A 69968-nucleotide genomic window follows, 5' to 3' on the forward strand; every position below is an offset into this window, starting at 1 on the left:
TCTCCGGCCATTTTCGATTCGAGAATCAAAGAAACACAAACTGTTTGCAAATTGGGATTGATATTGATTTCTAAGTAAAGAGAACAATGAGATGTGTTGAACTTTAGGGACTTGGGATTTCATTTATAGGCATCCGGGCTCCCTCCAATGCATGGACACGTGCCTAGCCCCGTATACGTGGGTGTCTAAGGAGATGACAAGTGTTACGTTGGCGTCGGTAAACTGATAAGATCAGAAAGGTCGTTGTCTGCAAGTGGAGGGCTCGTGGGAGTTGAATCGTCAGAGGTGGACACGTGGTTGTATAAGAGTTGCTGATGAGTATCAACCCTGATGTGGTATGACACTGCGATGGTTTGATTGTTGGATAGGATGTGTACGTAGGTTTTTATCATATTGCTGTTAGGTAATATGGGTGAACAATCCATGAAGATATTTTTGTTCACCCATGAAGATATTTTTGGAAAGTTTTTCGTAGTCATGTTATTCTAAACCGACATCAGAATAGTTTATGTTAAAGTGTGTTTAAAATTCGATTCAAATAGTAGAGCAAAATATCTAGGCCAGGTGATGATCTTTTACTTGGTTTTTCAAATTCATCCTCGAACAAGTTTCACTCGGAATAATCTTTTCCAAAGTTATATCCCCAAGTTCTATCAGGTTAGCTCAACTTGTTAATTTGTGGAGCTCATATGCTATACCGCCGAGAACAGAAGCATAAATTAAAATTGAGGTGGACTAAATTTACATTATACTGTTAAAATAAATTCTTCTTACAAATTCAGCAGAATCTACTTTATTTTGATGGAACATCTCAACTGTGGGCTAGTTTGGGATTGCTGTGACTTTTAAAAAAAAGTTACTGCTGCTGTGTTGTTGTTTAAACCCAAAATGAATATTTTTCCCGATAAGGGGGACTCAAAGAAAACCGGGCCAATATTCGTGGCCCAAGCAATATATTTTCGATAATCTCGGAATATATTATTTAGAGGCTAAATAAAGCCTACTTGGAGATCAAGCAATCCTGAAGCAAATTAATCTGGATATTCCTGGATTTATTGTTATTTATCGAGACAATTAAGGACGTGGTCTGCTACGTATGTGCAAGCAATTAAGGTGTCCCATGCAATTAAGGATGCAATGGTTGTGAACAGTTGGGGAAGGAATCAACCACCTTAATTGCAATAATCAAGGAGTATATATGATTGCTAAGTGGTGGGCCAACTAAGGAAGATATACATACAAGCTGCATGAATCAAGGGTACGTGGCCTACATATGGATATATATATGCATGCAATGCATATGAGTCCCCGCGAAGATATATATGCAATTAATGCATATCAAACGGTTCGCAAGGCAATTAACATTGCCTACATTCTAGCGGCGATAGGGGAGGATAATTATTAATTACCTACGATAGCTATCAAAACTATTAAGAGTTTTGATTTGATTCAAGGCCAATAACTGTGGCCTAAAATATAGTATTTCATTCCTATTTGGAAGGAGAATCTACGTGCAGCCTATATATAGAGGCTAAAGCGACGCAACAAACGACAACTCTGAAATCAATCAATCCCTCGGATTATCAAGCCTCCCAGGAGCAAACCTTCAACCTCGTTGAAACCTGGCGACCGTACTTCCAGTCCTAGTCTCTCCAAGAGCCGACTGTTAGTGCTACTGCCACCGATACTATCAGCGAAACAAGGGTAACGCCCTCGCAACCCCGCGAAGCTAAAGATACGCTTTAGCAAAACCCGTGCTTTCTCCAAACTTCCCAGTGATTGCTCTGCTTAGTCTACAACACTAAGTATCGATTCGGTGTCGCGAAGAGATCACAACCAAAGCCCTTATCTGTAAGGCACAAAGTCCTTTTCCGGAAGGCATAGAAAAGAACATTGTGACGAGGTTGGTGCTCTCCTCGTCCACATCGTTTGATCAAGAAGTCAGGTCAAGGGACGCCCCGACGACTGCACCCCACGGTGCTGGCACTCTCGCACTCGCACATTCAAAAGAGACAGTTTGTACCGCACTGATTTTCGTGTCAAACAGTTGTGTTGTGAGAATAATCAGCTGTCAATTAAAACAGTTTCGTGCTTGGTAAATAATATTTTTAAAAGTGCTATCGGTACATAAAACAACTGCAAAGTGTGTTTTGATCCACAACAGCTTCGAAAAGCAACCTCTAGGCTGCTTCTAAAATCTGCTGCCAATGACCTATAACTTTCAATTAAAGCTGCTTTTTATTTATTTAGGACTAAATATTGTTTAGTCCTTGAGCTTTTGACCATAAAACACTTCAGTCCCTGACCTTCTAATTTCACACGTTTAGTCCCTGTACTTTAAAATTTCAAACCAATAGGTCCTTGCAGTCTAAAACTCGCGGCAAAATGTCTATTATGCCCTCAGTTTTTTTTTTAATAAATTTATTCCTTTCTCTTTTTTATTTATTTATTCTTTTTTCTTTATTTTATTTATTCTTTTTTTTCAAACAGAAAGAAAGAAAGGGAAAAAAACAGAAAAAAATAAACAGAAAGAAAGAAAGGAAAAAAAAAATTCCTTTTCCAAAAAAAATAAAATAATTAATTAATTTAAAAAAAAAAGAACTGAGGGCATAATAGACATTTCGCCGTGACTTTTAGACGGCAAGGACCTATTGGTCTGGAATTTTGAAGTACAGGGACTAAACGTGTGAAATTAGAAGGTCAGGGACTGAAGTGTTTTACGGTCAAAAGCTCAAGGACTAAACAGTATTTAGTCCATTTATTTACCAAACACAATAAAATCTAAAATTTTAAATAAAAACTGATTTTTTTAAAAGCGAAGCAATCCCAAACGGGGCCGCATAACACTTATTAAAACATGTCTAATATTTATTTTTACATTCTTAACAAGATTATGTATAAAAATGTCATCTAGAATCATAAATAAGTAAATAACTGAACTCGTATCAAAAGAAATCTCAATACAAGTTCATTTGATTAACAAGCAAGAAAAGTAGTTCTAGTAGGGGAAACATAATGCCCTTACCTAACAAAATGCATTTTTAATTTTTTTACTTGAATGCTATTGACTAACTTGTCCTTATCTTCTGATGTGGATATGATAACGTTTTATTTGTTGATTTATCAAGTCTAAGCTAGCTAGCATAATTGTATCTTAGTTGTTGATAAATCTTTGTAATCTTAGAGTTCTTATTTCACTACGACTTGTATACAGCAGCATATTTGTATTATATAAAACCATTATTCAATACAAAGAAATTATTCAGTTCCAATAATTTTTCATGGTATTAGAGTCTGCCAACTTCTAAACGAAGCATTTTTTTCCCTCTCCTTTCACTACCATGTCTTGTAAAAACTCATCCCTCCCCGGTCCTGTTTGGCTCCAAAACTAGTCTGGTTGCAAACAGTCTCTTTTGAGCGTGCGCGGGCGTGCTAGCTCCGTGGGGTGCAGTCGTCGGAGAATCCCTTGACCTGACTTCTTGATCAAACGCTGTGGGCGAGGAGAGCACCGACCTCGTCACCAGGTTCTTTTCTCTACCTTTCGGAAAAGGACTTCTTGCCTTACGAATAAGGGCTTGTGGTGTGATCTCTTCGCGTCATCGAATCGATACTCAACGTTGTAGGTTGAGCAGAGCAATCACCAGGAAGTTTGGAGAAAGCACGGGTTTGCTAAAGTGTGACTTTAGCTTTGCTGGGTTGCGAGGGCGTTACCCTTGCTTCGCTGGTTTGCAACTAGGTTGCAGGTAGGTTTGCTCCGGAGAGGCTTTGATAATCGTTGAGATTGATTGATTGAAGAGTTGTCTGTTTTTCCGTCCTTGAAACCTGGTATTTATATCCTAGGGCTTCGATTGTTCCTTGCCATATAAGGATTATTGATTGAAGTTTCTTATTCAATCTCCGCTACTTGACTCCAATAAGGGCTCGTTTTCCTTATGGATCTCAGAATGGGTGAAGCTATAACCCAAACCCAAGTAGACTTAATTTTGGGCTGCAAGTATCGGCCCGCTATGCTGAATCCCCTAAAGGGATCCTGCCAAAATTACTTTTGGGCTCAAACAGGTCCCATTGTTGCTCACTTCCTGAGTCTCACCGAAACCAACACCTACTTTGGCTTTGATAAATGCGTCCCTTCCTAGCTACATGGTCATAACCCCTTCAAACACATTGATGGTTCCTGCATTGCTCCATCTCCCACTCTTCCTGCAGTTGGAAATGCTCCCCCTCAACCCAATCCCACTTATCTCAAGTGGTTTCAAAAGGATCAACTTATGGTCAGTTATCTCACGACTACTCTATCTGAACCAATTCTCTTTGTGACAGTCGGTCATGACACCTCCAAGGTTATGTGGGACTGCTTGCAACAACACTTTGCAAAACAAAACCTTGACATGCAAAATGGTTCCAAAACCATATATGAATATCTCCAACATGCCGATAATAGAAAATTGAAACAATTCAAAATACTCATCTGAACTTGGAATATCACTCATTATGAATTTATTTTCTTTTAAAATTTCTTGGCTTAGGATTTTGAGGTTGGTCCATCATTAAAAACAAAACATAGGAAAAAAAAAACATCAAAACAAGTGAGGTTGAGTTTGAACATCTGAACATGTATTACGAGTTTATGATCATCTAACTATCTGAACATCTTTTCTTGGCTTAAATGTTGGTTAATGGTTATTGATGTGAAAGACAAAACTCGATGGGTATATTACTGCAGTAATATGGGAGAGGATCCTTCTGAGCACTTATTTTGGATTCAAATTTGCTCACCACTTTTATTTTGTGGTGATATCACCACCCTATTAAAACTTGCCACATCATATAGAATTAATTGAATACTTAAAATATAATCTTTTAATAAAACATCATGATAAACTATAATGATGTTTTATAACACGTGACAGTTTTGTATTGAGTGGTAGTATCACCACCAAAGTATTGGTGGTGAGCAAATTTGAATCCACTTATTTTAGCTCAGCTTCATTCTAACCTTTGAACCAGATGAAGACACGTGGATGTGTCAAATCTAATGGGCCCCAGAATTTCTCTTTTTCTTCACAACGACTTTGTTTCTTACCTTCTCTCCTTATCAGATTAAAATCTTCTTATGACAAAATATTTCTCTCCTTTCGATCTCTATTTTTCCACATCTAAGCTTTATCATCTCTCTCTTTTATTAATCTCTTGTGCACTTAATCAAATTGTCACGCATCCTGTCTTTGCCGCTCTGAACAGTTCCTCTTCTCCCTCTTCTTTCCCGTCAATTTAAGATTCAACAATGCTTCGTGTTCAATTTTGGGTTGGGATTCAATTGATGGCTTGAATTTGGGGTTGGAATTGAATTGATGAGTTCAATATGTGTTCCTTTCTCTTTAATATTTCATTGCGTAATACTTGAATTACTGAATTAGACCTGTTCTTTTGTTGATTTGAAACAAACAGTGAAAGATAATTTCATAAGAATGAGTGCAATGCCTGGGCAACAAAAATTTCTCCCAAAGCTTGCTTCTTTTTGTTAAAGACCACATCTTGAGCTCCAAAAAGAAACAATCAATACTCAGTTCCTCTCTGTCCTCAACTTGAATGAAATAAACCAAATTCTTTTGCGTTTATACTTTGTATCTGAGTGATTGTTAGGCTTTTTTGGCATTTAATTTCTATCTCTACATTATAAGTTCGAAAGCCGCCATGGAATGTGAATAAGGTTTAGCGAGTTGTGATAGGACCAAAAAGGAAGAAGCTTTATCATATTCTGCTTCAAATGAAAGAAATTCGATCCCAAAAATTCAGACTAAGAAGAAACGAACCTATTTGACTGGGATAAAAGTGAGAGTGCTTTCATGATTGGCAAGCAGTGAAGGAAGAGAAGAACGGTCTGGAGATTAGTTAAGGTTTTTTTTTTTTACCCGAAAATTGAATTCAAGAATTATAGACAATTAGATTTGGGGAGAGACACGTGTCCTGATTTGATTAAAAGGTTAGGAAGCTTAGGTAAAATAAGTGCTCAGGAGAGGATCCTCTCCCGTAATACTGACCCTTTGTTTTTGAAAGGACTGAGTCGACTGACCCTTTGTAATCACCTAAAGAAGAAATCAATGGGTTGGTAGCAGAAAACAAATGAAAAGAAAATTAAAGATGAAAAGAGAAAACAGGTTTTAGCATCCAGGAAAAAAATATACGTTAAAATACAACGAGGAAACAGCTGGCAGAGCAACGCAGCAACTAGCAAAAGCCAATGCTATATGTAATTAAACAGAATGAAAATGCAAATATATTTATAGTATTTTTATTTTTTTATCAAAAAGTTGGGGTGAGCTGCAGCACACCGCCACACCTTAGTCCATGCACCCTTGGTTCCATACCTATATACCGTTTCAATGTTCTTAATGAGTTAATAAATTTGAGTGTGCAATTATTTTTGAGGATCAAACAAGCAGCTTGACATTCTTTTTTTTTTTTTTTAAGTTACTTAACTCCTCCTTACAAATCAGTCATTGCCAAAATTGTGATAATTAACAATACATATAGTTTGTTTTGAATGCTTCATACATCCCTAACCAAAACAAAGCCTTCAAACACATTTCCTAGTACCATGGCAACCCCACATTATAACCCTGAACAGATTACAGCACCACAAAATGAGGAGATGGAATTACTCAAACGACATCATAGTTCTTTAACAGCCAGAAAGAAACCTGAAATATAACTCTACCCCAAGATGGTATTATTTCACAAACAGCCCAATGAAGCCCAAAATACCAAAGAGCCCATACTGCAGGTTTTGTGACACAAAATCGTAGGCTCGTAGCAGAGCACAAGAACTATCAAAACCTCCTCGCGAGCAGCCGCAGCCGCAGACAGCAGACTTGACACTCTTTCCTAGCTCCACCGCCAAATTTCATTACCTCCTCCACCTTCATCAATTGTTAACTCAACCGAGGAAAACAACAAGAAGAAGAAGAGATGATATCGGCAGTTTCCTGGGTGCCCAAAGGAGTTTCAAAGCCAGTCCCCGCAGTCGCTGAGCCGCCCACCCAAGAAGAAATCGATGAGTTAATAAAATCCGGTATCTTAGATAAAAGGTCAACCTCTTCAACTCCTTGTCTTTCTCATTCTATCGTTTTTCCATTCCTCTGTTTTTTTCTGTTTTGATAGCTGCCCAGTTTATGCTCTCAACTTTTTGATTTGTTTTTGGTTCAGTCTTGCCAAAGATGTTCACTTTGGTTGAAACAAATTGTTGGGTGTCTTTACTTTCCCTAAAAGATGGAGCCTTTATAAAACAAATAGGAAAAGATTGAATTTTTCAACTAGTGTAGGTGCAATGTGTTTGTCTAATGGTGAAGAAGCTGCATTTTTTATTTTTTTATTTTTTTTTATCAAAGGGTTTGCGAGTTATGTAGTTATGGTGGGTGTTGTTTGTGCAGTGGAGATGGTGGTGGAAGCGATGACGATGATGAGGGAGAGATGGAGGTTGAAACCACCAGTGAGGGTGGTGAAGTCTCGCAGGCATTAGAGGTAGCGAAAGCACTTGGCAGAGCTTCCAAAGTGATCAAATCAGGGAGCAATTATGATGACATTACTGAGGGATTGAAGGAACTTGACATGGATAATTATGATGACGAGGATAATGATGGTATTTCAATTTGATCTTTGGTTTAATTTCATTTTTTGGAATATAAGATGGGGTTGATTATGATAATGGTTAAGCTGGAGGTGTTTAAATGGACTGTTAGAATGTCAGTCAAGGTTAAACTTGAAAGATGGTGAAATTTATGAAGTTGTTATTTGCTTTGGTTCTTGGTTAGATAGTTTCATTATATGGATTATCCATGTCAATTAAAATGGTGGCATTGGACGGCAATGAAACTGTAGGACAAGGTTGAACTTGAAGCATCATTAAACTTTTAGTTTAGAGTGGTTTAGTACCATATGTTTCCTCTTAAAAATGTCATTAAGATTTTAAACCTGACAGTGCATCTTTTTATGTTCGACTTCAGGCATTGATCTGTTTAGTGGTGGGTATGGGGACCTTTACTACCCAAGTAATGATATGGATCCATATCTCAAGAAGGAGAAGGATGATGTAAGTATGAAAACTTAATACCCTTTACTACCCTTGTTTTTGTTTTATTTCTCTGTATTGTGAGGCTAGAAGAGTAACTTGGTTAAATTCATCTTTTCTCAAAGGATGAGGATTCTGAAGATAGTGAGGACATGACCATCAACCCAAATGATGCAGTCATAGTTTGTGCTCGCAATGAGGATGATATCAGTCAGCTTGAGGCATGTAATACTTGGTTGAAACTATTTGATTAATTTCTTTTTCTCTGTCTGGCACTAATAATTCTTGAATTATGTATGAGCAGATTTGGCTGTATACTGAAACAGAAGATGGCGAACCAGATGTTTATGTTCACCATGACATCATCATTTCAGCATTTCCCCTTTGCACAGCATGGCTTGATTGTCCTCTCAAAGGTGGAGACAAAGGTGCGAGTTGTGTGCTTTTTATGTATTTTGGTTGACCCTTGTTGACTCTATGCATCCATATTACTCGTAAACATTGACAATTAGCTCTCTATTTGGTTGCAGCTGAATGTCGTGTATTGTTACCTTTTTCTTCCACTTTTTCCCCCCTTCATAGCAATTTCATTTTCAAAATGTAGATCTATTTATTAAAATCTAGATGCACTTTCTGGTTTCTGCATGATTTATCTCTCTGTTTATTGAAGTCTAAGTGTATATTTGTATATGTTGCAGGGAATTTTATAGCTGTTGGTTTGATGGGTGAACCTACCATTGAGATATGGGATCTTGACATCGTATGTTGTTTACTTACAGTAGTCTCATTGACATGAAGACATGAAGATGTTATATGATTTCTAAGAATGTTCTTGTTTTTCTAGATTGATGAAGTACAACCATGTGTGGTCCTGGGTGGTATTGCAGAGAAGAAGAAAAAGAAAGGAAAAAAGGTTTGGCCTCAGTTCCTTCAATAAATGGGTTGGTAAGCATGCAACTCTTTGTCACTTTTACCCATTTTACAACTTCTTTTCTGTTAGACCTCAATCAAATACAAAGAAGACAGTCACACAGATTCTGTTCTGGGGCTTGCTTGGAATAAGGAGTACAGGTTTGTTCACTTTTTAAAAATTTTGTACGACCTGTTCTGGCGTCAGCGGAATGTTTATATTCTGAACATTTTTGGTAAACAGAAATATACTGGCCAGTGCAAGTGCTGACAAACAAGTTAAAATTTGGGATGTGGCTACTGGAAAATGTAACATTACTATGGAGCATCATACAGACAAGGCAAGGATTTTTTACCGAATAACGATTACATGCTTTATCCTGATATCAATGCTTGGACAGTGTGCTACAGAAATTTTAAGATATGTTCAGGTTTTGAGTTGTTTGGCTTCAATGTTTACCTTCTACACACTACTTTCTACAGGTTCAGGCGGTTGCATGGAATCATTTTGCCCCTCAAGTTCTTCTTAGTGGATCTTTTGATCATTCAATTGTCTTGGTATTGTTTCCACTTAAGTGGTAGTTTCTTTTCATCTATTTATGTTTTCTAGAAAGTTAAACCCTATCAAGGAGCTTGCTTGTTTGAAACCTTCCCTCATGGATTGACAATTGTTATGCATTCCAGAAAGATGGAAGGGTGCCAACTCATTCTGGTTATAAGTGGACAGTGACAGCTGATGTAGAAAGCTTAGCATGGGATCCACACACTGAGCATTCATTTGTGGTGTGTGCTTTGGCCTCTAAAGACGGTCATTTTCAATTACAACTTTTTTCCAGTTTTCGTGATTATCAACATGTATATGCAACCTTAAACCGTATTTATTTATTTATTCATTTGTGTGATGTGTTTATATATCATCTATACATGCATTAGTTCGGATACAGTTGCTATGGCTAGTTAAGAATTGGAATTTGATGATCACCATTCACTTTTGAATCCATCCAGGTGAGTCTTGAAGATGGTACAGTCCAAGGTTTTGATATTCGGGCCGCCACTTCTGCTCCTACTTCTGAATCTAAACCCAGTTTTACTCTTCATGCACACGACAAAGCTGTTTGTGGAATATCCTATAATCCTTTGGCACCTAATGTATAGTCCTCTTTCTCCTCATCTTTTGGCATCATTGAATTCTAACCTCATCCTTATGCCATGTTTTTTCTTCTTCTCCAGCTTCTTGCAACTGGATCCACAGATAAAATGGTAAGTTCTTACACCTCCTTGCCGTCTCTGTATGCCATTGTGATTTAATATTAAGCCACTATTTCTCATATTATGCAATGGTTATTTCTTGCAGGTGAAGCTTTGGGATTTGTCAAATAATCAACCTTCATGCATTGCATCCATGAATCCTAAAGCAGTAAGTGATATATGATTTATTCACTGTATATGGTTATGACGTATTCTACTGATTTCAATATTTATTATTATTATTATTATTATTTTTTTTTTTCACCTTAGATTGATTGTTGCACTGTTCTAAATGTTGTCAGGGAGCTGTGTTTTCTATTTCTTTCTCACAAGATAACCCCTTTTTGCTGGCCATGGGAGGCTCGAAAGGGAAATTGGAAGTGAGCTGTCATTTCAGATCTTGTTTGTGTTTTTCTTTTTAGAAGTTTTTTCCTACATAGCTAATTTTATATTACTGAAATTTCAGGTATGGGATACATCGTATGATGCTGCAGTTGCCCAGAGATTTGGGAGTTACATCAAGAAGAGCAGACCCCAGTCTGGGGCTTGATCTATAGAGGATAATCGAGTGCTGTATGTTTACTGTTTATTTCTCAATCAAGATGAGCCTTTTTATTTTCTAGGGAACGAGTAGCATTGGCCACTGGCAGTGGTCTCAAAGTTTTGAAATCCGTATGATTCAGATCCTCATCACCTCTTTTAAAGTATACTCGTTTGTAGGACACTAGGCATAGGTAAATTTTCTATGTTCTTGTATTGATGTTGTGTTAAAGGAAGATGCAAATTCCCGAAAAGAAATGGGAAGTGCTTTTTTTTTATGGATAATCTTCTTTTATGTCAACTGGTTGACTGTGAATGATAAAGAGTGATTTTCTCTTGAAACAAAGAAGGCTATCTTGTTAGAGTCCTGGTCATTTTTGTACTGCTTTACAAATGCTTCAATGGATTCAGGTGCGTCTAGGTTTACCATTCAATAACTGTGTGACATGACATTGTTATTTTCTTGCCCAACTTGCTTGTAATAGAAAAGGTGAAAGTTATGAGTTGAATCTAAAGCATGTTACTGACTTACTGCTACAAACTCCATATTAGGCTGATTAGCTGAGAAGGACGTGCGCCTATCAACTTCAAAAGGTGTATAATATATTGACAGTTTCTGTTTTATACACATAGATAGATGCATGTGTAGTTTAGCAGTCAATAATTGCAATTATTAATTTCTTAAATACAAGGACGGCATTCATTATGATTTATTAGGTATGCAGATGAAGCAATACTTTTGTTTAAGAATAGAAAAACCTACACTTTAGCGATCAAAGAATATAGTTAACTTTGTTAAGCTCATGTTAGTTTTGCTGTCATAGTTGGTTGGCCACATGCTTTCATCATCTCCCATTTGATATTAAAACTAATCGTGCAAATAGACTTGCCCTTTCGGTTGGTGAAGTGGGTATTAGGGTTTACAAAGTATACTAGATGGTTAATGCCTCTATTAGATCAATTCTCAGTTTTTTTTTTTGGCTTTTTCTTTTGCTTTCGCTAGCCGTCTAAATTGTGAAAGAGGGATTAATAAGCCAATGACCAAGTGTTCAAGTACATACCTATGACCGAGTATACTTGAGTTATTATGCAAAACCCACAATATAACGTTGGCTATAGAATAGCTAATAATAATCTAGGCTCATCGAGCCTAAGTTTAAATTAATTATCTCTTAAAACCTTGACCTCATGGCTTCAAATTAGGTTTGTTAAAGAAGTCTTTTCTATCTCAAGTAGCAAACCTAATTCTGTGGTAATGGGCACTGTTTGCTTGCCAACAGGATTTATATTAGGCACTCATTTTCTGACTTTTTTGACATTAGTATTATGGTCAAACTCTAATTTTGTTTTATACTGATATAATTAGAGAGAATAAGATTCCTTTCCTGATAAGTTCTGAAATGTCACTGGATTTGTCTTCCAACAATATTAATTGACTTTAACCTTTTGGTAGAGAATTAGCTGATAGACTATTTATTTCGGGGTATTCTCTTTGAAGTAGTTATTCATAAGTACGAACATCATCAGATAGTGATGAAAGTTAGATAGAATCCAATTTGATATACAGACATATATATCATAACTTTATTAACAAATATCAGTATATACATTACAAACAACAATTTCAAACATATGATGGCTGATGGCAAACAGAAGCAGAGAAGGTTTTGGAACGGTTGAATCGGTGCATATGTGTTCGAATTGTCTAAAATTTAAATTGTTACAAGTTTAGATCATGATATTTTTTCGAAATTCATACTATATCGTTTTTTTTTTAAATAAAAAAACAAAAACAAAAAAACAAAACAAAACAAAACACGTAAGACTCGGCAACTTTACCAATCAATTAAGGTGACGATCGACACAACTTTGTGTTCATATATGATGAAAATTTTGGACCATAATCATAAACAATGGCTAAAGAGCCTCGACATTGTTTATGTGAAAGCATTCCCCTGGATATTATTTACAAAAAGCTTTCCCCACCAAGAAAGCACCCAAATTTAAATATCAGACTCTAGAGTCCGCTAAATTTGTCTAACCCATACAGTCCAATAATGGTATGTTCAAACCAGTAAACAATAATGCCACTTTTCTATGCTTAGTTCTTTTGTCCAACTCCAATCCTATTGCTCATCGGCTCATCCCATACGCCATCACTAATCACATAGCAGCAATCAAACTGGAAATATATGCAGCTGGAGAAGAAAACAAACACAGTATTCGTAAAGTGTTTCCACTTCTTTATTCCCCATTGATTGCAACAAACCCATAAAAGATTGATTACAAATCCAAAACCCTTGGCTCATATAATAGCAACAAATTTACACATGCCATAGAGTTCTGAGTTACACCTTTCAATAATTTGACTCAAAAAAAAGAAAAGAAAAAAACATTATCAACCAAACAAATGAACCCAATTAAGTTTAGCACATGAACATGTCAACTGGTTGATTGAAGCAGAGATTACTCCATGGATTAAGAAACCCATCACCACCAAACTGAGCACTCAAGTCTTCTTCTTCATTCTCCAAAAGCCATTTACTCGAGTCAATATAGTCCAGAATATCATTCAGACTCTGCAACCTGTTGCTGAGCTCAGCCATCTGGGCTCTGAGCACACAGTTCTCAGCCTCAAGATTCAGGTAGAGCTGGTTTGTGACATTGATGCTTGTAAGGATTTGGTTGTTCTCTTTCATTAACAGACCAGCTTGGGCCGTCAGATCAGTCAGGTGCTCCTGCTTTCGCATCCGAGACCGGCGCGCCGATTCCCTATTAGACACCATTCTCTTCCGCTTCCTCTGGTCCATGACCTGATGAAGACCCTCTTGATCGGAGCCGGAGTTCATAATCTGAAGCGCGCTGGAGCCAGATGAGTTCCCACTAGAAGTAGCCATGCAGATGCTAATTATGTTTAAAAAGGTAAAAACAACTTGAATAAGAAAATAGGCTAGGGTAGTAGTCTAGAAAATGTGATGCAAAGCTAGTTTATATATTAAGGTTTTGGTTTTGAGGTCAGTTGTTCATGAAAAAACGTAGAACCAGTAGAGGAAGACAACGGAGAAGGATTGAACTAAATGAGTCCTGCGTCTGAGTGCGGAGTTTATCATAAACCCAGAGAGGAGAACTTCACTGAGTACAGGAGACATCAATCTAGCTCAAACATGAAGAGCTGGATATGTATATATTAAGCATTAGAGAAGCTAGGACCAAACTAAGAGAGCTTTATTGGTATGTGAGAAAACACAACAATCAAAGCTTTAAGAACACACAGGTTTTCAGAACCAGTGGAACAGAGAGAGATAGAGATAGAGAGACCAAATTTTTATGGTAGGAAGAAAGATAAGGAAGAGGAGGTTTTGAATGGTGGTAGAGGGTTGAATATATAGATCAGGAATGCCCATTGTAAAGGAATAAACTATTAGGAAACTAAATGATAAGCATATAAGATTAAGATGTCTCAGAATGAAAACAACGGGAATGATTAATATATATAATGCAGCTCCAAACTAAGGGCCAGGTCCTCTGTACTTGATCAGTGAGGCAAATTAGGTTGAGGTTTTTTCTTGTTTCCTTATTTTTCCAAGTTGCAATTGCTTAAGGAAGAAATGTATTCAATTGGGTGAAAAGGCTAAGTGAATCTAAATGCAATCTGAGGATTCTGAGCAGTACAATGGCACATGCATTGTGGTCAGAATTCTGATAGCTGGTCCCTAAGAATTGATAAAAGTATAAGGTTTTACATGGCCAGCAATGGCAGCTTAGCTGTGTTTGTTTGTTTGTTTTTTTTTATAAAGGAAAAAGGCAGAGCAAAGCAAAACCCTTCCTGGATTGTTGGTGAACTATTTATATCATATGTATTTATGCTGATTTTATACGTAATAAATTTGAGAATGTAAGGCATTCTGTTTCTTTTATGTATAAACAGAGATCTAGCTGGAAAACTTCATAATGAGGGTTTTTTTGGGTCCTATTCTAATTTGTAATTGGTTGAAGTCTACTCTGTTTCCACTAACGTACGTATTGCATGCTCAAAAGTATCATAGGATATCCCTCTTGGAAATACATGTGCTTAATTGGTTAAAGTTACTTTATACTTTTCAAGTTTACTTTCCTTCACATATTTATAAAGGGATTAATTTGATCTTACTGATTTTAAAAAATATTTAAAATACTTTCAAAACTAACTTTTAGGTACAGGTACTTAATAATATTTATCGAAATTTCAATAGGGAGTTAATATTTTCTCTATAATCCCGTAAAACTGTACTAAAATTTCTACTGATACTGAAACTCTTAAGTCTTGGTATTTATGCAAATTCGATTAGTTAACAGGAAGTCAGGAACACAAAGGAAGTCTCCGAGAAGAATGAAATGGATCCAAAAGCAACTTTGTGGTGCCTTAGAAATTAAGCACATTGTCTCGCAACTTGCAAGTTGCTCTTGGGTCTCAAATGGTGTGCTTCTTTTGTCATGCACTTTGTGAGTGACATGCTTTTCTAGTAGGATGGTGGTGAGTACTGTTTCTTTAATCTGTCTGCCCAAAAGTTCTTCAAAAGCAGCAGCTTGATAATAAGTTCTTTTCCTTGCTATACTTCAGCATATAGTGACTACATGCTTACTAACTTTCCCGCTGCCTAATCAGGTGTGCCTAGCTTGATATGTACAAGACATGAAGAGAAGAAAGGATAAGGTTAAGGAAGCCTTGGAGGTGGCTAATCTTCTGACGCGGTATGAGGAAATTTGTTTAGAATTTAGATTATCATAAGTCACGGATTTAATAGCATCTTATGTAACTGTGTAGGCGTGTTAACCACCATGATGATCAACACGTAATAGGGTTAACACGCCTTAACTTCTTTGAAATTAAAGACCTTCATAGATGCATTTTTGACTTCTTTGAAGGAATTAATATAAATTCAAGCATGATTAATTAGCTAGCTGGAGGCTAATGGACCAGGCTGGCAAGAATATTTCTTGATTTTTGTAGCTATACGGCCATCATTTCCAAATTCCAATCATTTAATTTTGATATGATAGGAATTTGCTAAAAGAGTTCAGATATACATTATTCTTTGTACGTCATTAGGATACATTGTACTTCATAGCCGATGCTCGGCTCTATTAGTTGCGTGACTTGCGTCTTTGCCTTCTCCATAATAGAAGTCCTCCAAACTCTCTTCCTTGTGTTTATTTCTTCTTTCCTTTGTTTGTTTGTAGAGAAAAATGCACCAACAGTCCCTCAAGTCTTGTGCACCGACCAGTTTGATACCCAGACTCACAATGGTATCAATGTGATACCTAGACTCAAAGGGAAGGAAACTCCGAATTATAGGAGGAGAGTTTTGTGTAGCGGTCGCCGCTCTCACTCAAAAATATAAAGAGAAGGGATTCTGGGAAGAAGCTCTGCCATTCAACCCGGACCTAACAAGCCTTAACTCTGCAAAAGACACCGTCTCCGGCGAGGGTCTTGACAACGCCTCCAAGCTATTTATCTCTTTTTATTTTTTATTGATATTTCTGTCAATAAAAAATTTAAAAGAAAGAAAAAAACCAATTAGGTCTACTATTTGGATAAAAGACATGTTTGCCCCTTTTTTTTCCCTCCACGTGCTTGCCACATCACCTCTTTAACAGAACCGTCACGGAAATTTGACGGAAGTATGTCGTTGATAGTAAATTTTGAGTCTAGGTATCACATTGATACCATTGTGAGTCTGGGTATCAAACTGGCCGGTGCACAATAGTTGAGGGACTGTTGGTGCATTTTTCTCTAGTTTGTATGGAGCTCTTCTTTTAGGCAAAATAAATATGAACAATACTCTTTCTAGTGATAGATAATAATTCGTTGTATCTATCGGAATTGAACTAAATTCTTGTCAGGTATCTCTTCTTTTCCCATCTAAGTTTCGATTTGTCCACCAAAAAAAATCCTCCAGTAAAATCAATGCTAGTGCTGCACTCGCTGTCCTTAGTAACTAGTTTTTCATTATCTTTTCATTAGGATAGAAGTTTAATGTTAAATTTCAATTCATAATATTAAATATAAGAGCAGGGAACCATAAATTTCTTGGTTACCAGGTCGTGGTACTTGTACTACATTCTAAAGGAAGAAACTTTGGGCTTCATCACAGCCAATGGAACATTCCCTTTGGGCTTTGGCTCATTGGTTTGTAATGGGCTTGTTTCAGGTTGGCCTGTGTTTATAGTGGTAGTCTTGGACCTTGTACTTTGCATTGGGCTTTTATCATCCAAAAACAAACCCACATTTTGATCTCAAATCCATTTCACCGCTAATGACATTACAGCTAGAGCAAAGGAAAGGCTAGAATAGACGCATACCCATTTCATTCTCCAATACAGAGAACCAACATTCTGTTTTGAGCTGAAATCCAGGTGTCCGACACCTCAAAACTAGGGTATGTCAAGTGTTAACAGGGTTTCAGAAGGATAGTAGCATTCGAAACTGACTAAGAACAGTTAAAAGAAATGAGTTTGGCTGTGATCACATTGAAGAGTTCAAAGTCGAGAGCAACAAGAAACCCTAAAAAGTGCAAGTAGACGGTTGTCATGAGTTGGACAACACATGAAAGGAATTCACTCTGCATTTTGTGGAAGAATGAGCAACTGTAAATGAACATGCACGGAGGAGAGGAAGGAAAGGAACAGATGCAATTTTATTCAATTCCTTCAGTTTCTCAAAGGAAGTGCCTTACATGATCGATAATACAGGACCATAGTCTCAGACTAGGGATAAACAAGCATAGTTATATACAGAGTTACAAGATAGCAATGTCCCTTTGCAGAGACCTCAAACTACCAAACAAACAACGTGAAACAAAATCTTGGTAAAACCAATATCAGGACTAACACCTTATATTTTCTCAAATGCCCACAAAGAAACATTACATTGTTGAGGAATTAAAGCCTTTTGACATTTACCTAGGTAAAAGGGTTGGAAGAAGCAGCTTCTGGATGGTAGTGAAGCATCTCGTTCCACATCATCTCCCGAATCATATGTTCGCCTAAACTCTCATCTATGTCGAGGTTGATCGGAACATGAGCAGCAAGAGGATTGCTTCTGGGATCATATAGCCCTGACATGTAAGGATGTTGGAGTGCTTCCGAGACGGTGATTCTCTTAGTTGGATCAAACACAAGCATCCTTTGCAACAAATCTATAGCCAAAGGATCGGCTTGAGGGTACAGACGGGAGAAATGTGTCCCCCTTGAATAGGGCAGTGATTTGATGAACTTCCTGGCTTTCTGATTGTCAATGAATGCGAGATCAGGTTCATGCTGGCTACCCAGAACATTGATAATTAGTTTTAGTTGGTTGAGGCATTCAGTTCCGGGAAAGATTGGCTTTCGGCCAAGAATCTCAGCAAAGATACATCCTACTGACCAGACGTCAATGGATGTTCCGTAATTGTCACAGCACAATAGCAGCTCTGGTGCACGATACCAGCGAGTGACAACATACTCTGTCATGAACTGGTCATTACCTCTGCTGGTTCGGGCCAACCCAAAATCACATATCTTTAAGTCGCAGTTAGCATTGATGAGCAGGTTCCCAGGCTTCAAGTCTCGGTGAAGAATGTTTGCTGAATGAAGATACTTGAGCCCCCTAAGCAGCTGCAATGCATACTCCAAATTAATAATTACTAGAAGCAATAGAGCTCAAAATTAACTGATACTTGATATACGTGGAATCACATTTTCTCAAGCCCAAGTGCTGAGTTCCACATACGAAAATGTAAGAGGCTGCAATGTCTCTCATACTTGGTTAAAATACACTTTAGTAGATGCATTCTAGTCATTAAGTTTGTGTTCCTTTTTCCCAGAACCATGGACGTCTCCATGAATTAGTACAGCAGAAATTTAGCATTAACTAACTAGGATGACTGCTTGAAAGAAGAACAAATGAGTTAACATAACAATAGTTTAGAGAAATCTAATACCTGAAATAGAAAGTATTTGCAATGGTCAGTGGAAAGTGGCTGTGAAGACTTTATAATTTGGTGAAGATCAGTATCCATGAGCTCGTACACAAAATACACGTCCTTGAAACTTGTCCTGTGGATAGGCATCATAACATCCTTCAAAGCAATCACATTCTCGTGCTGGATATTTCTAAGTAGCTTCAACTCCCTCAGTGTCCTCAATGCATCAATGCGGTTCTCAAACACGTTATTGATCTTCTTGATTGCAACTTTCTCATTCGTTTCCCTGTTGATGGACGAGCAGACTACACCATATGCTCCTCTCCCTATGGGTTTGATCGGAACATACTTGGAATCAACCTCGAACAACGTTTGCCACATTGAGTAATATTGTTTCCCCTGTTGCCTGATTCCATTCGGAGGCTCAACTAAAGTTGCCATTTCCCTGCAAATCACCATATCATAATCTAAATCACTCAATACCCATCATAACTTGAGCCACAGATACCTCTAAATGACTTTCAAACCAACAAAGTTTACTATGAACAACATGAACTACTATATGAACTTACAGAAAAAAGCTGGTTGGAACAGGAAATATAGCCAAGTGAGAAAAATTGAATAGTATGACATGCAATAAGTAGAACTCAATATGCAGGTATAAAAGACCTCTCTTTTGAATAGAATCAATTCTTACTTGGCCCTTCTACTTCTGGGTTTTGATCTTTTCCCCCTGTTCCTAGTTTATGTTATTCTTGTTACTTTTCTCCTACTTTTTCAAATTATAAACAATTTCATTTCCACTTTCTGCCTTCTTCTTTTTTCATAAAACCCCACTCTGTACACTCTGCCAACTCCCAAAGTCCTAATCTCTCTTCCTTTACTTCCTTACCCAGCAATTCTCCAATCCCATTCACACCAACAAAAAAAAGTCTCAAACTTTCAAACCCAACCCCTCCAAAACTCACACCCCAATACCCAATTCACAAATTCAAGACTCAATTCCATTACTTATTTACCTTACACCATAATCAACCACAAAAACAAAACAAAAAACCCAGAAGAGAAGAAAGAGCAGCCTCACCTCAATAACTGGCAACAAACATTAAAACCAGCAAAGATCCTACAAACACGTAGATCGTTCCTTATCCTATATAAATCACTTCAAATATCACAGTGATCGGATCACTCGCTCCTTATTTCGTGACAGAGAGATCTTAGGGGAGACAGAGCAGAGAATATAGATAGAGAGAAGGGTTGAAGATATAGTTATTTAAATAAAGAATGGGGTTTTGAGGGGAAGGAATGGGGAAGAGGATGAGAGCGAGCCAAACCCAAACCCAAACCCAAACTCATCCATGAGAGTACCACACGGCAAAATTCACAACGTATATAACTGCACAGAAACGACAGCTCAAGATCTCTTTCGGTGTTCTTTCCTTCTCTTTTTTTTTTCTTCATGCACAATCAAAATCCCCGTCATGGAGTGGAAGTAAAACACGCCTCACTTCAGCTCGGCTTAAGTCAACTCATCTTTCACTTGTTACAGTAACCGGCGCAGTCCCACTCAGCCATGCGTTCTCTGCCTTGTTTTCAACACCATCCATATTTGTTTCTTTGGAAAACAACTTTGGATAATCTTATGGTATACGTTATTTGTCATTCGATTTGATTTTAGTGTTTAATTCTTATGGGAAGAGAGTTGATCGAATATAAGAACCATTAAAATGATGACTAATTAAGAACTTTCTCATCAATGATTTGAGAAACTCACTTTCAATTACATTACGGCAAATCAACCGTTAGATGTTTATGTATGCATGAGTAAATTACTTCTGAAAATTTTATTTCAAATTGTTAATCGTTAAGGTACCGTACTAGATCAAATTAATGAATGAACCAAATCTGTCAAACATGAACTGTTCATGTTCATAACTGATAAATCACAATTACATTCAATTTTCAATTTGGTTGAAAAATTGCATAAATGATCTATACATGAAATATAAACATCTGACGGTTGATTTGCAGAAGTGTGGTAAAAATTAAGTTTAACACAAAAGTCTCCAACTAGTTCTCATTTTAGTGGTCCTCATTAGAAGGGCTCTCACCTATTATCAAAGAATTCTTCATTTAGCTAGTAATCGTAAGTTTTTAACATGAAAATCTCAAATATATAAATCTTCATGAAATATTAAGTAAAATTACTCGAAAGTTTGATACAATTCCTCTTAAATGTGATTTAAGCCAAAAGTATTAGCATTGCTTGTTCCCCATTTGGACGTGTATATGACAAAGTTGTTGAGTATCTCTTAGGCTGCCCTAAAGCTGAAAAGGTTCTACATCACTTGTTTGGATATTGTTATTTTTCAATCGGGTTATAGTTTAAATTAGCGAGCCTCAAAAAATCATTCAGCTTTTATTTCTCAAACTCAGTAATTTTTTTATAATGAAATTATAGTTCCTTTTTTTCTAAAAAGCAAAAATCTAACAAAAAGAAGTTGTATAACTCAATATCAAAAAATGTTTCACATAAGCAAAACATTTGAAATATTTAAAATCTCACTCCGACTTATAACATTTAAGATTCTATCACGTTACAACCCCACTCTGAAATCTTAACCTATATTGCCTATAAAGTATAGAATATGCAACCCATTTAAGGGATAGACTTTTCCATTAATGTAACAATCATGTTACTTTCAACACCCTGGTATCTACCTGTGATTCATAACATTAGGGTGCCCCTCTAGCTCTACTAGCATTCATCTTGTTTATTACCTAATTATTCTTTATTCAATATCTTCCATTAAATCCTGTGGGGGTTAAGCTAAGCCTAAGCCAAGTTCTTAGGGCAGCCCTAAAGCCTTTAAGCCACTAAATGGCTTCAAAGGGCGGCAGTTCCACCTTGAAGATATGGTAAAGATCCTAGTGTTTGCCTTTGCTTACCCTACAATTCATTTTCAAAGGAGACGTTCTTATATATTTTGCTCTCACTCGCTCTAACTCTGCCTCCACTACCAAGCAAGCGGCTCGCCACGTGGAAAGCTGGTAGCTGCCGCCGGTTGCCTCCTCCTCCTGCTTAGCTTTGCTTCGGCCCCACTTCACCTATCAATCTTGTTGTGTTATCACCAAAATCCAAAGTAGCTCACTAGCTTTCCGGCAATCAAAACTGGAAAGTCGTCGGGTACAACGTAGGGTATGATGTACGTGCACCTGCACCCGATTTGGGCAGAATGTGATAATTGTGGTAACTGGTGCGAGCAAAAGTCATATATAGGATCTAACTCATGTAACTCGTGTATTGAAATAAGAGCAGTCTGATTTGTAGTTTTAGTGATTAAGAACAATTATTGTTTGGAAAAAATATAGTTTTAGTCACTCAATTTTTGCTTGATGACACTTTGGTCACTCATGTTTATAAAATCTCACTTTAGTCACCCAACTTTAACTCCGACGATCACTTTAGTCCGCCAGTGAATTTTTTCGATAAAAAAAGTCACATGACACCTAACATGCCATTTTTTAAGGGTTATTTTCGTCCTATAATTTCAGAAAATTTCAACCTATATTCAAACCAAAGGTCTCACATCTCTTCAACATCTTAAAATAACCCTTGAAAAATGACATGAGAGTCGTCATGTGACTTTTTTTATTGGAAAAATTCACCGGTGGACTAAAGTGATAGTCGGAGTTAAATTTGAGTGACTAAAGTGAGATTTTATAAACATGAATGACCAAAGTGTCAATCAAGCGAAAGTTGAGTGACTAAAACTATATTTTTTTCTTATTGTTTACATTTTAGATGTTTTGAGTCATGAAAATAGTATCGAAAAACTTACTAAGAAAGAAAGAATATTAATGATTACATTGCACATGATATGGCACAAAAATTTGGAACAAAAGTAGGTACACGACTATACCAATTACCAAACTATAGCATGTGGCCAAAACTTATGAATCCAGATGAGGTAAATGGTGCAATGTAAGGGCGGCATTTGGGGGGCGGCTTTGGAAAACCAACAATCAAATCCAAGCATATTCTTCAGGTCTCCCTTCACCGTGTGGAATGACACAAACTGAACCTTAAGAATATGCTACTCGATCAACCATGATAGCACATAAATTTCATCATTTTCTTCTTCTTGTTCTTCTTGTTTTTCTTAGGTCCCAAGATCTCGTCTTGTCGGGCAAGTGACTCGCGAAGAGCCTAAAAAAGGAAACAAATTCAAATGAGACCGGCAGTTGCGTGCTAATCTCTAGTCATTGATAAAAACTACAGCTTATACTTTTATGTTGCTTGGTTCTGTACTATGATTGTGTTATGTACTACCTTTTTAAGCAAGGTTTTACAGTTCTGTGAAACAAAGTTTTAGAAAAGAAACTTGAAGAGACCAGGGATGGTACCTTCTTTGTTGCCATAAGCTCATGCTCCAAGGCATCAACTCGGCCCATAGCAGCATTCAGAAGTTCCTCCTTCTCACTTGGCCTGGCAGGTGGTTTAACTCTCTCTTCCAATTCAGCCATACGTTTTATGACAGACATGAGCTCTGTACTGGAGATGGTAGAGCGTGAAGGCTGGTTTTTGAACGCTGTGTCATCACCGTAAACAGTGCTTGAGTAGAAGGTGGAATCAGTGAGCCTCTTTGGCATGTTACGGGTTAGTTTGACCATAGTGACAATCCCCATAAGAAATGCCATAATAGCAGCACAAATCTGAGAGCTGAATCCATCATAAACTTTGGGAGCATCATAACAACCTCCTGCTGCAAGTTCAGGGAAAATCAGTACATAATCAATGTCAAAGAAACAAAACACAAAGCAAAGCTTGGGTTATCTTGGATTGGAAAGGAAAGAAAATACAGATATAAGGTCACCGATCGGTTAGCTGATGTACCTTTGCCATTCTTAACCGCCATTTGCCAAGTTGAACCCGCAGTTGGGGGATACTTGAAAGTAGTTCCTTGGATACTTTTACTCATGGATAACTGTGAATGTTATTTCAGAGGAAGTTAAAGCAGTCATAATTAATAACACAGATAACATGACTTCAACACAAAGTTAGCTACATGAAGACCATTGCAATTCCATCTCTTCTGCATACATTGACTCCTAGATACCAAGGTGAACACATGATTCAAATGGATGTGTCACATAGTACCACAGTAACATTATAAGTTGCATCATTGTCTGATTAATTCAATCCTATGGAACACACTTAACACTTAAGTGCTTAAGTGCTTTTGAATATATAAAAAGTCCACAATTATCCCAATACTCAGGTTGCAAACGAAAGATGAACAAAAGAACAATAATGCTAGTGCTGCAGAATTATCACCCCAACTTCTATCCACCCCCCTCTCTAACTGTCTCATGCGTAAAGCATTAGAGATTTTGAATGCAACGAAAACTGAAGTTGAATCTTCCACACTTACTTCTTTGTGAAAGTGAGAACGTCTAGGAGACACAGGTTGCACATCAGCTGTGTCACGTCCCTGAGAAGGTTATATAAATCAGATAGAGCTTTTGTCAACAGACAAGAAACGCTGGAAGACATTAAGAAAATAAGGTAATGGAAAATCAGAGATGACTCGGTGCCAAATGTGACAATCAGACGAGCTTCTTTAATTTGATCCTTAAAAACTTGTATTGTCTACATGGGGAGGTTTGTAAGGTGAAGATAAAGAGAAAGTGGATCTATCTTCAAAAATCATGTAAGATATACGGGTATGCTATTTCACCTCTGGTATCATCTTCATCTCACTTATTGGAACGGTAGGTTTCCTTGCACATTCATGAACACCATTCTGGACCATCTGCATGTTTATATAAACTATCTGAGAAATTGAACTCAACTACAAACTGAAAAGTGATTCCATCTGCCGAGTTATAATGATACAAAAAGAAAAAGAAGCAGAAATGGTATTTAGTAACCGTCATTATCATTTGGTCCTTCCAGGGGCCCTTATCAGAACGCATACAGCCTCCTTGATCAGCACAAGTACATGTACCTCCTAAAAATTCTGGCAACTCACTGAAGCAGCCAACAATGGAACATTAAGATAAAGAAAGTGAGCAGCTCTGTGGAAATGTTTAAACAGACAAGCTTATTGTGATAACAGTACAGGTTATGTATGGCTACTGGGTTAGATATAGTAAACGCCAAAGAGCAGAAAAGGTGGAACATTGTGGAGCAAGGCAAGAACTGAAAATTTTGAGTGTAAAATAAGCTGCTGCTCAACTAGAGACTTACCTAGCATCAATTATTTCAAGTAACTTGCTCTTGTTACCAAGGACCTGGAGCAATATAACTTTCACCGGTTAATAACATATATGGTCTGATCCTGACAGGAACTAGAACTCTTAGCTAAAAAAGTTATACTGACATTAATCTTTTCAGTTGTCTTGGGATCAAGGAAGGACTTCACAGTGCTCCACAACATTCTAAAACCAGAACCAGCATTGATGATAAACATACGATTCAAGGTCTGCAATGAAAACAAGAAAAACTCCCAGTTCTGTCATCCACAAAAATAATATAGACCAAAAGATGTTCGTATATATAGTACCTCAGGATAGTTGTTGCTATCAATCGTCTGAAGGCAAGTGATAAGTTCCCTGGCAGCTTTATTGAAGTTTTTAAATCCCTGAGGCATGCATCTAAGTTAAAATAGACAATTTTACTTTGGTGTACAATTAAGCATTGAGAGCCAATACAAAAAATACACTTTAAAGATAGTGTTAAAGTGTATTTTTTAAGCACCACTGTTTGAAATATGCACAGAGCTTTAACTTATCCCTAATGATTGACATAATAACATCTATAACGAACATAACAGCTTGTCTCTAAAAATTGTGATTATGGTAATTACATACCACTCCTTGCACATCCAAAATAGTTGTACTTTGATCAATGTGCTTCTTTGCTGCTATTGAACAAGCTGGGAACTTAACATCAAATGTCCTTTCAAACTCGCGGACATGGTATTTCACATAGCGGTCTATTGTAGTGGTTTGCATCAGCTTGGTTACATCTACTAGGCCTATTCTCTCAATATACACAGGTCGTCCATCCTTGTCAACTCCATGATGTCCTTGAGGATAGTATTGCAAGACTTCATCGAGTTCCTTGAACTCAAAATCCTATGAAAAGAAAGACAGATTATGAGTATGTAAAATGATGAATATTGTTAAATGAAGCATTGTAAGAGAAATTAAGAAAATTTCAAAAGTCAGTGAGCTGTAATTTGTTGGTAAGTTATAATTCCAATACTGTAAAAGTCATGAACTCAGGGGTTCGATTCTCATTGACACGTGTAAGGATGGGGTGGGCTAAGTTTTTTTTAACAAAAAAAAAATATTTCAAAAGCCTTAGAAGCTATGACTATACCTCCATTATTGTGTCAGCACCAAATGTCTTCCTCCACTCGAGCATCTCGGACCACATATGCTTGGTCTTCTCGATATCAAATCTCCTGGCCTTCAAGAATCTGTCTTACAAAAACGAAATCTACATTAACACAACCAGAAGCAAAATCATTTAAAAAAAAAAATGCAACAAATTATTTGTGGAAAACAAAGAGGTATAAACCTCAGCATCTTATGATAATCATCGTGTTTGGGATGAAGAAGCTCCTCCGCTATAAGTGCCTGACGAAGCGAATCAACAGCCTTTATCTCCTCAAGGTCATGCACATCCTCGATTTCTACAGACAAGACTCTACTCTGGCTTCTCCTATGCTTTCTTGTGAAAGAGTTTCTGAATCTGGCAGAAGCAGTCAATGCTTTCTTCTTCAATGACCCAATCCTAGTCTTTCTCTCTTCCTCAGAGATTTCGACCTCTGAAAACACATATATATCGATCATTACCACACATATGAAAAAAAAAAAACAATGCAATGATAAAACATCACAATTTTGAAAATGTATTAACCATAGAGAGACTGAAGTAGTCTTTCACCTTGCTTTGTGGATTGAGGTCCAGACATGGTTATAGAACCTTCTTTTGCTACTCTAAGAGAACTTGCAGAAGAAAACAAAGAACTTCAATCACAGATGCAGGGATCCAGAACCAAAGCCCTGCCCGAATGCCCGCACTTACATTCCACCTAGGAAAACAAACATCACAAACAAATCAATACGCTAATTACGCAAATGCAACCCAAGATTGAAAAAGAAAGAAAATTAGATAAAACTGAACAAAATTAAGCCGACCGAGTCACCGAGATCATTACCTCTGATTGACAAAATGGAGGTCAAATCCAAAAAAGGAAAAAAAAGAAAAAAAGAAAAACAGGGTGAGGGAATTGGGGGCTAGAGATAGTAATAGGTATAAATATCCGGAATCATAGTTGGCAATTCCGGCATGTTTAGAAAACGAGGGAGAGAAAAGTTGAAAGGGGAGGACATAATTGAGTGTGTGTATCTTCTTTTTATTGTGAGGTTGACGAGGTTACAACGCCATGCAAAAAAGAACACAAATTTGAAGGAAGCTCAAATTCTGATTCAAGCCAATACGACAAGTCGTTTGACCACTAGTGAAGTAAACGCACACATTGTGGTTAAAAAGAAAAGTGGATGAGGTAGGTGAAAACATATACTTACTTTGTTTTAGATGCGGGAGATTCAAACTCGAGACCTTGCAATATAGGTGAAATGATCTTTAACCACGAAAATCTACGAGTTGAAGATAATGAAGTATTCAACCATTTGTATGGCATTCTTGTTGGTTATTTCAACTTTGGATCAACCACAAAGTTGAAGATAATATGAAGTATTCAACCACTAGGTTAGTGGTAGGAAAACAAACCTTTCACAAGAGTACAATGAAGAACAGTATTGAAAGCAATAGGAGAGCTTCAACTGACTAAAGCCGGTGTGTTTTGGTCTTCTTTCCTTCACCAGCAGCCATATATGTAGTGTTCCAGTCCAACCTGCCAAGAGTTCCCATCATTTGGAGTATATCCCAAAAATATATTAAATTGGTAACATTGGATGTCATATCTTAGAAGACAATCAAGTTGATTGCGCATTTGCATAGATTCTTTACTATAAGAATCCAGTTTCTTTCTTATTGTAGCAAGACTAGCTGTGGTCATCAAACTTAAAACAATCAGATATTTTTCTCAATAATCCCTGAATTTTGGTTGGCATGTCTATCCGGTTCTATGATATTTCCCACAATTCTTGATCGATCTCCCAAGATCTGACCTGATAATTTCCTAATCCAGCCACTCTAATCTTAAAAAGTTAAAATTGTACAAGTAACGGATATGATATTGGGGATCGAGACGGTTGCTACATTTGGCTTATCTCAGCAACGACCCCAATTAAGAGGCCAAAACTACAAATTGGCACAAGATGAAAAAATTCGGCTCAAACAAGATGAGTTTGTATGGACTCGTTGTCAAGAACTTAATGGAGTTGGTATTGCATTCAATCATGATGCATTAAAGTTTCCAGATAATATGCATCACGCTCTAAGCTATATGAGTTTCCCACTACTTCCCTGCATTCATTTCTTCTGTTTTCCATAGAATTTAGTAAATTTTGCTCGGATGGAACCTAAGACGAGTCTAGGCATCAAGCATGCCTCATGATAAAGAAACTTAGAAACATCAGTTTCGAGCTTGCTTGCTAGATCTTCCTACTACTTCTCTCAAGTAAATTAATGAAGCCTCCCATGAAAATGAGTTATAAAGCCTCCAATCCTATTGGGAAAGATTAAAAAACAAAAAAAATTGATTCTGGTAGACAACGGAGTTAAGGAGGAAATTGGAAACACATTTTCTATTCAAGCCTGGAAGAACACATTTCCAATGTAATTATGTTTCTCCAAAAGAAAAGACATAAATCAGAAGTATACAAACATACAACTGAAAGCATTTGAAAATTCTATTATCCTAATCAGTCTGAATCAGAATCATGATTCACAGATGATCTCACTGTCCTGCGACCACCTTCAAGATAATCATCATCTTCGTCTTCTTCTTTCTTCTCACTAATTATACCTGTTACAATCACAGTTTAGAGATTGCCACAAGCTAAGACCAAAAACACACACATTTGACAAAGCATTACCTTTCTTGATTAGGACAACCTCAAGTGCCCTTGTGCTGAAATCATCTTTTCCACCCATATCAATAAATCCAATCAGCCTATCCACAGCAACTCCTTTTCTGTAAGGCAAACAGTTGGATCTGTAAATATGAAATTTCTAAAGCAACATCTAAATGTAAGGAGAAGGTCATGACATGCCCTTGAGGCATGTCAAACACAACTTAAGGGTAACCACTTAGAGATGTCCTGAAGTATTGGCCAATAATCCAGAACTGGTAAACCTCCATCACCAACCAGAAACTGTATGGATTAATCAACTTGCAAGTATGAGGACTCAAATGATTACACGCGGTATAGTTCCAACCATATAGTGCGTGCTGATATGCATATCAATACTGGAAATTGAAATGCATATAGATTGATAATATTTAGGATGAGAACGTTCTGACCTGAATATTATGACACAAGGCAGAGTTTTGACTCCTAGCTTGGTGACGAAGAAGGGCGCATTCTGCATTTGATTTCCAAATAATTAATTTCTCATTCGAATGTTGTGCTTAATAAATGACAAAAATGGAGTTTGCAATCTAGGCTCAGTCCTTGTAAACACGCAAAACAGGATAAATTTATAAGAGCACAGTACAGATATCGAAGTTTACACTGACCTCGGCATCCAGTTTGATGAACTTGGTATCAACATGCTTTAAAGAAAGGGTCTTCAAATGCTTGTCCATTATCCTACACACAAACATTTCACATAAGCACACACACAAACCCCCACATTTCCATCTTTATACATGTAAATGACAAAAGATCCAAAATCTTACTTGCATCTATAGAATTCTCTATGATAAAAGTGGCAGATGGCCTTCTCGCTCCCAGTAACTTCACCTAAGAAATCCCCCTCAGTAATTTCCCTATATTCTCCATGCCCTTGCCTCTTCAAAGCTTCCCTCTTCTCAGCTTCTCTCTATTCAAATCAAACACAATTGAAATCGATACTCTCGCATCATCCATATAACATCATGAAACAAGACACTTAACAATCAAACCTTGAGAGCTGCAATTCGATCCGCGTGCAATTTTTCCAGCTCAGGATCCTAGCAATCACCAAAATTCACAAATAAGATCGTTGCTTTGTAAAAATTGAAGTGCCATTTGCAAGAAAGTATTGAACTTACATCCATGAGGTCGTCAAGGTCGACCTCCTGCTCGGCGGAGCTGGTGGCCGGAGCTTTTCCTTCGGCGATAATTTCCTTCTGGTAATTGCGGGCAGCAGCGGCCATTACATTTCCAAATGCTAGGTTTTGGAGAGTGGATTTGACTGCATCTGGATCCATCTTGCCCTGAAAAACGAAAGTGAGTAACTTTGAGATTGTTTTTCTGTGGAGATCTGGATACAGAAGAGAAGCTTTACTTTGGTCAGTTGGTCTGGGCCTCTGGGGCTATCGAATCACACACCAGTCTCGGATTTTGCTTCCACCCAGTTTTGCAAATCGTAAACCGCGGATTAGAGTATTTGGGTGAAGAAAGCAAAAGGTTTCTTGGGCTTACAGAGCTCAGTTAATATTGGATCAACAGCTATCTAAGCCACTTAATAGTTTTCCACATTTCACATTTGTGGAAAGTGATCTGGGTGAATTTTATGATATGATACTCTGTGTATTTTTCATTATTATTTTTCTTTTGGCTAAATTTTGTATCTTTTATTAAATAATACACTAAACTTATCCTGTATCCTATATATAGGATATACCGATATAGGATAAGTTTAGTGTATTATTAGTCACTAAACTCAAGTCTTGGGTGTGCTAAGCCCTATATCCTATATCCTAATCTCTAACTAGCACACTAAACTTATCCTAATCTCTAACTAGCACACCTAAACTTAGCCCTATATACTTGATACATTGGGTTTGGATAAACTTCCAAAGCGGATCAGTTTTTTTTTTTTTTTTTTAATTTCGCTACCCACTACATCTGGATCAGCTTAATTGTCTGCAAACTGAACATTTGCGAAAATGCAGCTTATGTTAAAGGAAAAACATATTGTGTGCCTTCGTCAAAGCAACTGACGGAGAGGGAATCAAAGAATCAGTAATTACCATCAATCAGCGCAATTACGGATCAATCAGCATTTAGTATCGTTAATGTAATCGATATTTCCGTTGTAATTCTATCTTTATATAAAGGAACTATGAAATGAAATGAGTAGACCAATTCCAATCTCAATTTACTTTTACATGTTATCAGCACGCTCAGAGCAAATAGCCAAGAGAAAAAACCTAGTTTTTTATTTTCTTTCCGTCAAAAAAAAAAAAAAAAATCCTTCTCTCCCCGCGTGCAGCAGCCCAGGCCACCCGGCAGCTCGCAAGGGCCTCCTCTGCACACAAGCAGCCTGTGCAGATCCTGCCTTACAGCAGTAACCCACCCCACCTGCAACCTCGGCCCAACCCAGCAGCCTCCCTCGTCCAGCGCTGCGGCCTCCAGCCAGCCCCCCCCTCCACCGAAGCAACAGCGCGCGCAAACCCAGCCTCCGCGCCGCCTTCGATCACCGATCCAAGCAGCCACCGATCACCTGCGGCTGCATCACCCACACCTGTGACCAGACCTCCCTGCACTTGAACTGCCCTGCACCCCTGCTTACTCGTCCTGCCACCGGCGACGACGCAGCAGCCTCTGCCAGAAAAAAAAAAACAGAGAACCATAAATAAGAAGAAGACGCAGAGAAGAGAAAAAAAAAACACAGAGAGAAAAAAGAAAGAAGAAGAAGAAAAAAAAAGTGTTACCCGGCCCAACAACAACCAAAAAAAAAAAACAGCTGGCCCTGCGGCCCAGAAAAAAAACAAAAGAGAAGGGCCCAAGAACAGACGGCCCAGAAAGAAAAAAAAAAAAGAGGAAAAGAAAAAAATGAAACAGGCCTTGCGGCCCAGAAAAGAAAAAAAAGAAACAAGCCTTGTGGCCCAGAAAAGAAAAAAAAAAAGAAGACCCACTGCTGAAAAGAGACGAAGCGGCTCAGTTTTCTCAAGTCCAAAAACATCGCTACACATGCCTGTATCAACACGCGCGTGCGCTAGGATTGTTTTATTTTCTCGAAATCAAGTATGTTTTCTTTATTTTATTTTATTTTTTCACCAAGCATGTGAATTTGATTTATCTTTTCTATTTTTAAGCATGCTTTAGATTTTATTATATATGTTTTTATTATAAAAATTTTCGAGCATGTTTAGTTAGATTATACTAGCATTTCTCTACACATGCTCTGCATGTGTAAGTATTTTTCTTTTCAGAAAAAAAGAAAAAAAATAATGGATGAAAACAGTTATTGCATAGAGAGGATAGAGGGAGAGAAAAGTGGAATTTGTGGGATTTATTTTGTTTATTTTTATTAATAAAAATATAATTTGCAATTGTCATAATGACCCTTGTGATTTAATTAATTCTCAAAGTATTTTAATGTTTTAGGGTCATTTCGGTCAAAAATTTTGATTTTGGCTAAAAAAACCTATTCTCTTAATAATAGTATAGATTAATCATTTTAAGCATGCTCTGTCATTTATGCTTTATATAATTATCTTTAAGCCATGATTATATATTTTATTTTTGAGCATGCCATATATATCTATACATATTGTTATATATTATTTATGAAATTTTGAGCATGTTTTTAATTTATTTATGCATATATAAATTATGTCTACGCATGCTTTGTATTTTACTATTGTTTACATTTTATTTTATGCATGATATATTCTTACTATTATTATATAATTTGCTATGATTATGTGTAGTATATAATTTGTTGTATATTTATGAAATTTGAGCATGCCATGTACTTTATTTCTTATATATGCTATGATTAAATGTGCTATGCTTATTTTTAGAATGCAATATACAAAACTTGCGTTTTGCCATGATAATGAAAATTCATGCGCATTATACACACACACTTACTGTAATAAAAGTATTTTCACATAGCATCGAAAAAAAAAATGTGACCATTACGAATCTTGGTCTTGAATTCTAATTCATATTTTTGGAAAATAATTCACGTGGATGTCTTTATGACTGCGTAATTTATATATTCCCTCCTGTTTTATGTAGATGGCTGATCCAACTCGACCTGAGTTTGACATTTTGGACTCAGAAGGACTTGAGTACCACCGTTGGGTTTCCGATGTAGAAATTGCCTTTGTGGCAAACGACTACACCGCCACCATTACCGACCCCAAAGATGATGAACTATCTATTAAGGTGAAAGCAGATGCCTGAATGTTTCTGAAGCGACATATTGATCCTAGCCTACGCTGGGAGTACCTTCAGTTGAAGACACCCAAAGAATTGTGGGATGCCCTTAAGGGACGTTTTGGGAACATTCACGATACTTTGCTTCCAGGACTGGCTGTTCAGTGGAATGGAATCCGCTTGCTTGACTATAAAAGGGTCAATAACTTCAACAAGGACATGTTGCGCTTAAAGGCACGTCTCAATTTCTGTGGAAGGGAAATCACAGAAGATGATATGATCTACAAGACTCTTTCCACCTTTCCTCCTACTTTAGCGTTTATGCTAGCGGACAAGTATATGCTGGAGTATGACAACAAAAGAATCACAACCTTCAATAAGTTGATCAGCCTACTGCAAGTGGCTGAGAGGCAAAATGAGGATCTCTTGAACAACAATGCTAGGCCCACTGGGACAAAGAAAATTCCCGAGGCTTGTTTGGACCCAAAATGAGTATTTTGGCCTGACAAGGCACGTCTTGGAGAAATTGAGCCAATGTCAGTGGCTCAAACTATATATTGTCGACAAGTTCAAAATATATATTTAGAGGCTAAATAAAGCCTACTATGGAAGCATGAAAAGTCAACTATAGCACATTTTCCTACTTCGGCTAGGAGAAACCGAGCTAAACAGAAGGAGCGGACGCCTGACCAAATGAACTCTAAATGAGCTGAAACTCTGTAGATCCATTCTAGATAGCCCAAGGATCATTTCTTATGAAGAGTTCCAGAGCTAGTTTTGAGTGGAAAGCTTTCAAACAATCAATCCAATTTTCTGCAGAAGCAAAACTGGAAAACTGGACCTGTAAGAGGTCCAGCAGCATTTCCGGCCCAACCACATGGAAATAAATTCTGAAATTTTACCACAATAATCTACATTCATGGTGGATCATTTCATATGAAGAAATCGAAGGTTGAATCTGAGTTCTTAGTGGAGATAAAAATTGAAGGATAAGGGAGCAGAAAATGACTTAAACCTAACATTCCATTAGTGTTTAAGTGCTTAAACCTAACATTCCATTAGTGTTTTAAGTGCTAAAACCTAACCCATTATGAGTTGTTTAAGGCCAAATAGTGTTGCTTGGTAGCCTATATATAGAGGCTACAACAAGTATCAAATAACAACAATTCATTCATCAAAACATCTCTAAGATGATCTAAGTTCTCTCTAGAGCAACCTCTCTAAGAGCAACTTCTCTCCTTCTCTTTCTCTTATCGGTGATCACACTCCTAGTCCTAGTCTTCTCAGAAGCCGACTTTCAGTGCCACCAAACCCTCTGTCAACGTACTTCGGTCCTAGTCTCCTCGGGAGCCGACGGTAGTGCCGCGACCAAACACAACAACACAATTCAACAACATCTCTAAGATGATCTAAGTTCTCTCTAGAGCAACTCCTCTCCTTCTCTTTCTCTTATCGGTGATCACACTCCTAGTCCTAGTCTTCTCAGAAGCCGACTTTCAGTGCCACCAAACCCTCTGTCAACGTGCTTCGGTCCTAGTCTCCTCGGGAGCCGACGGTAGTGCCGCGACCACAACGGTTATAGAACCAGCCAAGCAAGGCTAACGCCCTAGCAACCCAGCCAAGCTAAAGCCACGCTTTAGCAAGATCTCAATACTTCCCGGTGATTTCGCTCTGCTCGATCTACAACATCGAGTATCGATTGTGATTTTCAAGAAACTTCAGCAAAGTCCTCACCACGAGGGACAAAGAATCCCACGACGAGGTTGGTGCTCTCCTCGTCTACAATCGCTTGATAGAAGTCAGGTCAAGGGACACCCCCGACGACCGCACCCGAACGGTGCTGGCCCGCCCGCGCAGAAAAGAGACTGTTGACCAGCTGCAACAAAATCGGAGCCAAACATTTTGGCACGCCCAGTGGGACTACATCTGAAGTTTTTCTCTTGAAGCACATTCAACCACCGGGTTTCAAAACAAACATTTTGGCACGCCCGGTGGGACCGCACTAGAGTTTTTTTTTTTGTTCACCATCATTGGGATGCCAGAGGAAAATCTTTACCAAAAGAAATTCCTGAAGTCATGCCTGTTTTTCTCAAGAAGAAGAAGTGCAAATTCCTAAACTTCCCAAAGAGCAAGACCTCCAGTCACAGGCCTCATGAGAATGCTGCTTGTCGTGGTCTTTCTGAGGAAGAGGACACTATTGTCAAGCTTGCTTCCACCGATGTGCCCCATCCTGGCGACACCGCAGTGTCCGACGAGCTCGATCCTCTCCCCGTCCCAGAAGGTGCAAGCATAAAGGATCTGTTGGCCATCATGAAGATTAACAGTGATAGATTCTCGAAAAAGATGAACAGATTATTCGCGGAATTTGCAAATTTGAGCAAAGAATGGTCCAGAGTGCCTACTCAAGTGGATTTGCAGCACAACAAGTTTGACGCCATCAACACAAAACAAGAAAGCTTCTTGGAAAGTCAAGAAGCGGCGCGCGAAGATGGTGTTACCAAAATTGAATTGCCTATAAGAGGCGATCAATTTAAAAGCAAAAACCTTCCTCTCGACCAGCCAGTCGCAGAAGAAGAAAGTAGCCTGCCCATTGTTGAATCACAGCCTTACATAGAGGCTGCTTATGGAGAAGATGGTCCACAAGATTGTTCTTCTGACAAGAAAATTGTCTCTGAACAAATATGTGATTTCTCCACTGATGAAGCCAAATACGTGGCCACTGATCAGATGCATGGGGGGCAAGATATGGCTCATGATCATCCCTTTGATCAAAAGAAGCAAGTTCATGATCATTTTAATTATGACTCTGCTACTGGACGTCATGGGGAAGGTGATCAAAATCAGGGCCAACTTAATTATCAATTAAGTTGTGGTCTACAGAAGCCAATCTGTGGCTTTATTAATCAATTCAACTTGAAGTTCTTCATATATTCTTCAAGGCCAAACGGTGGCTTTGATATATGTGGAGGGCACATCTACAACCCACGTTGCATGAATGGCCAGAACAATTATTCTAGTGGCCAAGTTGTCCTTCGTGACTGTAAATTTGAGTATCATCAATACAAGATAACTCTTGTTTACAATTATCCAAGAAGTGAAGCTCTTGATGTGGAGAATTTAGACCAACAAGTGGTCAAATATGATAGCCAATCTGTGGCTTATTCTAGAGAGGCCATGTTCTATGACATGTTGGTTGGTGACAAAACCGATCTTGGTACACCATCATCTCCAAAATTGCAATTGAAGATCATGCTTCGCCAACCAACAAGGATACTTGGGGGGCAAGATTACCCCTCTCACGAGCCAAATTCCTCCAAATTCTTCAACGCGAAGTATCTTTGTTCTTTTCCTACAAGCTCTCAATTGAGGGATTTTTACCCTATAAATTTTGATACATCGGAGTTTGGAGTGAAGCATAGATGGCCTCCCCCGTGATCTTGTAGAGGCGGCGAATGGTGGAAACACACCACTATTAAGAAGTTGAGTTTGGTAAAGGGATTGTGAATCATAACGGAATAGGTGAAGTCTTTTTTGTTAATATTGGCCTAAACTCCTTATTGGTGCCTAGTTCAGGTCCCTTAAGGTCAAGGGCGGCTTTTATTAATACTTGTTGAACTGTCTTCACACTTATGACCTTTCTCATCTTAGTAAGTATAGCCTATGTGAAATGGTGTCTAGAAAGGGGACAACGTTCATGACAGGTTCTTGAATCCAGAAGTGCGTGCAAATGGGCCTAAACCACTATGTGGGAGTAGCTCATGCCAAAATGGATTCTGCCTCTCTTGTTCGCCCTCCCCCACCTGGCCATTTCAGTAAGGTTGCCCAAAGGATTTGAAAGAAAATTTTTGTCTAGGCGACTATACTTGGGCCGCATGTCTAAACGTTGATTCACATTTGTTAACGTTAGAATCCGGGCGGACTCTAGTTAGCATCAAAGAGAGAGAGAGAGAGAGTTGACACGAGATGTATAGTGGTTCGCCTCCGCATGAGCGGGAGACTACGTCCACTTGAATGTTGTACTAGTACGTTGAGCCTTGCGGCCTAACATGATTACAAAGTGTGTAATGAGATCCTTTGAGTTGTGGGAGGAGGCATTCCTTTTATAAGTCAAGGAAGCCATCTCCTCTACTTATTCTTCGATGTGGGACAAGTTTCCACATATTTCTAGTCTATTTAACATGTAGAAAGCCTATTTGTGTGGGCATGTTGACAAGGGCGGAAAGGTGGCTTCCCGACGTCGGATTTGCGACTTCCGGATACCGCCGCGTAGCCTGAACATAAGGCTACAAGATGAAAGTCTTGGTTGGCCTTGCCGTGTCTTGTGGATGTCCCAAAGTGGGTGTTACTTATGCTTGGTGACGTAGTAAATACTCCATATTATTGGAGGTATGTACAAGTCCCCGAAGTCCCCAAGTAAGAGTAGCTTCTTGGTTGGGGAGTTATAACCACGAAGTCGTCAAGCATAAGTAACCGGGCGGCACGGGGCCCCTACAAGTCCCCGAACTCCGTAAGCAAGAAGGGACTCGTTAACCTGCACAACAAAAACAAAAAGCAGGCATACGTAGAATGCGCGTTGCATGGAGCAACAATATAAACGTATGAGGTGCGTGAGACATGTTGATGTATACACGCGAAAGGCGTCGAGTACGATGAATTATGACGTACAAACCCGAGAGCGCGTATGGCCGTGTGAGCATATGGATTGCATATGATAAATGTAAGTTGTATGAGCGCTGCGAAGGTAAGCGTTTGTAACGTGTAAATGATGAGTACGTGAACGCTTGTGTTGGTTTGGTTGTCGCTCGTATTAATGGAACGCGAAAAGAATTCAATTTGTCGGGAGCGACAAATGGTAGAAGAATTCCATGTTCCATTAACGTGTGGTGTGTCGAGTAGAATGCCGGGAAGGCGTGAGCGGGAAGCTCAAGGGGGATGAGCGGAAGCTCAATGGGTTGCCGGGAAGGCGTGAGCGGGAAGCTCAAGGGGGATGAGCGGAAGCTCAATGGGTTGCCGGGAAGGCGTGAGCGGGAAGCTCGTGAGCGGAAGCTCAATGGGGCGCCGGGAAGGCATGAGCGGGAAGCTCGTGAGCGGAAGCTCAATGGGTTGCCGGGAAGGCATGAGCGGGAAGCTCGTGAGCGGAAGCTCAAGGGGTGCCGGGAAGGCATGAGCGGGAAGCTCGTGAGCGGAAGCTCAAGGGGTGCCGGGAAGGCATGAGCGGGAAGCTCGTGAGCGGAAGCTCAATGGGGCGCCGGGAAGGCATGAGCGGGAAGCTCGTGAGCGGAAGCTCAATGGGGCGGGCCCCCGGTAGGCCCCGCTAGAGAGTCCCCGACTCCCCAGCCATGTTTGTTGAGGGGGAGCTGCACGGAGCAGAGGGTGTTGGGAAGCGATCCCAATCTTTGGTACCCAAGCGTCGGGGTTAACTGCCGGATCAATGGCTGCCGTAGGCTGCGTTAACTAGTCCCTTGCTGCCGGATCAATGGCTATTATGAGGCGTTGCCTGACCGCATGGCGGTTTTGGTCGTAGACCGTGGATGTGTACAGTATGTATTTGCATGAAAAAATGACAAACACATAGAGCAAGCATGTGCAAGTAGTAAAGTGGCCAAGAACATGTCGTAGGCATGCTTAAGGGTCATGGAGACATGTATAGACATGGCAATAGCTCTATTTGAAAGAGCGTAAGAGATAAGATGTTGTTACTTAACTTATGCCGATTTGGAGGCTAGCGGATAAAGTAGTCCAATAATGTCCGTCGAGTCGTAATTGCGGTTGAATGCGCAATGGAAATAGAAATTTCCTTGAAGCAAAATATATGATTAATATGTGGATTTGAAAAAATCAACACCAAAAATTTGCACGTGTACGTTGAGAAAATTGTAAGCAAAGTGTATAAAGTGTAAGCTCACGTTGATAAACTTCAAAGCATTGAAGTTTAAACAAGCAAATAAATGAAAGCATGACCAGCTAGTCTCTGTGTGATAGAGTTCAGCATGTGCGGTCAATTAGTAATGTTTCACAGAAAAGTTACACGTATGCTGCCATTATTGAGTAACCCACTTATCAATAGGCAAGATAGTGTACGTAAGCAAGGTGTAGTTGAGAACCTATATACTGGCATGTGGCACAAAATTGATGTGATTGCACAAAGTATATATGTGTGCATGGCTAGACAGGTACATGCATGCATGATAATAATTGAATATATCAAGGCATATATAAGTGTATTATATGTGTGCACAGAAGATAAGCATAATTGATATGGCCCAAGCATATATTGCCAATCATGCTTTTGTTGACTTGTGTGAAGGCACAGGCACGTGTGTCCCAAATAAGAGATAAGAAACTTATCTGGATGGTTGGTTCTGCTGCAAATTCAGTGAAGAGACCAGGTGTTCCATGCGGCAGAAGTGTACGTGGCCATAAATTGTGAGAGAAAGCAGAAGCACGTGGTGCTTTAATTATATATGGAGGAACACTCAGCTTTGCCGTGCAGACAACGTTGATCAATTGTTTGAACACTCGGAGGCCGCTGCAATTGATATCCAAGCAATGGGTCTAACTCGGATCGAGTGAAGATGCAGGCGTGGTGATGAAAAGAGCATTGTTCAACGGTGATGATGGAGCTTTGCCGCTGATGGAGTGGGGCGGAAGATGCCGCTGAAGAAGTGTGGCGGAGGAGCCCTTCCGGCGGTGTCCAATCGGCGGAGGAAGCCCAGCGGCGATGGTTGGAGCCAGTGGTGGCTGGCGGAGCCGTTGCCGGTGATTCCCAGCGGGGGTGAGTTACAGTCCGATAGGGATGTTTGGACTGGCGCTGGGCAGTTTGGCGGGGAACCAGTTCGGCGGAGATGGAAGTTGGGCGGAGCACTTGACGCTGATCATGGGAGATTATGGGAGAAGTTTTGCAGCTGGACCGAAGAGGGTGGGAGGGTCTCAGCGGAGATGCCCAGTGCCGGCGGTGTTTGGTCGGCGGAGCGGTGATGCTCGGAAGGTGGTGAAGCTTGGCTCACCGGTGAAGCTCGGCGCCGAAGTTCAGCGGAGATTTAAGAGTTCGGCGGAGCTGGGCTTGAGGTGATGCCAGCGGAGGCTATCCGGTGGAACTGGGCAGCGGACGGGGGAGGAGGAAGCCGGCGGGGTCCCCTGGCGGACGTTCAGCGAACGTCGCAGAAAGCCCGGTGTAGGGAAACAGGAGCTCGGCGGAGGAGGAAGCCGGCGGGGTCCCCTGGCGGACTGTTGTGGCAGACTTGGAGGCCGGCGGAAGATTCGTGCGGGCTAGCGGAGCGTCCTAGCGGAGCGGTTGGAACCAGCAGAGTGGTTGCACGGCGCTGAGGTTGGGCGCGCAGAGGTGATGCTGCAGAGCTGCAGTCGCTGGCTGGTGTGGCTAGCGGAGACGTGCAGCAGGAAATTGCAGCAGAAGAAGGAGCTGGGCGGAGCGGGAGAAGGAGAGCGCTGCACGTGGGTGTGGAGAACAAATTCGTGGGTGTCCAGAGAAATTTTGCCGCCCATTTTTTTTTTTTTTTTTTTTTTTTTGTTTTTGAGTTGGGCGTTGACCGAGCCTCCATCAGCGTTGACCAAGCTTGTCGGCGTTGACTAGCCTTGACCAAGCCTTGTTCGGCGTTGACCAAACGTTGACCGGCCCTGATGGGCGTTGACCGACCACGCTGGGCGTTGACCGACCATTGACCGCCCCATACGCTGGTGTTTCTGCAAGTTTTGACCACTCTATGGGCGTTGACTAACTCCGCTGGGCGTTGACCACGTGTTGACCAAGCTTCAAGTGCAAATTTCTGCACATTCTGCTCTAGTGGCCGCCAAGAAACATTAATTCAAACATAAACTCAAAGGAAGGAATTTCTTCAAGCTCCGCTAAGCAGACTTAGCTCATGGTAGGTGACGAAGCCACTGTGTTGGCTTCCCACAGACGGCGCCAATGTTAATGTTTTGATCCGTCGGGGATCTAATTAACGATAAGTGAAAGAGAGAGAAAGAGAGAGTTGACACGAGATGTATAGTGGTTCGCCTCCGCATGAGCGGGAGACTACGTCCACTTGAATGTTGTACTAGTACGTTGAGCCTTGCGGCCTAACATGATTACAAAGTGTGTAATGAGATCCTTTGAGTTGTGGGAGGAGGCATTCCTTTTATAAGTCAAGGAAGCCATCTCCTCTACTTATTCTTCGATGTGGGACAAGTTTCCACATATTTCTAGTCTATTTAACATGTAGAAAGCCTATTTGTGTGGGCATGTTGACAAGGGCGGAAAGGTGGCTTCCCGACGTCGGATTTGCGACTTCCGGATACCGCCGCGTAGCCTGAACATAAGGCTACAAGATGAAAGTCTTGGTTGGGCCTTGCCGTGTCTTGTGGATGTCCCAAAGTGGGTGTTACTTATGCTTGGTGACGTAGTAAATACTCCATATTATTGGAGGTATGTACAACATTGTCTTATTGAATTCAGCTACTTATTTAAAAAAAAAACAAAAAAAAAAAAAAAAAATTTAGTGCGATCCAAAAATTACTCGGAGGAGTCGTAGACAATTTCTTCGCATAAGACATGGGGGGCAATTCTAGTGTTCCTACACTCGCGAAGCCCATTCATGAAGGCCTGTTTTTGAGGCCCATAATCGTTTCTTCGCTACGCCTAGCAACACTAGGGGGGCAACACTACACTAAGCCGAGTCAGCGGCTCCAGAAAATTTTTACACTACTAAGCCGAGTCAGCGGCTCTGAAAACTTATTCCAGCTTTGCCCTCGCAGGAAAGGCTGAGCTCAAGGGAAGTGTGAGAGCCACCACCTTGACCGCCACCTCCATCGGAAGTAGTCTTCATGTTGCCAAAAATGTCTTCACCGTGCATGGGGAACAGAGGAAGGGTTTCAATCTCCATGCTCATGGATCCATAACCACCATAGCTCCCCATTTGCCCGTTAAAAGCAATCACACCAGCTGAAGAAGCAGAAGCAAATGCAGAAGATCCGAAGTTAATATACTGATCCTCAGGTTTCCAATTGGTACCATTACCAACAAGCCCTGATCTTTGCATGGGCACATGAACATCCAAAGTGGACCTCTTCCTCTGCTTCTCCCGAGCCTTGTAGTTCGCAAACCAGTAAAAGACGTTCTTGCCCTCGATCTTTCCGTACCGTTTCAGCTGGAGACAGATCCTCTGAACTTGCTCTGCATTTGGGGACCTAACTCCCTTGTTGTAGTAAAGCTCCTTGAGGATTCTTATCTGATCTGTAGTGGGAGTCCACCTGGTACTGCTCCGCCTACAAAACATGTTAGCACTACTCCCGGCTGCTTTGTTGCTTCCTCCATCCTCGGTTGGTTGCTGGGTATGTGGTTCCATTGGTGATGGGTTGAGAGAATGCGAGAATTGAAGAGCGGTGATGATGAATAATTAAGAAGGCATTATTGGCGCGTGGGGGAACCGAACGGTTTTCGAGGAAGTAACTGTTCTATTCACGTGATTATTTTTCCACGACCGTTGTTTTTTTTCAACGAGTGATTAATGTCCTAAATCTCGGAAAAGAATGGATTATTGGTGCGTTGGGGAACCGAACGGTTTTCGAGGAGGTAACTGTTCCATTTTCAATATTATCTTCTCACGGTGGAGTTTTCAATAGCTAGTTAATGCGAAGTTAAAGACCCATTAAGAAGATAAAACTAAGAGTTTTGAGTTGGGGCCAGCAAGTGGATCCAAAAGATACATATGTCCTCAAAAACCTCGCCGCGAGGCTCTTTTTGACGCAGAGCATATTTTAAAAGTTTATATTATTTTCAATATACAACTATGGGGGCCTATATTTGGGGCCTTGCGAGATACAATTATTGGTTTCTCACGGATATTTGAATATCAGGATAAGAAAACATTATTGTATTCAAAAAGTGGCTTTGCGGCCAAAAACAGTACATTCATTACAAAGCCAAAGGTGGCTAAAATACAAAACAGGAATCTTCGGATATCTTTTGAATCTTTCCTCAAGTGGAAGCAGCTATGGAATCCAACGTTGGGTTGAGCCGAGCCATTATCCCAAGGAGGGGCAGACTTCAGGGAAGGAAAAAGAAGAGGAATGGAGCCCTCGCGCCCCCTTTACAGGGAAGCTGCTAAGAAACCCAACGTCGGCTTGAGCCGCGCCATTATCTCAAGGAGGGGCAGAGAGTGAAGGAACCGAATATCAGCTTGAGTCCCTGCACCCCCTTTAGCCTTGGTAACCACCATTAGTTGGACGTGAAGTATGGGAACAACCATTCTGTAGCTTGAACTCATTCCTTCAAAGAGTCCATCCCTTCTCATCCCTCCAAGATTCTATCAAGAAGAGAGAGGGGGAGAAGGAGGTGAGAACCAAAGCCCCTTCCATCTGGAGAGCACAACACGGGCCGGGTCCAGAAGGAAGGAAACAGAGGAGGGAAGACAAACCACAAGTGGCCTTCCTCCCTTTCCCCGTTTCGCTCCACGTATGGGATTTTCTCAAAAAATGATCTCGCATGATCATAGATCCCACACTCGGAGCCCCCTCGCGTTTCTAAACCAATCTGAAGCCTGGCATTGTTGTTGCAGGATTCCAGTAGGAGAAACAAGGGGTTGCCTAAGATTACGCCATAAGGCCTAACCCAGGCTTAAGATTACGCCATAAAGCCTAAAATTTAGAGGCTAAAGGTCATTTCATGAGGGGAAGATTTGTGAAGAAGGAGAAAAAGAAGCAAGGACTGAAAGGCCATTTCTTAAATATTCCAGAAAAGTTGTTGTGAGTATTCCCTCCCCTAAATACAACTATTTATAGGGACTTCAGGCAAATCCCTACTCTTGGATGAAGCTCAATTTCAAAACCGATGTCAGTAAATCGAGATTAGTGATTCCAAGAAGGTAACTGTTCTATTCACGAGATTATTTTTTCACGACCGTTGTTTTTCAACGAGTGATTAATGCCTTAAATCTCGGAAAAGAGAGGATTAATAGCATGTGAGGAGACCGAACGGTTTTCGAGGAGGTAACTGTTCTATTCACGAGATTACTTTTTTTCACGACCGTTGTTTTTCAACGAGTGATTAAAGTTGCCCTAAATCTCGGAAAAGAAGGGATTATTGGCGCGTGAGGAGACCGAACGGTTTTTGAGGAGGCCTACAGAGATTGGCCCGTGAAGCTCAATTTCAAGCAAAATTCCTCCACGCGGACCTTCGCCGCAATGGCACTAGCTTAGGCCTGAGTGGCCCGTTCTTTGACATGGGCCAGGTTGCGGCCCATTTCTTCAGAAGCAGCCAAAGGTTCATCAAGTTGGGCTTCTTCTGCAGCAATTGCATTCTCAACAAAGAGCCAGCGAACAAGGCAGATACTTGTTGCTATACACATGGCGAAGCTACCACCAAGGAAGAGAAGGATCCTCATTCGCGATCAAAAGTAGTCTCCTTCACATGGGGGGCACGCTAAAGTTCTGATCTCCTACAACCTGCCCAAGTTTCGCCAGATCCATGGGGGGCAATAAAGTTGGCAAAGGAAGCGTCAGTTCATGACAAAGGCAATCCAGATTGTGGCATTCAAGCTTTATGGCCTATTTAGAGGCCTATATGGAATCAGTCAAGCCAATAACAGTGGCTTTTGGAGCAACAACATTATAAGAACAGTGCAGATTCAAGACCTCTTCAGTCAAGACGAAGACCTTTGACTTCGAGGTCTGGGGGGCAATGTTCGGACCCGAAATGAGTATTTTGGCCTAACAAGGCACGTCTTGGAGAAATTGAGCCAATGTCAGTGGCTCAAACTATATATTGTCGACAAGTTCGAAATATATATTTAGAGGCTAAATAAAGCCTACTATGGAAGCATGAAAAGTCAACTATAGCACATTTTCCTACTTCGGCTAGGAGAAACCGAGCTAAACAGAAGGAGCGGCCGCCTGACCAAATGAACTCTAAATGAGCTGAAACTCTGCAGCTCCATTCTAGATAGCCCAAGGATCATTTCTTATGAAGAGTGCCAGAGCTAGTTTTGAGTGGAAAGCCTTCAAACAATCAATCCAATTTTCTGCAGAAGCAAAACTGGAAAACTGGACCTGTAAGAGGTCCAGCAGCATTTCCGGCCCAACCACATGGAAATAAATTCTGAAAATTTACCAAAATAATCTACATTCATGGTGGATCATTTCATATAAATAAATCGAAGGTTGAATCTGAGTTCTTAGTGGAGATAAAAATTGAAGGATAAGGGAGCAGAAAATGACTTAAACCTAACATTCCATTTGTGTTTAAGTGCTTAAACCTAACATTCCATTAGTGTTTTAAGTGCTTAAACCTAACATTCCATTAATGTTTAAGTGCTAAAACCTAACCCATTATGAGTTGTTTAAGGCCAAATAGTGTTGCTTGGTAGCCTATATATAGAGGCTACAACAAGTATCAAATAACAACAATTCATTCATCAAAACATCTCTAAGATGATCTAAGTTCTCTCTAGAGCAACCTCTCTAAGAGCAACTCCTCTCCTTCTCTTTCTTTTATCGGTGATCACACTCCTAGTCCTAGTCTTCTCAGAAGCCGACTTTCAGTGCCACCAAACCCTCTGTCAACGTACTTCGGTCCTAGTCTCCTCGGGAGCCGACGGTAGTGCCGCGACCAAACACAACAACACAATTCAACAACATCTCTAAGAGATGTCAACATCTCTAGTCTTCTCAGAAGCCGACTTTCAGTGCCACCAAACCCTCTGTCAACGTGCTTCGGTCCTAGTCTCCTCGGGAGCCGACTGTAGTGCCGCGACCACAACGGTTATAGAACCAGCCAAGCAAGGGTAACGCCCTAGCAACCCAGCCAAGCTAAAGTCACGCTTTAGCAAGATCTCAATACTTCCCGGTGATTTCGCTCTGCTCGATCTACAACATCGAGTATCGATTGTGATTTTCAAGAAACTTCAGCAAAGTCCTCACCACGAGGCACAAAGAATCCCACGACGAGGTTGGTGCTCTCCTCGTCTACAATCGCTTGATAGAAGTCAGGTCAAGGGACACCCCCGACAACCGCACCCGAACGGTGCTGGCACGCCCGCGCAGAAAAGAGTCTGTTGACCAGCTGCAACAAAATCGGAGCCAAAAATTTTGGCATGCCCAGTGGGACTACATCTGAAGTTTTTCTCTTGAAGCACATTCAACCACCGGGTTTCAATTCAGACAAGTGGCTGAGAGGCAAAATGAGTTGATTGGAGAAATTGGATTGATTGTTTGAAGGCTTTCCACTCAAAACTAGCTCTGGCACTCTTCATAAGAAATGATCCTTGGGCTGTCTAGAATGGATCTGCAGAGTTTCAGCTTATTTAGAGTTCATTTGGTCAGGCGGCCGCTCCTTCTGTTTAGTTCGGTTTCTCCTAGCCGAAGTAGGAAAATGTGCTATAGTTGACTTTTCATGCTTCCATAGTAGGCTTTATTTAGCCTCTAAATATATATTTCGAACTTGTCGACAATATATAGTTTGAGCCACTGACAGTGGCTCAATTTCTCCAAGACACGCCTTGTCAGGCCAAAATGCTCATTTTGGGTCCAAACATTGCCCCCCAGACCTCGAAGTCAAAGGTCTCCGTCTTGACTGAAGAGGTCTTGAATCAGCACTGCTCTTATAATGTTGTTGCTCCAAAAGCCACTTTTATTGGCTTGACTGAAATTACTTGACTGATTCCATATTAGGCATATTAAATGCCTCTTGTATATGTGCCCAGGCCAAAACCAATGCCCTCTAAGTATATCAGAAAGTTCAAGCCACTGTTTAGGAAAGAACACAACTTTTGCATCCTCCGCGACACACAAATTTGAAACTCTTTTTGTATTTTTCTTTTTCTATTTTTTTTTTTTTGATAAATGACGAAAATAAAAGTAAAAAACTGAAAATTGACAGGAAATTAAAAAACAAAGAAAGGAGCTAGCAGCACCTTGTTTGGCTAACTTCTAGAAGACCACGGGGGAGGCCATCTATGCTTCACTCCAAGCTTCGATGTATCAAAATTTGTAGGGTAAAAATCCCTCCTGTGAGAGCTTGTAGGAAAATAACAAAGGTACTTCGCGTCGAAGAATTGGAAGCAATTTGGCTCATAGGAGGAGTAATCTTGCCCCCCAAGCATCTTTGTTGGCATAGAATTAGCCACAGATTGGCCATTATAGACGACCACTTGTTGGTTTGAATTCTCATGATCAATAGCCTCAAAAACAACAATTTGGTCGCCTAGATCATATTTAATCACTGCTTAGCTATTAGAATTTTTAAGAAATTCCTTTTGGTGATCAACATAATGAACATGGGCTCCATCTTGCCCCCCAAGAATCTGATCAGTAGCCACATATATGGCTAGGTCAGTGGAGAATTCAGATATTTGTTCAGAGACAACTTTATTGTCAGAAGAACAATCTTGTTGATGACCTTTTCCATGCACAGCCTCTGTGTAAGGCTGTGACTCACCAGTGAGGCCATTAGGTTGATTGCCACCTATAGGCAAGTCAGTCTTAGAAACAACCTCTTCGCGTGCAGGTTTTTGACGTTCGAATTCGCCTTGATGCGAATTAGCCAAGGTAGAACCTTCCTCGCGTAAGGTCATGAACTCAGATGTGATGTTCGCGGCATGTTGAGTGGTCTGTTTGTCGCTGCTCAAGAAAGGCTTATGGAATTGTTCTCTAGCTTCTTGAGCGTTCTGCTCAATTTGTTGGTCCCAATAGCGAAACCTCTGCTCTGTTTTTGCGATCAAACTGGCCATGTCCCTGGCTCGCTTTTCTTTATGCCTCTCGATGTTGGCCATGATGATCGCGAGCTGTTCCTCAATGCTTGCCCCCTCTGGGATGGGAATAGGCATAAACTCATCATTAATGGCAGTATCACCAGTGGTAATATTGACCATCTATTCACTTTAGGAATTTCTTTTGGTAAAGATTTTCTCCTGGCATCTCAATGATGGTGAACAAATGCAAAAAGACTCTAGTATAGTCCCACTGGGAGTGCCAAAATGTTTATTTTAAAGCCCGGTGGTTGAATGTGCTTTAAGAGAAAAACTTCAGATGTAGTCCCACTGGGCGTGCCAAAATGTTTGGCTCCAATTTTGTTGCAGCTGGTCAACAGTCTCTTTTCTGCACGGGCGTGCCAGCACCGTTCGGGTGCGGTCATCGGGGGTGTCCCTTGACCTGACTTCTTTCAAGCGATTGTAGACGAGGAGAGCACCAACCTCGTCGTGGGATTCTTTATGCCTCGTGGTGAGGACTTTTGCTGAGCTTCTTGAAAATCACAATCGATACTCGATGTTGTAGATCGAGCAGAGCGAGAACCACTGGGAAGTAGAGAGAACTTGCTAAAGCGTGACTTTAGCTTGGCTGGTTTGCGAGGGCGTTACCCTTGCTTGGCTGGTTCCGTAACCGTTGTGGTCGTGGTACTACAATCGGCTCCCGAGGAGACTAGGACCGAAGTACGTTGACAGAGGGTTTGGTGGCACTGAAAGTCGGCTTCTGAGAAGACTAGGACTAGGAGTGTGATCACCGGTAAGAGAAAGAGAAGGAGAGGAGTTGCTCTTAGAGAGGTTGCTCTAGAGAGAACTTAGATCATCTTAGAGATGTTTGTTGAATTGTGTTGCTGTTTTCTTTTGGTCGCGGCACTACCGTCGGCTCCCGAGGAGACTAGGACCGAAGTACGTTGACAGAGGGTTTGGTGGCACTGAAAGTTGGCTTCTGAGAAAACTAGGACTAGGAGTGTGATCACCGATAAGAGAAAAAGAAGGAGAGGAGTTGCTCTTAGAGAGGTTGCTCTAGAGAGAACTTAGATCATCTTAGAGATGTTTTGAATTGTGTTGTTGTGTGAGATGATACTTGTTGTAGCCTCTATTTATAGGCTACCAAGCAACACTATTTGGCCTTAAAAAACTCATAATGGGTTAGGTTTTAGCACTTAAACATTAATGGAATGTTAGGTTTGAATACTTAAACACTTAATGGAATTTGTTAGGTTTAAGTCATTTTCTGCTCCCTTATCCTTCAATTTTTATCTCCACTAAGAACTCAGATTCAACCTTCGATTTCTTCATATGAAATGATCCACCATGAATTTAGATTATTGTGGTAAAAATTCATAATTTATTTCCATGTGGTTGGGCCGGAAATGCTGCTGGACCTCTTACAGGTCCAGTTTTCCAGTTTTGCTTCTGCAGAAAATTGGATTGATTGTTTGAAGGCTTTCCACTCAAAACTAGCTCTGGTACTCTTCATAAGAAATGATCCTTGGGCTGTCTAGAATGGATCTGCAGAGTTTCAGCTCATTTAGAGTTCATTTGGTCAGGCGGCCGCTCCTTCTGTTTAGCTCGGTTTCTCCTAGCCGAAGTAGGAAAATGTGCTATAGTTGACTTTTCATGCTTCCATAGTAGGCTTTATTTAGCCTCTAAATATATATTTCGAACTTGTCGACAATATATAGTTTGAGCCACTGACATTGGCTCAATTTCTCCAAGACACGCCTTGTCAGGCCAAAATGCTCATTTTGGGTCCAAACAATGCCTTCTCCTGGCGAAGATACCTTAGAGCTTCCAAGACTCGCGGGAGGATGTTAGTCTCCAATACCCGAGGACCCAGATGTTCGGGAAGCACCATCTTAGCCTCATCCACAGCAGAAGGAGGAGTTACCTCTAACACCCTCATCAATCTCTCGAATCTGGTAGGAGGAGGAGGCGGCGGAAGCGCCACAGGATCACGAACCACCAATGCAAAAGGGTGGACAGCTTCCTCAGTTTCTTCATCTTCAACAGGTTGGTATGTCCCTTCAGCTGCAGGAGAATCTGGAAACTCAACTCGCGGCTCACCATGGGCAAGTGGAGCAGATTCAAGCACAGAGCCCTCGGCTTCGACAGTTGTCTCATTTATTCGCGAGACTTGGGGGGCACCACCACCGTCAGTATCATTTTCCATCTCTGGGGCGACTGTCTCGCCGATAGGACCCTCAGCGTTTGCTGCCATCTCCTCGGTCCAAACAGAATCCTAGTCAGGTTCAGAAATGTCAGAGAGCGGGGTTTGGATCTAAAGGGAAATGGAAAGCATTGGCCAACAGTGGCTTACCTCTCGAGCTGTCAGGTCAATATCTGGTACGTGGTCACCAAGAGGAAGAGGCCCCGCCTCATTCACCTCTTAGACCTCTAGTGCCGCGAGAATCTCTCTCGTCATCAGTTCCTCATAAATGGCAGAAGTCTCAGACTGGCTTTCCACGCTTTCATCCTCCGAGGAGTCGTCATCAGAGATCGTTATTAGAATGGTAGGACCTTGCAGATGCTCTGTAGATGTGGGAGACGGAAGAGGCGCCATGGGGTTAGTTGATGCTTGAACTAGCAAGAGAGTTGGCTCTTCTGCAGCGGCTGAGGATCCAGCCTCGCTCAGGCGAGAGGGATCAGTGGTCCTCTGACGGACCTGTCAAAAGATACATAATGAAGATCCTGCCCAGATTCTAAAATTTAAATAAAATAAAACAGGGCCAGAGCTTACCAGCCGCATTGACAGAGGCTCGTCATCCTCAAAGTCCTCTTCAGCGATTTGGGCGCGACAACGTTTGCAAGTATAAGAAGCAATTACCTGCACAGAAGAGGAATCACAACTCAGAAAATAGAAGGGGTCTGGAAAGCCAAATGTGCAAAGTCAGAATTAGTCTGGGGCAGTTTACCTCAGCAAGGCTCACATCGTCATCATCAGAGGACTCCCCCTCAGGAGGCTCCTCGGCTACTGCCTTCTGTTTCCCGGCCTGAGTAGAGGCTGCCCTGCTCCAGGTGGTACGCTAAAAATAAAACAAATGCACTTAGCAATAAGGATTGATACTCAAGCCAAGGAAAAGGAATGGTGAAGAAAGACAAAAACTTACTGTTGCCCTAGGCTCGTGGATTTGTATCCCTGGACGCGATGATCGAGAAGGTAGAATAGGTCGCGGGGGTTGTGCTGCAGGGATGGAGAAGCGCTTAAGAATCTTGCGGTCCTCCGGACCAGGACTACTCATGCCACGAAAGATCAGGACGAAGAGTTCATCATGTGGCAGGTCCCAACAGTTCACTGACACTTCTTTCCACCAATCAGCATAGTCATCATCGACATCGTTGAGGGGGTATAGCGCTCTGACCCAAGGGGGAATCACTATCAAAGTAAACTGACTCTAAAAGGGGGCAGACCCAGGCGGGGCTAATCTCCGCCAACAGGTGTAGTAATTGGCAGAATCAACCAGAGGCCAGGGTACCAACTGGGCCAACCCAAATTGGCGAGGAAAGTGGTTAGGGGCATAGAGCTCATAACTTACGCGGTCGGTGGCAAGACGAATATCCATGCAAGAGATGGCGCGACGAAAGGCCAGGAGGGCTCTTTCGCTATGATCCCGTCCACTGGGCAGAAAGCCATCATCAAGGGGAGGAGGAATTGCCTAGAAAGGACTATTTTTGGGTCCGGCATCTCTCCCAGCAAGTACAAGTAAATAAAACACTCGGAGTAGGGTGGAGCTCGATACCTTACGTTGCAGCAAAGCCAGTTCCCCAAAAGGAAATCAACTGGAGGTTCCTTTGGAATATCACCGCGACGGAAGAGAGGGAAATAAATCTGCAGCCAAAAGGCAAGGATCCAGAAGGGGCCACTAATGTCGGTATCAAATGGGCGCATTACGGCTCTATAAAGGGAGCGATATAACGCACCCAATACAGGTTGCCCAAGGCCAACACAAATTCCATTGTAGAGAGCAGTGGCCAGAGAATTCCAAGGCCCAGTAGGTTTGTTGGAAGAAGTGCAAAAGATAAATTTGCAAAGCCAGAATTCCAGGAATGCGATACCTCCTGTATGGTCACGCCGGGTGCAGTAATAGTCGCGCCAGGATGGGTAGGATCTGCTGTGATGCCCTCGACCAGCCATATCCATTCTCAAAGAAAATTGAATGCCATCAAACTGACCCTGCACATTGGGGTCAAAGTCAATGGGCAACCCCGTGATGGTAAGAACATCCAGCAGAGTTATGCTCATCTGCCCAAACCGGAAATCGAATGTATTGCTGGAGGTGTTCCAGAAGCAAAGAGCGGCGGCTAGCGGTGCAGGGCTAGTATTATTAGGAAGACAGAAGCATAGATCGATGGTTTGGGTGATACCCACCGCATCCCATCGGGCCAAATCTCTCGCTCGGACCTCCTGATACCAAACATTTTCCTCGGGAGCGACGGTAGGCCAGTAGCCCACTTTCCTCCTTGGTCCCCAACTGCTAAAATCACCAGGCACCTGCCGAAGAGCCGCTATGGGACGACGGATGGGAAACCCATAATAGGCCATAGCATCATCTGGCAAACGATCGCGAGGTGTGGGACCCAGATTCGCTTGACTATCACCGCCACCAAAGCCCATCAGTCGACTTCTCTCCTCTCTGGTCTGACTTCTACATCGAACACTCATGTTAGTCCGCCAGGCGAATGCGGCTTTCTCAGTGATTTCATCTGTCTGATCGATAACGAATGGTTTCTTGGATGCCATTTCTAGGTCGCAAGGAATACTTCTCCATTACACCTTGATTTATAGCTCAAATATGTTTGGAGATTAATTTATTAGCTGGGCCAGTGAGTGGCCCTAGTTGATAATTAATGAGTCATTATTCCATCTTGAGAATCGCATCTAAGGCGACAGTGAAGATACTTCTCCAATACACCTTGATTTATAGCTCAAATATGTTTGGAGATTAATTTATTAGCTGGGCCAGTGAGTGGCCCTAGTTGATAATTAATGAGTCATTATTCCATCTTGAGAATCGCATCTAAGGCGACAGTGAAGATATTCCACCTTTTCCTACCACCGCAGGGCCAGCATAGTGGCCTGATGTTTTTTAAATAAAACATGATTAAAACCGATGCGGTTTTAGATGCTAAAGTTGCAGCAAAATATGGTGGTTTCACTTGGTCACACGTCATGATGTCGATAGCCATGATCCAATCATCCTCTTCGGCATAAGACTCGCGAAGGATTAAATGGCAGCAAACAGTTTGCTATTTTACATCTTATTTTGCCAAGTACTATAGGCCTTGATCTAGCCAGGAAAGCGGCTCGAACACCTACATTTGAGAAAATCAACAGAGAGCCAGCGAACAAGGCAGATACTTGTTGCTATACACATGGCGAAGCTACCACCAAGGAAGAGAAGGATCCTCATTCGCGATCAAAAGTAGTCTCCTTCGCATGGGGGGCACGCTAAATTTCTGATCTCCTACAACCTGCCCAAGTTTCGCCAGATCCATGGGGGGCAATAAAGTTGGAAAAGGAAGCGTCAGTTCATGACAAAGGCAATCCAGATTGTGGCATTCAAGCTTTATGGCCTATTTAGAGGCCTATATGGAATCAGTCAAGCCAATACCAGTGGCTTTTGGAGCAACAACATTATAAGAGCAGTGCTGATTCAAGACCTCTTCAGTAAAGACGAAGACCTTTGACTTCGAGGTCTGGGGGGCAATGTTTGGACCCAAAATGAGCATTTTGGCCTGACAAGGCATGTCTTGGAGAAATTGAGCCAATGTCAGTGGCTCAAGCTATATATATTGTCGACAAGTTTGAAATATATATTTAGAGGCTAAATAAAGCCTACTATGGAAGCATGAAAAGTCAACTATAGCACATTTTTCTACTTCGGCTAGGAGAAACCGAGCTAAACAGAAGGAGCGGCCGCCTGACCAAATGAACTCTAAATGAGCTGAAACTCTGCAGATCCATTCTAGACAGCCCAAGGATCATTTCTTATGAAGAGTACCAGAGCTAGTTTTGAGTGGAAAGCCTTCAAACAATCAATCCAATTTTCTGCAGAAGCAAAACTGGAAAACTGGACCTGTAAGAGGTCCAGCAGCATTTCCGGCCCAACCACATGGAAATAAATTATGAAATTTTACCACAATAATCTAAATTCATGGTGGATAATTTCATATGAAGAAATCGAAGGTTGAATCTGAGTTCTTAGTGGAGATAAAAATTGAAGGATAAGGGAGCAGAAAATGACTTAAACCTAACAAATTCCATTAAGTGTTTAAGTATTCAAACAATCAATCCAATTTTCTGCAGAAGCAAAACTGGAAAACTGGACCTGTAAGAGGTCCAGCAGCATTTCCGGCCCAACCACATGGAAATAAATTCTGAAATTTTACCACAATAATCTACATTCATGGTGGATCATTTCATATGAAGAAATCGAAGGTTGAATCTGAGTTCTTAGTGGAGATAAAAATTGAAGGATAAGGGAGCAGAAAATGACTTAAACCTAAAGTGTTTAAGTATTCAAACCTAACATTCCATTAATGTTTAAGTGCTAAAACCTAACCCATTATGAGTTGTTTAAGGCCAAATAGTGTTGCTTGGTAGCCTATATATAGAGGCTACAACAAGTATCATCTCACAACAACACAATTCAACAAACATCTCTAAGATGATCTAAGTTCTCTCTAGAGCAACCTCTCTAAGAGCAACTCCTCTCCTTCTCTTTATCTTATCGGTGATCACACTCCTAGTCCTAGTCTTCTCAGAAGCCGACTTTCAGTGCCACCAAACCCTCTGTCAACGTACTTCGGTCCTAGTCTCCTCGGGAGCCGACGGTAGTGCCGCGACCAAAAACACAACAACACAATTCAACAAACATCTCTAAGATGATCTAAGTTCTCTCTAGAGCAACCTCTCTAAGAGCAACTCCTCTCCTTCTCTTTCTCTTACTGGTGATCACACTCCTAGTCCTAGTCTTCTCAGAAGCCTACTTTCAGTGCCACCAAACCCTCTGTCAACGTACTTCGGTCCTAGTCTCCTCGGGAGCCGATTGTAGTACGACGACCACAACGGTTACGGAACCAGCCAAGCAAGGGTAACGCCCTCGCAAACTAGCCAAGCTAAAGTCACGCTTTAGCAAGTTCTCTGTACTTCCCAGTGGTTCTCGCTCTGCTCGATCTACAACATTGAGTATCGATTGTGATTTTCAAGAAGCTCAGTAAAAGTCCTCGCCACGAGGCATAAAGAATCCTACGACGAGGTTGGTGCTCTCCTCATCTACAATCGCTTGATAGAAGTCAGGTCAAGGGACACCCCCGACGACCGCACCCGAACGGTGCTGGCACGCCCGCGCAGAAAAGAGACTGTTGACCAGCTGCAACAAAATTGGAGCCAAACATTTTGGCACGCCCAATGGGACCAAACTAGAGTCTTTTTTGCGTCCATCGATCGTTGGGAAGCTAAGGGAAAATCTTTGTCAAAAGAAATTCCTAAAGTAATGCTTGTCTTGAAGGCTTTTCACTCAAAACTAGCTCTGGCACTCTTCATAAGTTGATCAGCCTACTGCAAGTGGCTGAGAGGCAAAATGAGGATCTCTTGAACAACAATGCTAGGCCCACTGGGACAAAGAAAATTTCCGAGGCTAATTATGGAAAAATAAAAGGTGGAAAGAACTCCAATGCAAAGGGATTTGGACGTGCTGATCCCTACCCACGTGGCAACAATGCACCACGTGGAAAGGGACGTGGAGGTGATGGAAACAAGGTGCAAAAGGCACCTAAGAACCCTTCAGTCAAATAGGATAGAGTTGGCAATGAACCATGCTATAGGTGTGGAGTCATTGGGCATTGGTACAAGAACTGTCAAGCAAGCAACATAGTTGCGGCCACTTACAAGAGATATAGGGAGTCTAAAGAACAAGAAACTCACTATATGGAAGAAGGAGGCCATGACCCAGATGTCAACCTCACAATTGCAGACCTCAATGGCAACAAGGAACTTGCTCAGTCAATGGATGCACTAGTTTTTGACTAACCTGCTTTATCTGTTTTCCAAAGACAGTTGTGAAGGCATAATGCCTCATTTTTAATTAGACTATTATTTGGTCTTAAAGAATGGTTTGATGAATTAGATTTCTGAACAAAGACCTTGATTTGATTATCGTTGACTTATTAATAAATTTCAAATTTTATTCTGAAGCACTGAATTTATTCAAATTTATTTACTACACATATTTACATGGTTCGAAATAACACTATAAAGATGTAAAGCAATACATCTAGAGAAAACTTATTTGAATGAAAAGACTATCATTCTACCTAAAATAGAAATACTCTAAAGAATATGAGATATGCTCTGTATGCACCAAGAGCTAATCGAACCTTGTTAAAGTTTCAAAGATATTCGTGCCAACGGTTATCATGTAAAAACAAACCGTGAGAATAGAACTGAATACTTTTATATTACCTCTAATGAATGTGGAAGGAAACACACCTTAAAGAAATTTATTAGTCAATCTAGTGGACTGTACCTCACTACGATTCGGATCATTGAATCCTATGCTGTCACCAACAATGAAATGTGGGACACTGACTCATACAGGCTTTGGCATGACTGCCTAGGGCACCCCGGTCGTGACATGATATCCGTATTTTAAAGAACTCACACGGACATCCCTTCTTTCGAGTGAAAAATAAAATGGGACAAAAATCCGTCACACTGCAAGGTGTCGGTCCTAGTACTGCTCAAATGCAGTCATTGCCTTCTGAAGTACCAAAAGCACTACCTCCCTCCCATTATGCCTCATTAACTATTTCAAAGGCACATCACTCGTTTTGCAAAGCCTGCTCTTTAGCAAAAACAGGATCGAGACCTCCCTATGCTAAAGATATAACATAAAACATTCCATTCTTACAAAGGATACAAGGACATATCTGTGGACCTATCCATCCAGAATGCGGACCATTCAAGTACTTTATGGTTCTGGTGGATGCTTCGACACACTGGTCACATGTCGCTTTATTGTCCACAAGAAATGCTGCAAAAATCCTAGCACAGATTATACGCTTAAGGGCTCACCACCCTGATCACCCTATCAAGTCTATAAGGCTTGATAACGCTGGAGAGTTTACATCAAAAGCATTTGATGAATATTGCATGCCTATTGGGATCGATGTAGAGCATCCTGTACCCCATGTGCATACACAAAATGGTCTCGCAGAAGCCACCATCAAAAGGCTACAGATGGTGGCTAGGGCATTGGTTATGCGCACCAACCTGCCTATATCGGCATGGGGTTATGCAATATTGTACGCAACTTTACTTATTCGTTTCAGACCCACTGCTAGCCAACCATTTTCTACGTACCAGTTGGTAACTGGATATGAGCCTGACATTTCACACTTACGCATATTTGGTTGCGCAGTATATGTGCATATTACGCCCCCACAGCGCACCAAAATGGGTCCTCAGAAACGATTAAGTATTTATGTTGGATACGAATCCCCAACAATTATCCGTTATTTGGAACCCTTGACAGGCGATCTCTTTACCGCTAGATTTGCGGATTGTCACTTTGATGAGACAGTCTTCCTGTCGTTAGGGGGAGATAGGAAAAAGGATTTTCCAAGGGAACGACAGGAATTGTCGTGGTTTATCCCCACTCTGTCTCATTTTGATCCCCGCACTTCACAAAGTGAAAGTGAAGTGAAAAGAATAATCGATCTTCAGAATGTAGCAGATTCGATGCCTGATGCGTTTACTGATATCGCAAAAGTGACGAGATCACATATACCAGCTGCAAATGTGCCTGCAAGGTTAGAAGTCCCCAACAAGGGGCACGGTGCCGCAGATAGAGGCACTGCAACCGCACTTAGTGGAGGTGTGGTTGAGGCCGTGGCTCCCCAAGGAAGAGGGGGAGGCCACTTGGTTCGATTGACACTCACCCAAGGAAGAAATGGGTGAGTAAGGCACAAACCAATCATTAATGTATAGAATCCCTCTCATGAGATTGTCTCTGATTATAGTTATGTCCATGAATCAATACTGGAGGACGCTCCGATGTTTAAAATGATTCCAGAGAACAAAGAAATCTCAAAGAATTATGAGAGTGCGTATGAGTTGATAGAAAGATCTTCCATACACATTGATGATATATACTGTTGCTCAAGGAATCATAGAGCACGATGATATCCAACCACGCTCTGTTGCAAAATGTCAACAAAGAGCAGATTGGTAAATGGAAAGAAACAATCCAGGCAGAATTAGATTATCTGACAAAGAGACAGGTATTTGGTCCGGTAGTGCTAACCCCACCAAGTGTAAAGCCTGTAGGACATAAATGAGTCTTTGTCAGAAAGCGTAATGAGAAGAATGAAGTCCTGAGGTACAAGGCTCGCCTTGTGGCGCAAGGTTTCTCACAACGCCCTGGAATTGACTACGAGGAGACATACTCTCCCGTAATGGACGTTATAACGTTCCGCTACTTAGTTAGCTTAGTAATTTCCGAAGGACTGGAAATGCAGCTCATGAATGTGGTTACTACATATCTCTATGGGGATCTAGATACAGAGATATATATGAAAGTGCCTGATGGCCTTACATTACCCAAGTTAAGTGACTCTAAACCACGGAGTGCGTTTGCAATTAAGTTGAAACGCTCACTTTACGGAATGAAACAATCCGGGCGGATGTGGTATACCCGTCTAAGTGACTACTTGATTGGGAAGGGATATAAGAACGATGAAGTATGCCCCTGCGTATTCATAAAGAAAACAAGTTCCGGATTTGCAATTTTAGCTGTATATGTCGATGATATGAACATAATAGGTACTCTTGATGAAATAAGAGAAACCGCGAGCTACTTGAAATCCAAATTTGAGATGAAGGATCTTGGGAAAACTCGATTCTATCTAGGCCTAGAACTAGAACACCGAGTTTGTGGAATACTAATCCACCAGTCTGCGTATGTCCAAAAGTCAGGCGATATAACATGGACAAAGCGCATCATGCTAGCACTCCCATGATCGGTCGAAGCTTGGATGCAAGGAAAGATCCATTTCGTCCAAAGGAAGATGACGAAGAGGTGTTGGGAGCTGAAATTCTCTATCTAAGTGCAATAGGCGCATTATTGTACCTAGCCTAATGTACTCGACCAGACTTTGCATTCTCAGTGAACTTGTTAGCTAGATTTAGCTCAGCGCCAACGCAGCGTCACTGGAATGGTATCAAGAACATTTTCGATACCTAAAAGAAACCATTGACTTAGGACTGTTCTTTCCCTACAGAAAGACAAGAGGGACCGCAGATGGAACTGTAATCCCTAAAGGAAATGTTGATGGCGAAAGCGCCACTCCCTACACCGAAACGCCAAATGACGTTTTAGTTGGTTTTGCTGATACTGGGTACCTCTATGACCCACATAAAGGTCGTTCCCAAACTGGTTATGTATTTACCATTAGGAACACGACGATATCTTGGAGATCAACCAAGCAAACCCTTGTGGCTACCTCCTCGAACCACTCAGAGATCATTACTCTACATGAGGCGGTTCGTGAGTGTGTATGGTTAAGAGCTATCATCACACATATTTGAGGGACTAGTGGTTTGAGTTGTACCACTGAAGAGCCCACTTGCATTAATAAAGATAATGCAGCTTGCATCGAACAGATGAAGCTAGGGCATATCAAGGGTGATAATACAAAACACATATCACTAAAGTTTTCTACAATCAGCAACAACAGGCCCTCCTCAAGATTCAAGTGAATAAAGTAAGGTCTGAGGAGAATATGGCAGATTTTAGGGCTGGGAAAAAAAACCGATAAACCGAAGAACCGGGCCGAACCGACCCGATTTTAGCCGGTTCGGTTCGGTTTTGTCTCTTAATTCACTATTTATTTTCGGTTCAGTTCTAATATAGTACATTTCGGTTCGGTTTCGGTTCCTCAATTTTATTTCTTGTTTTACCCGAACCGAGAGAGTGTAGCATATATTTACACTTTTCTCTACTTTTTATACTATTTTTTTCTCTAATAAAATACATACCCTACTGACCCACTCCCATTTCTCTCTCTCTCTGTCGGCCTACTACCTCCCTTTCTCTATTCTCTTTTTGACTTTTTCTCTATTCCCTCTCTCTATTATGTTCCTTACCTATCAGCACGTGATGTTCACTGACTTCACTCCAATTCCCTAGGTTTCTCCAATAGAAAATTGCCAAGAAAATCAAAAAGTCTCCTTAATCTACTCCCCACTAATTCTTTTTTTCTTTTTAGTCATACCTACCCCATCTCTTCCCTCTCATAGCCGCAGCAGCCATATTCTTCTTCTCCTCCTCTTCTCCTCCTCCTCCAGTTCTGGTGTGTTCTCTAATGGAGAAACTGAGAAAATTGCAGAACAAAATGTGGCTGGGAAGCTGAGAAACTGGATAGGTTTACATGTGTACAGGAACCGGTTACAAGCCGTAACCGAACCGTTCCAAGTCGGTTCCGGCAAAAAAACGCAGCAACACCGAACCAGAAAAACATCATCGGTTCCGGCAAAAAAATTGAAAAACAGAACCGATCCCAGCCCTAGCAGATTTGTTCACTAAATCATTGCCTAAGGCCATATTTGAGAAACATGTGAAAAGCATAGGAATGCGAAGACTTTCCAAGCTCTCTTGATTAATGTAAAGATCAGGGGGAGGTGTAGACGTCAGGGGGAGTCTAACACACACATGTCATCCTCAAATGTAAAAGGTGCGTTCTGCTCTTTTCCTTCGACCAAGGTGTATTTTTTGTCCCACATGGTTTTTAATTGTTACTTGGCAAGGTTTTTAGTGAGGCAACAACTCATGCACCATTTCGTCTTTGACTTGGCACAATGGGGAGTGTTAAAGGAAAAACATATTGTGTGCCTTCGTCAAAGCAACTGACGGAGAGGGAATCAAGGAATCAGTGATTACCATCAATCAACACAATTACGGATCAATCAGCATTTAGTATCATTAATGTAATCGATATTTCCGTTGTAATTCTATCCCTATATAAAGGGACTATGAAATGAAATGAGTAGACCAATTCCAATCTCAATTTACTTTTACAGCTTATTTATTTTATTTGAACCATAGATAAATACAGAGACAACAGAAGAGAATACATTTCCTGAACTATTTTGAAGAGGTAGAGAGCAATGGTTGGACTAGAGAAGATTCTTTTTCTTCTTCAGAATAATATTCAATCTGATTATCAATGTTGAACGGCACTGGGGGAAGTTTCCGACTTGATTGCTTTGCTAAATTTGTTCTTTTTTTTTTTTTTTCCCATACCACCAGGTACATTGCTGCTATGATCAACACAGCTCCAATAATACTGGAGATTTATGAAACAAAAACTAATTAATCAGCTAAAATATATACCAATCAAGAATATACTCAAAATTTAGTGGTTAGGAAGATGAAACTGAAAAACCTACCCTCCCAAGAAGAATTGTTCACCCAGAATGACCGAGTCCATTATAGCTACAAGTAACGTCTGTAGAGACAGATACACTGAAGCAAACAGTGGTCCTCCTTGTCAGTCGCCCACGTATTACAGAAGACATTGCTGAAGCCACCACTCCTTGCATTTTTCAACCACACCAGAATTGATATTTAACATCTGCTAGAAAGTGCTAATTACATTTTGAAATTGTACGTGTATCCCAACTACATTATGTACTCACTAATTTACATTTGGAGAAAATCAAAGATCTTGTACATAACTATATGGGTAATGATATCAACTTGTATGATTCATCTCAACTCGATATATAGAATTATATATGTTAATGTCTAAAAGTTCGGCGGTAGCTGAACCTTTGTTAACGCTGATTCGGTGGGCGGATCGATACTTGCGATGTACTCAAAGCTTCCGCTACCTGTCAAGTAAAATACAAAGGGCGTCAGAGGGAGACCGCGTTGGGCGGTCTTCAACTCTCTGATGCCTAAGTTAGTCAATGTATTTATGTTGACAAAGTAACAGTAGGTAAGTATTGAATGCGTAATTAATGAGGAGAGAGGAGAGAACCTTTTATAGGTGAGGAGGAGGCTGACCTCCTCCTTGTTTTCGATGTGGGACTGATGTGCTTCAGTTCCTAGCTTCAGGAGCTTCTGATGCTATTTTGGCGCAGCGCGTGGCGGCGATCTGGGGGTGATCCGACGCTGAGGTTGTAGCCCGCCTGGCGGTGTACCTGCATGTCATTCCTTTGGTTGGAATTAGTACCTTTGGCGGTACAATGAGCGTGGCCCATTATAGCTAATTATGCTTGCAAATGTACATGTATGTACAAGTCCCCCAAGTCCCCAGTCAAGGAGGGCAATCTTGGTTGGGGAGTTGTTCGGCGGTTTGAAGAGTTTTCTTCCGCTAGACTTGCAAGAGCATAATTAGCGTCAGTGCGTTGTCAACCATGGATTTAGTGAGCAAACGCTTTATACCCTTTCGGGTGGGCCCCTGCTAGGCCCCCCAGGGAGTCCCCCACTCCCCGGCCAAGGTAGACCTCCGGATGGTCGGCGAATTGTTTGTTGAGGGGGAGCTGCACGGAGCAGAGGGTGTTGGGTAGCGAACCCAATCTTAGTACCCGAGTGACGGGGGTCAACGTGCCTGATCAGGGCCGTCGTAGACTGCTGACAAGTCCCCGTGTCCCGTAGGGACAGTCTGACCGTAACGCCGCGTGGCGGTCGTTGTCAGAGTGAGGCGTGGCCTCGGGATCCGCCGCTGACTGTAGCAGGAAGCAGTGTCCGGTGGACGTGCTTAGCGGTATGTTATTGAACGATATTGCTCTGAACAATCGTATGCTGTTTGCAAGATGACCAGACGGTTCCGCTAGAGGTTTTGTAGCGGAATGTGCCCCGCTGGAAAGATGGCGGGGGTGAAGTTCTGCTGGCAGGCACTAGGCCAAAAAAGCTAACAGACAACGGACCAAATTCGTTGTGTGATTTGGACGATCTCCGTTGTGTATCGGAGCGTTGTGTGATGAAAAATGGCACAACGGTGGAAACTCGTTGTATGAAACACAAACAGACAACACTTATTTGGTTAAAAGTGTTGTGCCTTCTCTCGACAGATGGCAGCCATAGTTGTCGCGCAGTCATGCTGTGCGTGGCATGTGCATCCTTCAGACAACATAACTTGTTCCAAAGCTGTTGTTGGAAAGCCTAGTCAGACAACAATTTTTTTAATTTCACCGTCGTCTGATATACCATCACACTTCAGTTGTGCAGTATGCTTGTTGTGTGAATTGGTTTTGGACAATAGAATTTAGTTTTTACCGTTGTGTGATTGTAATGAATGCATTGTGTGAATGGCCTAATTTTGTGTATTCAAACAATGTTGAATTGCTACACTATAAAACTGTTGTACAATCATTTTCATTTTCTATATTTTGTGCACAATAATACTTCATTTTACCTAATGAACGCAATCAATTAGAAAGAAAACACATTACAAACCATCAAATGAGTAATCCAACCCATTCTATATACATCAAATGTTAAAAGGGAGCATTTCTCAATCATCCAAGCCAACATTAAAAAAAAAAAAGTATTCCAATACATGCCCATCTACTTGGGATATCCAAAACTGATACAAATTATTCCAAAACAAGATAGCATTCTAGTGCCATGCCATTATCAATATCAATAAACCATCAAAAATTAATATGATTATTGACAAAAATATGAGCAGCTGCTGCATGTAAATATTATATGCCAGCAAAAGCAGAAAACGGTGCGCCCGTCAATATTTTCCCTCTCTTTTGCAGAATCTAGAATGAGTCTGTAAAGCCTTCTTACTAGCTTGAGGATCTCAGTTATCTGCAAAAGCAAGAGGATAGACTGGATTAATATAGAACTTTAATCTGTACATGTACGCACAATTGGGACTTTCAAAGTGATACTACTATGTTAGTTAAGTCCACGACCTATGTTATTAGCTGAAGCAAAAGAAAATACAAATCTCCAAAAACAACTTTAAGATGCATCCTAGCAAAATTTTACACATTCTGCAAAAACTTACCAGAAATTTGACCCTTTATATCCTGGTATTGGAGATCTCACAGAATGTGAGCAGATGATTATCACATTGCAAAATATCTAAACTCATGTTAATGTAAAAATGCAGCAAGTAGAATACATAATACAATAAGTTGGAACAATTTAAAGTGGAACTCAATTCATGTGGTCATTTTAGAGCTGAAGACACTAAGGGAAAACAATAAAGGGCTCTAAAACGACCTCTTTATATTGCAAGCAGAGATATAATACAATCTCCTCATAATACTTGCTTTCATGTCCATATACTAACTCATGAGTTATGTGTAAGGAGACTGTACGTAATCAATATAGCAGCAATAGCACAAGGAGACTGCAAATTTCCAGAAATTGAAGCAACTTACACCAAACACTGCTCTTCTCATGGGCCCATTGTATTTGATTTGGATGTTGACTGTTGTAGCTAGTCACAACTGCTATACAAGAAACATCAACAGATAGTACCTTGCCCACCTCAAGATTTTTTTGTACAACTAGCATCAATGGAGAAAGCCAAAAAAATTCTAAGATTAGTCCAAGTCCAACTAAGGGATGACTAGCTAGATTGGTCAAGAAAGAAACATTATTCCAAGAGTTTTCAACAAAAGTAGCAGAAGTTTGTCCTTTTTTTTTTAGCATTTCTAATATAACATTTTACGAATTGCAAAGAATGATGCTGCAAAGAGCCTTTTGTATCTCCCACTCTTCTGAATGTCCTATGCATCTCCATTTTTACTATCACTGAAAAGTTTTATGAAAGAGTATTCTTGAAAAGAGAGGTTAAGATTTTGCTAGTTTTGTTCAAGAGACAATGTAAGAAGTTTATTTTGTCATGCAACAAAAGAAACTACAAATACTTTTAGTTTAGGATCTGAGGTTAAATTTAGAGCAAAAGGGGGGAGAAGAAAAGAAGAAAACAAGAGAGGTGGTTTGATTTAGCAAATAGATAAAGCTAGATATCTATATAGGTACGTAGTAGGCTAGTAGCTCCTCTCTTCGATCAAATTTTTCGTTTTGGTATAGGTCTCTTCAGTTTAATAAGTAACACAGGATTTTACAGTGAGGAAAATTTGCCTCACACTCCTTATACCACATCAAACGATGACTTCGATATCATTGCAAAGCAACAAACTTTAGGTTCGGTGGGAGCATGAAACTTTAGTTTCAAACATAATTACTACAAAAAGGGACACCAAATCAAACACTATCCACAAAGGGGGTCAGGGTAGAGATGTAACAGAACCATTAATTCCTTAAGGAACTACGCAAGGAAGATTTTTACTATTCACAACCTGACATGCCAAATAAAACATAGTAATTATAAGGGAAACAGGCAACCATTAATTCCTATTAGACTTACTGCCAGCAAATGTGTAACAGAAGGACGATATAAGACAGCTTTCCGTGGGTTATGTGGCAGAGTAGGATCTGCAATATCTTAAGAGTAGTTAATGCGGCCGGCTTATAGAGATGCTAGTATTACCTATGGTTTCCGAGGAGAAGAGGTGAACTTGTTCTATTGCTGAAAGCAAGTACCTCTCCTTGCTATTTATATGACCTGTTAATTCATAATAACACTTCAGACTATGATATAGGGCAGCCCACCATCCTCTATAAAGTCTGGATATAGCAAAGTTATATCAGGGCATCAACATGTGGCAATCATGTTATCTTATTCTATCCTTCTTAATGAACATTAGAAAACCAATAGACATGTCAAAGAGTCCAAATGGAGCTCGTGTAAGATTAACAACAGCATGTCCATGTTAGAAGGGAAATGAAATATTGGTTTGTACCTGGCAAACTTAGTAACGTTGGCAGAAGGCAATGATCAGTGGCATTTTCTGCCTTTCCCAACGTACTAGCTCAGCTCTGTATCTCTTTAAGGCCAGGCTACCCCAATATACATTATGACAACTCTACCTACTATAAAAATCACCAAATAAAAGATTGCTTCAACAACCAAAGAGTTTCTCTTGCAGAATTAAACCCACAAAATAGCAATGGTCAGTAAGAAATTGAAAGAGAAACAAGAAACAAAGCAAACATCATTCCATTGCTCTATGTGATCAAAGAAAGCTGTGGGGAAAAATATACTTAACAGGTTATTTATCTAAAAGGATCCATTGCACTTGAGAGAAGTTTTTGTTTGATTCGTAACAAAGAAACTTTTCATAAACACCAAAAGAAAAAAATATAGTTACAGTGCTGTTAAAAATATTGCAGAGCATATAAAGGGAAAAGGAGATGCGGGACCTAAATGGGTATTGCAGTTTCAATATTTGCATTAGTTTCTACACCTTATAATCTGAATTGACAAAGGCATAGCCAACTCATTAAACATGCTATACAACAGAGAAGGTACGTGTAGTCTCACCGAGTGAATACAATTACAATACGGCGCGGAGGAACACCACCAAACAAACACAGTTCCTATTTCACAGCATTTTGATTTTACTTCTTCGATTCCAAAGTAATAGGTCCTAGCCTTCAAACTCCCCACTAACAACAAAAACAAAGGACGAAAACAAAGTTAACCAAACCTTATAACACATTTACATCTCAAGTTAGCTAGCAAAATACATAACACAGATAAGGATAGTAGCTTGGATAATGAAACAAGTACAAAGAAAACCACAAAAATTGAACAATCAAAGACATTTTATGATGTCGATCTGGAAAAAGCAAAGAATAAAAAACGGATTAACTGAGATTAATCTAAGCACCATAGTTCCAACATAACCCAAATTCATGAGACCAAATTAACGAATCTAAGCACCATAGTTTCGACAGAAAACTCAAATTCATGAGACCAAACCAAGCAATCTAAGCACCACAGTTTCAATAGAAAACCCAAGTTCGTGAGACGAAACCAAGAACTAAAATTTTCAAAAATCAAATAGAATCGACATGTACCAGCTCAAAAGATCAGAGCTTTAAGCCATTCGAAAGCAAACCCAACTCAAATACACAAGAATTAAACAAAAAAGACTGAAACTTTATATCAAAACCAGCCACAAAATCAGCATTGGTGGGGAAGAGAAGAGAGAGAGCGAACCTACGATGGTGGCGGTCGGAGAAGTACCTCGAGCCGGCTCAGGTCGGAGAGCGACGAGCTCAGGCCGGACAATGACGAGTTCAGATCGGAGAATGAATTAGTGGTCAGGTCGAAGAAGGAAGTCGAGGCTACTTTGGGTCGGTGAAGGAGCTTGAGGCGGCTCTGGTCGTTGAAGGAGCTTGAGGTCGGGTCCGAGAACGGGCTCAGGTCGTAGAACGAGGTCGGGGAGAGTGAGGTCGGGCAAGATGAAAGAGCTGCGCGAAGTCAAGGTGGGAGTCGTTATAATTAGCTAGGGTTGGAGAGTTTTTTGTCTGAAAAGTACTAAGTGTTGGAGGGAACGAAAATTTGGTCCCCGCGTCTCTAAATTTTTTTAACTTGGTCCCTCCGCTTTTTTTCAAAATTTTCGAACGAAACTTTACACATCGGCTAATTTGATAACCGATGTTTATAATGACAATAGAAATCGATTATTTGATGAACCGATGTTAGATCCTTTTTTTACATCGCGTGCAATTCCAACCGATTTAATAGCGATGATGTCTAAGGGCATTTTTCTAGTAGTGTGTATAAAGGCACCTCGCATTAATTAAAAAAATTACTCAGACAACATATAGAGTTATATATGTTGTATGAAGTGTAGCAAAGCTGAGGGAACAAAGATGGAAATTTCCCGCCTGTGCAATCAAAATTTCAGTTTTGGTGCTGAGATTAGACATTTCTCAATCACACAACAGAAATAATTCATTGTGTTGTAGGAACTTGCAAACATAACAAACCATTGAAGCCAAATTTACTCGTTTTGGGGAGAGAATGAATGCCATTTTGGAGACTTCTCCAAATTTTGCCACTCACTTGCACAACGGCACATTAAAAACCATTGTATGATAATTTGCAAGTACACTCCTACAACACAAGTAACTAAACTGTTGTACAATTTAGTGGCATCTAGGGTACAATTTGGAGCCAAATTTGAGTCCATCTAGGAGGGAAATCCGCCGCATTTTTTTTTTGATTCACACAACAGATTATTCTTGTAACCGTTGTGCAATGACCTTCTAAAAAAAAATTCAGAATTTTAACCACCTTATACAACGTAAGTTTAGTAAACATGTTGTGTGATTCATTTTCCCACATCACACAACGAATTTTTTTTTTTCGTTGTGTAAAAAGTGTTGTATATTAAGGTTATTGGCCTAGTGGGGGTTTCGCTCAGCGGAGACTTCGTCACTTGGGAGATGTCAAGGGGGAAGTTCCGCTGGCGGGGTTTCGCTCAGTGGAGACTTCGTCACTTGGGAGATGTCAAGGGGGAAGTTCCGCTGGCGGGGTTTCGCTCAGCGGAGACTTCGTCACTTGGGAGATGTCAAGGGGGAAGTTCCGCTGGCGGGGTTTCGCTCAGCGGAGACTTCGTCACTTGGAAGATGACAAGGGAGAAGTTCCGCTGGCAGGGTTTCGCTCAGCGGAGACTTCGTCACTTGGAAGATGACAAGGGAGAAGTTCCGCTGGCGGGGTTTCGCTCAGCGGAGACTTCGTCACTTGGGAGATGACCAGGGAGAAGTTCCGCTGGCGGGGTTTCGCTCAGCGGAGACTTCGTCACTTGGGAGATGACAAGGGAGAAGTTTCGCTGGCGTGGTTTCGCTCAGCGGAGACTTCGTCACCTGGAAGATGATAAGGGAGAAGTTCTACTGGCAGGGTTTCGCTCAGCGGAAACTTCGTCACTTGGGAGATGACAAGGGAGAAGTTCCGCTGGCGGGGTTTCGCTCAGCGGAGACTTCGTCACCTGGAAGATGATAAGGGAGAAGTTCCGCTGGCGGGGTTTCGCTCAGCGGAAACTTCGTCACTTGGGAGATGACAAGGGAGAAGTTCCGCTGGCGGAGTTTCGCTCAGCGGAGACTTCGGACAGTTGGCGAATTCGTCCCAAGTGGTTACTTCCACCAGACGCTTCGTCTGGTGGTGGTTGACACGTGTCCAACCCGTAGAGTGTTAGCGTGCGGAGGCCTGTCTCCTAAGCCTGGCCGTCTTCTCGTCATTAATGCTAGTAATTATGGATTTCGTAACCGAGGCGACGCCTCGGTTAATCCGGAGTGTAAGTGGAGTCTTGCGACACGTGTACGGCTGGTGTGTGATGTCGTTTTTGAGCGGACGGCTTAGAACGCGTTGATGTTGACATAAAAGGGGGGGGGAACTTTAGCGAGATTGGACACTTTGTGAAAACTTCAAACCTGAGTCGTCGTCTTCAAGCTCTGCGATTTGCGAAGAGAGTTCTGGGGAACGAAAGCTGCTGAGTTATCGGATCTTGGGGACGAGGCCTGTACCGGTGAAGACAAGCGCCTTCAATCACACGAAAGATTTCTCCTTTGAGGTTGGTGTTCTGAATCCCATCCCTGTTCCATTGAATTTCTGTGTTTGCTTCTGTCAGTTTTCTGGGTTTCATGATTGTGGGGTGTTCTGTTCTTGTTTGGCGTGTTCTGTGTGTGTAAAGTGGGCTTTGGGGATGGGTTTTGGTGTTTTTGACACAGTTGAGATTTCGGGTTTTACTAGATGGCCGAATCTGGGTTAAGTGTTTGGGGGTTGTTTGTTCTTGTTTTGGTGTTTTCTGGGTACACTGTTGCTGATGTTCTTGGCTATAACTGATGTAAGAGTAGGCTAGATCTGTGTTTGTGCTAACTGGTGTGGGTTTTAGGGTTTGGGATGGCTAACGTCATAGAGATTTCGAGCAGTGAGGATTCCGGGTCTGACGTGTCGTTCAGCGTGGCGGACAAAATTTTTATTGACTCGTTGCGTCCGTCTGCCCATGCAGGAACCTCACTGCCAGAACCGCTAGAGGTTGAGCCGCTACAGACCATACCCTGGGAAGTAGTCATGGGTCGTGCGCCACGTCCAGAGAGCTCTAGGGCGGGTGAGGCCGCTGCTGCCAAAGCTAGGCGCGACGAGCGGTTGGCAAGCAACAGCGCTGCCAGCGGCTCCGCTGGGGAAGAAGAAACAGTGGGGGAGGACGCTGAGTCAGCGTGGTTCCTCCAAGATGGCACCGCCGTTGACGAGGCAGGAGGGCAGATGAACGCCGCCGCCGTCACTCGGGTGAAAAAGACGTTCCGGTTGCCGGGTTCGGTGAAGCTGCGCCCG

At 41.0% G+C, this 69968-nt stretch overlaps 7 protein-coding genes across 9 annotated transcripts in view; 1 reads left to right on the forward strand and 6 right to left on the reverse strand.

The window, feature by feature from the left end:
- LOC133727221 (dehydrin Xero 2-like) overlaps positions 1 to 105 on the reverse strand; it is an 889-nt gene extending 784 nt beyond the window's left edge. Inside the window, exon 1 of the mRNA XM_062154834.1 lies at positions 1 to 105. This exon is cut by the window's left edge and continues 784 nt beyond it. Within this exon, the coding sequence (XP_062010818.1) occupies positions 1 to 11 (11 nt within the window). The 5' untranslated portion in view covers positions 12 to 105.
- Positions 106 to 6799: 6694 nt separating this feature from the next.
- Positions 6800 to 11139, forward strand: LOC133717314 (uncharacterized). Its single transcript, XM_062144004.1, has 16 exons — positions 6800 to 7088; positions 7431 to 7639; positions 8004 to 8089; positions 8194 to 8289; positions 8373 to 8496; positions 8767 to 8828; positions 8913 to 8981; positions 9069 to 9139; positions 9222 to 9318; positions 9461 to 9535; positions 9662 to 9760; positions 9983 to 10126; positions 10208 to 10237; positions 10332 to 10394; positions 10528 to 10605; positions 10692 to 11139. The coding sequence occupies exons 1-16, from the start codon at positions 6970 to 6972 to the stop codon at positions 10773 to 10775; spliced, it is 1506 nt and encodes a 501-aa protein (XP_061999988.1). The 5' UTR covers positions 6800 to 6969; the 3' UTR covers positions 10776 to 11139.
- Positions 11140 to 12987: 1848 nt separating this feature from the next.
- Positions 12988 to 14407, reverse strand: LOC133717322 (bZIP transcription factor 44-like). The gene has a single exon (XM_062144013.1). It carries the CDS (start codon positions 13660 to 13662, stop codon positions 13192 to 13194), a length of 471 nt encoding a protein of 156 aa, XP_061999997.1. The 5' UTR covers positions 13663 to 14407; the 3' UTR covers positions 12988 to 13191.
- A 3016-nt stretch (positions 14408 to 17423) lies between these two features.
- LOC133717329 (mitogen-activated protein kinase 7) lies at positions 17424 to 20168 on the reverse strand. The gene is made up of 3 exons (XM_062144026.1): positions 19793 to 20168; positions 18727 to 19153; positions 17424 to 18400 (listed from the first exon to the last, which is right to left on the reverse strand). The coding sequence occupies exons 2-3, from the start codon at positions 19147 to 19149 to the stop codon at positions 17708 to 17710; spliced, it is 1116 nt and encodes a 371-aa protein (XP_062000010.1). The 5' UTR covers positions 19150 to 19153; positions 19793 to 20168; the 3' UTR covers positions 17424 to 17707.
- A 2274-nt stretch (positions 20169 to 22442) lies between these two features.
- Positions 22443 to 27156, reverse strand: LOC133717335 (phosphatidylinositol/phosphatidylcholine transfer protein SFH12-like). 2 transcript variants are annotated; one of them, XM_062144043.1, is made up of 14 exons: positions 26943 to 27156; positions 26669 to 26816; positions 26300 to 26549; positions 26099 to 26198; positions 25585 to 25851; positions 25278 to 25355; positions 25095 to 25196; positions 24962 to 25005; positions 24643 to 24742; positions 24450 to 24524; positions 24144 to 24203; positions 23606 to 23696; positions 23116 to 23471; positions 22443 to 22918 (listed from the first exon to the last, which is right to left on the reverse strand). In XM_062144043.1, exons 2-14 carry the CDS (start codon positions 26694 to 26696, stop codon positions 22814 to 22816), a joined length of 1656 nt encoding a protein of 551 aa, XP_062000027.1. In that variant the 5' UTR covers positions 26697 to 26816; positions 26943 to 27156; the 3' UTR covers positions 22443 to 22813. The 2 variants fall into 2 exon arrangements, with proteins under 2 accessions (XP_062000027.1, XP_062000019.1); XM_062144035.1 differs by having other exon boundaries at positions 23116 to 23474; positions 26943 to 27155.
- A 1314-nt stretch (positions 27157 to 28470) lies between these two features.
- LOC133727222 (thioredoxin domain-containing protein PLP3A-like) lies at positions 28471 to 30368 on the reverse strand. Of its 2 annotated transcripts, none has more exons than XM_062154836.1 (8): positions 30229 to 30368; positions 29949 to 30113; positions 29820 to 29867; positions 29595 to 29737; positions 29433 to 29505; positions 29217 to 29278; positions 28789 to 28886; positions 28471 to 28718 (listed from the first exon to the last, which is right to left on the reverse strand). In XM_062154836.1, the coding sequence occupies exons 2-8, from the start codon at positions 30105 to 30107 to the stop codon at positions 28615 to 28617; spliced, it is 687 nt and encodes a 228-aa protein (XP_062010820.1). In that variant the 5' UTR covers positions 30108 to 30113; positions 30229 to 30368; the 3' UTR covers positions 28471 to 28614. The 2 variants fall into 2 exon arrangements, with proteins under 2 accessions (XP_062010820.1, XP_062010819.1); XM_062154835.1 differs by having other exon boundaries at positions 30185 to 30366.
- Positions 30369 to 41819: 11451 nt separating this feature from the next.
- On the reverse strand, positions 41820 to 42356 carry LOC133720780 (protein WUSCHEL-like; the record flags this gene model as incomplete). The annotated part of the gene is made up of 1 exon (XM_062147254.1): positions 41820 to 42356. A coding segment is annotated over exon 1 (537 nt), but the record flags the coding sequence as incomplete, so codon positions are not given.
- Between the last annotated feature and the right edge of the window lie 27612 nt (positions 42357 to 69968).

Source organism: Rosa rugosa, chromosome 1 (assembly GCF_958449725.1).
Source record: "Rosa rugosa chromosome 1, drRosRugo1.1, whole genome shotgun sequence".
NCBI classification, from domain to species: Eukaryota; Viridiplantae; Streptophyta; class Magnoliopsida; order Rosales; family Rosaceae; genus Rosa; species Rosa rugosa.

What these genes read in the sequence shown, in the direction of transcription:
- LOC133717322 (XM_062144013.1), bottom strand. Translation starts at nt 13,662, where the DNA reads ATGGCTACTTCTAGTGGGAACTCATCTGGCTCCAGCGCGCTTCAGATT.
- LOC133717329 (XM_062144026.1), bottom strand. Translation starts at nt 19,149, where the DNA reads ATGGCAACTTTAGTTGAGCCTCCGAATGGAATCAGGCAACAGGGGAAA. An exon ending in GCAAATACTTTCTATTTCAG is followed by an intron (nt 18,401 to 18,726) that starts GTATTAGATTTC and finishes TATGCATTGCAG; the next exon opens with CTGCTTAGGGGGCTCAAGTA.
- LOC133717335 (XM_062144035.1), bottom strand. Translation starts at nt 26,696, where the DNA reads ATGTCTGGACCTCAATCCACAAAGCAAG. An exon ending in GATTATCATAAGATGCTGAG is followed by an intron (nt 26,199 to 26,299) that starts GTTTATACCTCT and finishes TTTGTAAGACAG; the next exon opens with ATTCTTGAAGGCCAGGAGAT. An exon ending in AGCTTATGGCAACAAAGAAG is followed by an intron (nt 22,919 to 23,115) that starts GTACCATCCCTG and finishes TTCCTTTTTTAG; the next exon opens with GCTCTTCGCGAGTCACTTGC.
- LOC133717314 (XM_062144004.1), top strand. Translation starts at nt 6,970, where the DNA reads ATGATATCGGCAGTTTCCTGGGTGCCCAAAGGAGTTTCAAAGCCAGTC. An exon ending in TGATGACGAGGATAATGATG is followed by an intron (nt 7,640 to 8,003) that starts GTATTTCAATTT and finishes GTTCGACTTCAG; the next exon opens with GCATTGATCTGTTTAGTGGT. An exon ending in CATCCATGAATCCTAAAGCA is followed by an intron (nt 10,395 to 10,527) that starts GTAAGTGATATA and finishes AAATGTTGTCAG; the next exon opens with GGAGCTGTGTTTTCTATTTC.
- LOC133727222 (XM_062154836.1), bottom strand. Translation starts at nt 30,107, where the DNA reads ATGGATCCAGATGCAGTCAAATCCACTCTCCAAAACCTAGCATTTGGA. An exon ending in TCATCAAACTGGATGCCGAG is followed by an intron (nt 29,279 to 29,432) that starts GTCAGTGTAAAC and finishes AATCAAATGCAG; the next exon opens with AATGCGCCCTTCTTCGTCAC. An exon ending in GGTTGTCCTAATCAAGAAAG is followed by an intron (nt 28,719 to 28,788) that starts GTAATGCTTTGT and finishes TGATTGTAACAG; the next exon opens with GTATAATTAGTGAGAAGAAA.